Genomic DNA, 72,089 nt, shown 5'->3' on the forward strand with positions numbered 1-72,089 from the left:
TCCTTTGGTAACTGTTCAATGTAAATCTCGTATGTTTTACATCATCGAGAAATAATGCTTGTTTATAATTTAAATATTTTTAATGCTCCTTACTAATAGATATATTTTTAATTAAAGTCTAATTGGTAAGTCAAGGGTTCTTTAAGTTTGTCCAAAATTGAATTTATATGGATACCAAAAAGAAAGCTTAGAGTGCTTTAAAAAAAATATTGTTTTGATTGTTTACAATTTTCTAATAGATTTTTCTTTGGTATGAATGAGTTTCTATATTAAAATGTTATCTACTTTTCTTCTTTGAGTTTAGAGTTAGCTCTACAACGATCTTTTTTATAACTTCTTTTCTCAATGATGCAACACAAGGGAGATAAGTTATTATCTGTGGGATACTTATGAATCCTTGGGGTAAGTCCTCATCTTATTGCTACATTACAGGTACCTATGTCTTACCAATAATGAGTGTATGGAAAGTTTTTCAAGACTACTTATATACTTTGGTAACTCTTTCATGTTGACGTCATACCTTTGCTGTTGGAGTTGAGACAAAGGTAGCTAAACATACACAGATTTAGCAAATAAGTAGAGACGGAGAGAAGCATAACACTCAAAGTAGATTGATAATTAATTAGCGAAGTACAAGTGAAGTGACATGTTAAAATTATTTATACACACTTAGAAGAGTGCATATCCATGCTTAAGTGAAAAAACCTCATAAGGAGAGAAAAAGTGGCATGAACCATTACTAACCTAAGTCACATATCACTACCATATAAATGGCTACAAATTCTCCCTGTAGTGATGATGTGAATATGTACAAGGATCATGTGTTGATCAAATCACTAAATGGTAATAAGACAAAGCTTTGTGAAAAGCTTCGTGAGAGAGTCTTAGTAAACATATTTGCTATATTGTCATGTGTAGAGACACAAACCATGCTAATCTCTTTTGCAATGAGCCTCTCCTTGACAATCGTAATGCACCTCAATGTGCTTTGTGCAAGCATGAAACATTGGGTTCCTTGCACGGCTAATGCACTTTGGCTGTTAGTGAAGATGGAGGTGGGGGGTTGCTGTTCTACATAAAGAGCTATCAAAAGGCATCTGAGCTAATTCCCCAATCGCTAGAAAAGCTTTCGTGCACTCAACTTCACAACTCGAAGTGGCCATTGTCGGTCGCTTCTTGCTAAGCCATGATATACATGAATCACCAAGGCGAAAGTAAAAGCCACTACTCACGTGCCATAACATCTAGCCCAATCAGAATTACTAAAAGCATGTAGTTGATTATCACCCCCCCTTTTAGCATAGAATAGCCCAAGAGACTGAGTGCCCTCTAAGTATCAAAATACTCGCTTGATAGCCTACCAACACTTACTTCCGGGAATATGTATAAACTTCCTTAATTGAGAGATCCCAAACTAAATGTATGGCATTTTAGTGCATAGATAGATGAGGCACCCAATACCCTACTGATAAAGCATCTATTTAGAACATATGTGGCACACGTAATTGCCTCCAACAGAAAAACATGAGGTAAATCTTGGCCTTTAACCATGCAACATCATCTCCATGAGAGATTTGTTCTTCCTGTCTAAAGCATGTAAAACCTTTGACTTTACTTTCAATGGATACAACCAAGTGTGCCTAAAGTAGTCATCATCGATAAAAGTCATAAAGTAGATATATCCCTTGATCGATGGTGTCCTTATAGGACCACATACATCACTATGTATAAGCTAAAATGTTTGGATAGTCTTGACCCATCTTTCGGGAACGATGCCAATTATATCTTGGTAAAAATGCACCCCTCACATACACGTTTGTGACGAGGGCCTCAAGCATTGGTAACTCTGACACCATCTCTTACCTTTTAAGGCGTAACAAACTACCAAGATTCAAGTAACCAAGATTCAAGGAACAAACTACCAAGATTCAAGTAACCAAAGCAGGTGTGTCAGAGCTCCGCATCACTCGTAGCACGTGTGACAGTATTTGAACAAGCATTATGTGCCAATCTCTCATACCTGTCCAACTTGTAAAGCACGTGGCTTAGAGTAGTATTGGATACTATAGTGATGTCTCCATCATTGAACTGTACACCTATCATCAATAAATTTAATCAATAGGCTTGCCCTAGCAATGGCATATAGACTGACAAAGAGTTCTTTTTAATGCATGGAATAAACACGACTTTTGAGAGAGTGATAATCTCACCATTTACAATAGTGAGCAAACCTTATCAACTCCTTTCATTGGATATGATAAGTTGTTTAGACATGTGACTGTGCCTCCTTGAGGAGTATACAAGTGAGGAAAACAAGTCACGCTGAGAAGTAATGTGCTTATTAGCACCACTATTAAAACATTAGACATGTTGATCTATCACTACATTATGGACATAAGGGTCATACATAATGAATGTCCAATCATCCTGTGCATAGTTTGATGACTCCTTATTTTCAGCACTGGCTACTGATGCACCAGCGAAAACCATGCTTCATTCTTTATTCTTCTGCTTCTCGAGTACTTTTCTACATTTATTGATATAATAGCTTAGCTTTTGACAATAGTTTCGATTTTCCTTTCTTCTTGGGCTTATCACTCCCGTTCTCAGCATCATTGTGGCAGAAGACTCGGTTGATTCAGCCTTAAGATTATAACTGCCTTGAGAAAAGGCTTTACCTTTACCTTTTTGATTTGGCAGCAAATGCTTGATCTTCCACACACTTCTCAGTTTGGTTTTGTTGAGATTTCTCTTTTTGCAAGAGCATTGTAACCAACATAAGGGCATTGGGATTACTCTTCATCATGAGCCAAAGTGTGGATGTAAAACCCTAGTATGAGTTTGGTAAAGCTGTGAGAAAAATAGACACCAATGAACTATCTAGATAGGCCTCACCAATATATGCATGCTGCTCTTTGAGATGTTTGATCCTTGTGAGAAACTCTTCTATTAAGTATCCCTCTTTCATGTGCTCGAAATCTAATTGTTTTTGCGACTCGTGCCTCATTATATACTTGGTAAAGGAGCACGAATGCATCCCAACCCTGCTTGGTACTTTTACATGAGCAAATATGAGGAATAATGCTCCTTTTCATGGAAAGTTCCACCAATGCATGTGCATTCTTGCCATCCCACCTGGCTTGTTCTATTGTGGGAGGTAGATGCCACAGTTACATATGAACTAGTATCACCATCCAAAGCATATGTGTTATCTTGCACTAGTGAGAGAAGGTGTGCGTCAATGCCACACAACATTCCAAACCCCTTTTGTAACCAATACATGACGTACCATATAGGACCACAATAGGTATGTAGTCCCATATCAAGCTTATCCTTAGCATGAAAAGTATCCCAAATACATCATTGCATGCTATTTCTGCCTGCAAATAATCACTGACACAAAGTGCAAAAGCACAGAGTCTAGAAAGGTTACTAGATAAAAAGAAAAAGTTAATGAGATTGATGACAAAGTTAACAAAGCTATTGATGATGATAAACTTGAAGATGCAAAGCTGATGAAGTAGAGATTTTGGCCCTATCTGCACACACCAAATCCTATAGTGCAAAAGACCTAAAATTGTAGAAAGATCGTTTGAAATGATAGTTCCTTGGAATGTCTGTGAAAACCTTGATAGATGAGCCACAAAACGTGCCCGAAATGGCCCGAAAAGCACAAAAACTTTATTAACATAGTTAGTATTACGCTATAGGGTATACCTTCTCCACCTGAGAGGATAGCTCAATCAGAGTTAATCAGAAGAGAAGCTCGAGGTTCAAAAGAACCTACTTTGATACCAATTGTTGGAGTGGAGACAAAGGTAGCAAAACACACATAGATGTAACAAGCAAGCTAAGATGGAGAGAAGCACCACACTCAAAGTAGATTGATGACGTGACTAATTAGTGAAGTACAAGTGAAGTGACATGATAAGGTCACTTACACACACTTATAAGAGCGTGTACACATGCTCGAGGGAAATAATTCTTTGAGGGAAAAAGTGTCCTGGTCCATTAAATGCCTATGTCCACACATCACTACTGTATAAATGGCTACATTTGCTATATATTTACATGATTGACAAAGAACATAACAATGACTACTCTCCTGGTTTCCATCCTAGCAACCGTATTAAAAGTCTAGTCAATGCCATAGGTATGTGCATATCCCTTGGATGCTACTCTTGCCTTATACTACTCATAGACCCATATGATTTATGCTTTACTTTGTAGACCCACTTGCATCCGATTGCCTTCTTCTCTTTAGGCAATTATAGTAAATCCCATGTCTCATTTGCATCCAATGTAGCCATCTCTTAGCTTCCCAATTCTTATGTCTAAGTGTCTCCTCAAAATATGTAGGATCTATCTCTTGTATTACTTTGTCTATATATGCATAATGACAGGTTGTATATACCATCATCATATCTCAACTTGTCCACTAGACCTATGTACACTTGGATCACTACTAGGTGTTCTTAGCACTACTTTGGCTCTTTGTACACTAGGTGTAGTAGCAATAACTGAGATCCTTGTTTTGAGCCACTATCCCCATTAATAAAGAAATACATAACATCCTTACCCACTCACATCTCATTTGTAGTGGGATTCTAGTATTTATAATTGTTTTGCCTCAAGGAAGTATCCAATAAAGATACATCCAATTTGCTTTTTAGCTCATTTGGTACATGTATATAGGCAATGCACCCAAACACTTTCAAGTGTGCCAGATGTGGTTTTTTGCTAGTAAACTTCTATTTAGTGTCATGCGAATTGTTATAGTTAGGCTTCTATTCATAATACAAACTATTTAGCCCAAAAATAATGAGGTATTTCTTTCCTATTCATGAACGCATGAGAAACTTTCGTAATATACATATTCTTCCTTTATGCAGTCCTGTTTTGCTACAGAGTGTACCTGTTATGAGACTAACGGGAAACACTAAAAGGTAAGACTAGAAAATATTATTTATATGTAAAAGGTTTGCATATAAATAAGGTTCAGGGGATTTCAAATTGGAAATACCTAAAGCAATGGCTAATAGTAGGCATTAAGGTCAATGTAAAAGGGATATAGATGGTGTAGAAGGGAAGCCCAAAGGCCGAAGAAGTAGGCACCCCCTTCTAGGGGGAGTTGAGGAGGCATTGGATAGTGAAAGGGCCATGCCTAGCCATTGAAAGGTCAAGGGGATGAAGTTGGAAGGTCATGCATCACCTAGGCCGATATAACCACGTGTTTAGGGTCCATTTGGGATATGGTTGGGTGGAGAATCAAAGTTCTAGTCTTACAAGTCCTCAAGCTATTGATGTAAGGAGCATTACATTGGTATCACAGCTAAGTTTTTTCTTTTCCATGTTTTCGTCAAGCTACTCATTGTTAACTCTAATCTCTACTGCTTAATCTCTTCTCTATTCATTTCCATAAGCTAATCCTTAATCTCTTCTCTATTCATTTCCATAATCCTTATACTTCTCAAATCTTTCCCATACAAATACCTATTGCTTAATAGATTGGGCATACATCTTGTCTAATTGATTGAGCATATCTCTTGCCTAATAAATTGGGTATACTTTGGAGATTCTACATGAAGCAAGTGGAGTACATGAAAACCTTGAAAATTCATTGAAGCAAATATCAACAAGGAGAAATTAACGGAATTATTCTTCACATTATTAGAGACAATTCATATTTACCCAACCAACTAAGGTCGTTGTGTTGCGTCTTTTTTTCTTTGTAAGAAACTTTTCATTTTGTTTATTCTTAGAGTAAATGGCTTCTCAAGTGGGAAGGATAAAAATGGGGAGAAGGGGGAAAACCCAATGTCCTCTTTCCACATGAAAGAGGATATTACAAAAACAAATGAAATAGATATACAAGATTTAGATCTTAATGAGTATGAGGATATAGGGATGAAGGAAATGACAATATCCAATATAGAGAATAAACTTGAGAAAATGATGGGTCTTCTTAGCTCCTTGATGGGAGGAGGGGAAGGATTGGGAGTAAAAGAAATATCTAAAAACATTGATAAGGGAAAAGAAAAAAACTATAGAAAAAGGATTGAATGGAGCCATAGTTGAAGAGGGTTCCAAAACTAGAGACCAAGGTATGGTATTCAAAGATTTAAAGGCACCCACTTTTAGTGGAGAAGAGAAGAAGATAAATAAAGATGCAGTTCATATTTTTCTACAAAAATGGCAAGATTTGCATCTTTTAAGAAATGTGCTTGATCATAACCACCCAATTGAAGCTAGCCTATCCTTACAAGCAAAGCTTATAAGTGGTGGTGGATGAGTTTAGCAGAAGCTAGGCAAGTATTCGATTCTTGGGATTCATTTAAGGAATTATTCTTAAAGGAATATCTTCCTAAAAATAAAGAAGACTAAAATTGGGAGGAGTGGGATAATTGTTCTATGGAACAAAAGAATTTATCTCACTCAATATATAGCTTGCTATAGAGAAATTATCTTAAAGCTTAAGGGAATATAAAATTTTCAAAAAGTAAGGCTTCATTAGAGGCCTAAAAAGGGAGCACAAGAAGGAATTTTGCTCCAAAGAGCCAAGAAACTTAGATGAGGCTATAAAATTTGTAAATTTTTTTGACGATACCATGGGTAATGGTAATCATAAAGAAAATGATAAAAAAATTTCATATAGCTCTCAAAAAAGAATGGGTTAAAAAAAAGGAAGAACCTCTTAAAAAGCAAAAATCCAATCCTAGTAAGTTTCTAAAAAAGTAAGATTTTGAGAGAGCGGTTAAAGAAAAACTTTGTTTCTCTCGTCTTGAGCGGGGACATGATAAAAGGCATTTTCCTAAGTCCCAAGGACAAGAACTTACTGGTAATGGTAATGATAAGCCTAAAGGAATGCACACTTGAATTATTTTCATTGGGGAAAACACTTTTGAGAAGCTATTTGCATAATACACTAACATTTGAGCATAAAGGAAAACTTATTACATTGCAAGGAGAGCACAATGTACCATCTTCTCCTTTGATATGTAATATTGAGCTCCAAAAGCTTCATAAAGTTAATGGAGTAGAACAAATGTTTTTTTGTTATGCAATGTCTTAGTTTAAAAACCATTGTGAAAATTTTGATTCAAGTATTTGTGAAGTAGTTAATTCTTCTTTAAACAATTTATTAGAAGAATTTAAAGATGTTTTTCCAAAAACTTTGGCAAAATGTTTACCTCTAGATAGAAGAATAGATCATCCCATAGAAGTTTTAAAGGATTCAAAGCCAATTAGTAAGTCATCTTATAGAATAAGTTTGACAGAAACACAAGAAGTTGAAAAGAGGTTGGCTGAATATTTAGAACAAGGCTTTATTAGGCCAAGTAAGTCTCTCTAGACTTCACCAATATTATTGGTGAAGAAAAAAGATGCATATATATGCGCTTGTGCATATATTATTGTGGATTAAATTTAATCAACAATAAAAAATAAATTTTTTATTTCTAAGATAGATGAGTTGTTTGATCAGTTCAAAGGTGCTAAATATTTTAGTAAGATAGATTTAAAGTCTGGATATCATCAAGTAAAAGTTAGAATTGAACATGTGCCAAAAACAACATTAAGGACATCATTTTGGGCACTTTGAGTTTTTAGTTATGCCTTTTGGTCTAGCTAATGCTCTCATTACTTTTATATTTAGGAAAATCTATGATGATTTTATTGGTCTTTAGTCAAAATGAACAAGAACATATTGAGCACCTTAGAAAAGTATTTCAATTATAGAGGAAAAATAAATTATTTGCCTAAAAAATTCTAAATTATTTGAAAGTAAAAGTTGAACAAAGCTCAAAGTAATTATTCAACTTATGAAAAAGAACTATTTGCAATTGTGCATGCTTTTAAAAAGTGGTGTCATTATTTGTATAGTGCTAATCTAGAAGTATTGTATGACTATGAAAGTCTTAAATGGTTAAGTACTTGAAAAGAGTTAAAAGGTAGGAAGGCTAGATGGGCTGAAATCCTACAAGAGTTTGATTTTCAAATCAGATATAGAAAAAGAAAATTTAAGGTCATGGGGCAGATGCTCTAAGTCGAGCACCCATGATAAATGAGTTGAGTTTTACTCAACTAGAAAGTGAGTTGCTGGCTCACTTAAAAGAAAATGGTGCTAATGACCCTAGCTAGTTTGGAATTACTTGATTAAAAGAGACAACTCTCAAATAGGAAAATGCAGCTGCTGTTAGTGATAAAGGGTAAAAGATAGTGGTTCAAAGGAATCACTTAAAGAAGGGTCAAAAGGGAAAAAGATCGTTAATGCTTGGTAAAGATAGTTAATGTCTAGTAAAATTGGCATGTCTATCTATAAATAAGAGTTTAAATCCTTGGAAAAGAGGAAAGATTATAAATTCTCATGGTGGTGATATAAAAAAGTGATGTTTTGCTTCGGCCACATCGCAAAGGTATGAGTATGTGATTGTAAAAGAAAGTAATGACATGTACTCATTTGTGAAAAAAAAAAGTTGACCATATTAAAGAGAGGTATTATTATGAGTTGTTATGAATTCCATAATGGTAGACATAGTACAAGGAACCCTATAATTGTTTCTATATATGCATAAAAAGTTATCAAGTAAATAAGTTGCTTGAAAAAGGTCTACAAATAAAAAGAAATGTCTATGTGGACATTGTCTCACTTATTGAAGTGTAACAAAAAAGAAGTTATTACCTATATCCAAATTCAAGGACGTCCAAACTTTTTACGTGGAATGGGATGCCTAGTGATGTGTGCTATGCCAACATATGAGTAATTGAAAGGAGTTGACTGAGCAAGGTTGAGGTTGTCTCATCCAAAAGAATTTCTTGATTGAGTCGACGGTCGAGAAGTAAAAGGAATTGGCCAAGGGAGTAAATGGTTACTTTACTCTTCATTGCTTATGGTATGCAAGGTCGGTCAACTAGTACATAAGGAACTAAAAGGTAATAGAACAATCTTATTTGGGAATTGTGTCTCATGGAAAGGAGGTTATTCGTAAGATTGCTTTTAGTTAGTGTATACAAGTGTGCACTAGGAAAAGGGTTGATGGTAACCAAGTAAAGCTTTGAGTGACCATGACACTCGAGAAGTAAAAAAGAGCAATGAAAAGTCATGAATTGCATACAAGCCTCTGATCAAGGACATATGCAAAGGGCCAATCTTAACGGAAAGGAGGGTATTCGTAAGATTGGTTCTAGTTAGTGTATACAAGTGTGCACTAGGAAAAGAGTTGATGGTAACCAGATAAATCTTCTGATTGATCATGACACTCGAGAAGTAAAAGAGCAACGAAAAGTCCTTAACTGCATACAAGCCTCTGATCAAGGACATATGCAAAGTTGGTGGACATAATCATATTGGTTTGTCCTCATGTTTAGCATCAACCAGAACAAAATATTCATCTTAGAAGAAGATGTTAAAGCCAACCTTAGTGCTCTAAGGAGGATAACATAAAGTTCAACACCGTGTCAGATCTATAGGGTGTAATGACACCACTTACATGAACAAAAGGTGTTTTAAAAAGAAAAAGATACTCTCTCATAGAAAGGGATTTTAAGAACACATGAACGAGGAAGTAATATTCCACTACTAAAGGAAGTGTTTCTATAATTGAAATACTTATAAAAGAGAACATATTCCAAGTTGAGTGGCTACACTGAAGAAAAGGTTTACTGAGTTTGTTTTTGAGGAACGAACACTTTTCTTTCAAAGGGGAGGAAATGTTATGAGACTGATAGGAAACACTATAAGGTACTACTAGAAATAATTATTTATATGTGAAAGATTTGCATATAAATAAGGTTCAGGGGATTTCAAATTAGAAATACCTAAAGCAATGGTTAATAGGCATTAAGGTCAATGTAAAAGGGATGTAGATGGTGCATAAGGGAAGCCCAAAGGCCACAGAAGTAGGCGCCTCCTTCTAGGGGGAGTTGAGGAGGCATTAGTGAAAGGGCCATGCCTAGCCACCATTGAAAGGTCAAGGGGATGAAGTTGGAAGGTCATGCATCACCTAGGCCTATATAACCATGTTTTTAGGGTCCATTTGGGATATGGTTGGGTGGAGAATCAAAGTTCTAGTCTTACAAGTCCTCAAGCTATTGATACAAGGAGAATTATAGGACCTACATGTAAAGTGTCTCTTTATCCCATGTTAATCATTGAATTCGTTGGAGAAACATTATCCCCCACTATATGATCTAGGCATTTTATGTGCATGCCTTTGTCTTTCTCAACTATAGCCTTGAAGCTTTGAAATTGCATACACTTTACTTTTCTCTTCATAAAGTATACCACACATTCCTAGTGTGATCATCACTGCAAGATACATGTAATAGTGGTATCCTTTGATTGATGCCATCTTTGTTGGTCCCTAAACATCAAAATGCACCATATTTGAAGGCCTTTGACTTACAATCTTATCATGTGGAAATGCCATGCTTAGATTGTTTTCACAACTAGCATTCTTAGATTGTGTTCACAATTGGTGGTATGCTTCACATACTTTGTGCATTCCATCCATGTTCAACTTCGGCAAACCTGTAACCATACTTTGGGCTTGCATATTTTTCGGCTTGCCATGACCAATGCATTAGATTTTTTTCGCAGCATGCTTTACATACTTTGTGCATTTAATCCACTTTAAACTTTGGCAAACCTATGACCATACTTTTGGCCTGTGTATTTTTAAGCTCGCTAAATATTGACATGACCAATGCATGTATGCTAAATGTTAATGTCTGCAATGACACCTGTACCATGTGTAAACATTGCAGCCTACATTTCAGGAATGTTTACATCGAACGTAAACATTTTGCCAATTCTGTTCCTCTTTGCACAGTGTGACACTATTGGTTATTGAAATCTTTTACATAACATCCATGAGGTTATAACTTCACTTGTAGGCCTTGCTTAACCATTTGTCAAAACAAAATCATGTTCTTTGTAAAGTTTGGAACATGAAGTACATACATTAGCCAAGCACTTCATTTTTTCATTATGTATAGATAATAGCACCTTACCAACACGTAATAATAGGATTCATAGTATCATCACCCATTTCCACATACCCTACCGTTTTCATTTTCTGCATATCTCTAAACCACTCACTCTGGCTGGGCATGTGGTTATAAGCACTTGAATCAATATACCATACATATCCATAATTAGATATCCAGGATTCTATGTATCTCTGTAGTTGTGGAACTCAACATAATGCTGCATCACAAAAAGCTACCCACTTCTATCTTTGGCTTGCTTGCTTGAAAGCGCATAGTTCCTAAACCATGAGATAGATTTGATATTGGTGGGAGCTCAGCTGCTTGCTAAAAGGGTATATATAAAATGGTGATTCCAGAGCTACAACTTTGCACTTTTGATGTCATTCTATTTTTTACACTATTCCTGTGCTATATGCCACAGTTTGCCATACAAATAGCACTCCATGGTATTTTCACTCTAATTTCTTTGTCATCTACCTCGGCCTTGCTGTTTCTCAAGAGTGGCCTCTTCTACTTGTTTGTGCATTAGATTCCTTTTGTTATTGACCATGATTTTATTTCCAAAATGATTTTTTTTCCTAAATGAAGATCTTTCTCTACCTTTACCTTTATCCGTGTAGAAGGCATGCTCTTGTGTATTTTTGAAAGATGGTTTACTCCCGACATTCATCTCCTTAGTGATAAGAAGGGCTATAAGGTCCTCAAAGTTTGGAAAGTTTTCTTGAGTTGGATAGATGTCCAAAACTGATTACAATCTTTACCAAGCCCATTTAATGTGACCAACACCAAGTCATTGTCATCAACTACAACTCCAATATGGGCGAGGGTATTTGTAAGCCCTTTTACTTTTTGTGAGTTATCATTGATATTCATCTTATTCCTCTGCACATTTTGTAGCTCTTGCTTTAAATGTATCTTTCTTGCCTTGGTACTTGTGCTATACAACCTAAACAAGGTATCCCATGCATCCTTCACTACATCCTGTATATGATCCATCATAGCATCTACCATGATAGTAGACTATGACCGATCATAGCATCTGACACACTAATAGATAACCACCAGTACATCATTTTGTGGCTTTCTCATGCCATGCCTTAAAGGCTTGCACCTATTGAGGAGTGGCATTTTCTTTCGAGAGTTTTGACTCCTTCTCGCCACACCTGAAAAAACTCCCAATATCCTTTTCCCAATAGTATTTCTCATCCTAAACTTCCATGCTTGGAAGTTGTTTTGCCTAGCTTCTTGCTCACAATCTAGGATAGACTATTAGACATGATTACCTATAATAACTTAGCAAACAATAATTGTAAAAACTTCTACACTTAAATCAAAAACTTGTAATCTCCAACACAGTCACCTTGCTATTGTAAACTTGTTATACTATTGTAATTGCATGTTAACCACTCATATAAACATATATCCACCAACAACCTACAAATCTCAAAGTTTCATCATATAATTTTCTGTAATCAAATTTCTGCTCCATAAGTAGTCAAATAAACATACATCCACCAACAACCTAAAAATCTTAGATTCTCTTCACATAATGTTATGCAATCAAATTTCTAACACACCTACACACACAGCAAACTAGAAATTAGGCATACATTGTCAAAATTGACACTTCCATAGAGTGCACACAAAAACTTGTAGCTAAAACACAGCACAAATGGCCTCAAATCCAAAATCTAAAAACACTTAGCTCTTATGGACCTTATCCACACAATATAGTGCCCCTCTACATTGCAAAGGGAAGCTCAAGATGTGAGAGTGCACCTTACTAATATGCCTACCTCGTGCTGCTCTTGACTAGCAGAGCAGCCAACTTTAGAGATTTGCTTCCAAATCAAAGGGAAAGAGACGGAGCTACCCTTATCGGCGTACTTCTTCCTCTTGATTTCCTCTTGAGCCCTTCAAATGAGCTGATGCTCTGATATCATGAGAAGAATTTGGGGAGAGGGTGAGCTTGAGCTCCTTGGGTGCAAGCAGCAACACACATACACACAAGAGTAGGGAAGCACACACGAGGAGAGATGGAAGGTTGAATTTTGTTCTATTCTCTTCTTCTCTACAAACATAACATAAAGAAAAGAGTATATACTATGAGAGAGAAAGTGGTTGTTACACATCGTATAAACCACTAGCAACATATCACCCCACCATGCTAGTGGCATAAGTGGGGAGCTATCATCCTAGCATGTAAAATCCTTAAGGATTAAACTTCACTTGTAGACCCTACTCAACCACCATCTATCCAATAGAAAGAGAATTTTTTATAATATTTGAAACATTACGTATACCTTCCAAGTACTCCATTTTGCTATCTTGCATAGATAATGGCAATTTACTAACATGCGCAAATGTGTAATATCATGTTTCTACATAACCTAGTTTTTCCATTTTTTGCATATGTCTAAGCCACTCTCACCATGACTGGTCATGTGATTAGTAGTGCCAAAATCCATATACCAAATATCTTCTAATCTTGACATATCTCTTGTCATCATGGAACTCAACATGTGTTGTATTATAAATAACTATTCGCTTTTGTCATCACCATGCTTACTTGATGATGCATTGATGCCTTGCTACAACTTACCATTTTTTATATCATTCTTCTTTTTATAGGAATCCTTTACAATATGCCTTGGTTTACCTTAATAATAGCACTCCATGATATTTGCACTCAAATTTCTTTGCCAACCACCTTGGCTTCATTGGCTCCCCCTACCTCTAGATTAGCCTCTTCCACCTATATGATAAGATTGATTTTCTTGTAATTATTCTTGCTGATGTTGTTGGTTTTGATTTTCAAAATGACCACACCACCTCATACTCTGAATGATGACCTACCTCTACCTCTACCTCTACCTCTACCTGAGTAGATAGCATGTTTATGTGTATTTCTAGAGGATGAATCTCCCTTAATATTTATCTCACAGATGATGAGCGCAATTAGTTCCTAAAAATTAGGAAATTTCTCTCGAACTCCAATGGAGGTTATATTCTTAGCTAAGATCATTCAAGGTCACAGACATCATATTATCATCATTTACTAATTCCCTTTAGTCAAATTATGCAGCTCCTACTTTAGCTGCATCTTCTAAACGTGTTTGTACTGTTCATCTTCACCAAGGAGTCCCAAGCCTCCTTGACATTTGTGCATCTTATATATACACAATCAGTAGTGTCCAAAAAGGGCCTATAACGTGCCTAAAACTCTCAAATATGCATAAAACTCAGTTACGTACACACCATATGATCTTCTTCCTTCACCTAAGAGGATGTCTTCACTGCATGTCTGTAGCTCCCATAGCTACCAAAGGTGTTGCTCTAAAATCAAAGAGAAAAAGAGATGAAAATACCCTTACGCATGTACCACTTCCTTTCTTGCCTTGTTCTTGCCTCCTTAGCTCCCACACAAACTGGAGCTCTAATACCATATAAAGAGAATGTAGGGAAGAGAGAGAGTTTGATTTTATTATAAGCAAACACACACACATAAGAGACAACAAGACATAATGGAGAGATGGATGGATGAATTTTCATCTATCTTCTTCTTCTCTCAATCTAGTATATCATAAAGATGAGAGTACATGCTATGAGGGAATGTACTCTCCTACTAAAACATGCAAGGTTAGTCCATAGTTTGAACCCACCAATTTTATGAGCTGGCACTATAACTATGCCTAGCGTAGCATAAAGATAAGAGTACGTGTTATAAGGGAATGTACTCTCCTACTAAAACATACAAGGTCAGTTCATAGTTGGAACCCACCAATTTTATGAGTTGGCACTATAACTATGCCATAATTTAGTAATCCAAATGTGGCTATCAAACAACCTATCAATCAAATTGGTGACATATCAACCATAATCTCACCAACTATGCCAGAGGCATAAGTGTGGAAGCTATCATCCACACAGCTCATTAATGTTCGTAGCACTAGTTAAGCTTGATATCTTAACAAATGCTAGCAAAGCCATGCCGCCTCACTGGGGAGGAACCTTCAACTGATGCCCCTTGCCCAATGAGAAACAACAACAACTACTACCTCCTATAGCCACAATCCCCATTCAACAATCCACTCAAGTGAAAGATCCTATTGGCTTCGCAAGTGAGATGTTTGAGCCATAGGGCTTCTTTGCATAAGACCCATATTAGGGAGAGGTGCATGAAGCTAAAGCCAAATATGCCTATCCAGAAAGCCAACAAGTGACCCACAAGTAGCATTCCCCCTTTCCCCCCTGTCTCAGTCTTCCACAAATTTATCACCTGCTCCACATCATCCCAACCTCTACAACATCCGCTTTTTGATTGACCCTCCACTATCAAGACCATACCATGGCTACTTCTACAAAACTCTCAAGGATCCCATAGATTGATATCTTGTGGAGGACCATCTTATCCCACAAGACCCAACCCATAACAACCTAGCTCCCCCAAGCAATTCAAAAATCAATACTTGTCGCACTTATTGGCCATGTGGCTACTAAGACATCTAAGTGCGGAACAACATCCTCAATAACATGAAATCAAGTTGAGTTGTAAGATCCCTCTTACTAAGCAGTAAGTTTAATTAAGTGTGAAAGGCATTATGATCAAATAAATAAATGATTAAAATAGCAAAAACCTTTTTAGGTAAAATTAGCAAGGTTCATGTACAAATTAATGAGAACCCCAATATGCACAGGATGTGCATAGTTGCATTTAATATAGGTCAAAAAAGAAAAATTGATAAATTTATTTGGAAAATAAAATAAAATGATTAAGATAAGTGTCATTATTTAGTTAAAGCATTAAGGGCAACATTACAAAAGTTCCCATGGAAAAATAAATTGATTGGCACAACTATGTGTGTGTGCACACATTAACCTAAGGTTCCAAAACCATGGTTTGGACAAAAAAAGGTGGATTTATAGGTTTTATATGGCAGTTAAATTACCCATGGTATTCCAAAAATCACTACAAAACTTTCTCTTTATATCAGAAACAATGATCTTTGGTAATCCATGTTGCACAAACATTTTCTTAATGAACATATGTGTAACTTCATAAGAAGTTAATGTCTTTTTGAAGCAATGAAATAAGCCTGTGTGCTAAATTCATCAGCAATAGTCCAAATCATGTCATTCTTGCTAGCAGTGAAGGAAAACCAAAAATGAAATCCATGCTTATTTGTTCACAAGGCTCATTAGGAATATGTAAAGGCATAAGCAATCCAAATTTCTTTCCTTTATGACTTTTTATCTTTTGATATGTAACACATTTAGAAACAAACTTTGCAATGTCACGATGCATGTTAGGCCAAAAGAAATCTCCAGCAATAATTTGAAAAGTAGATGAGACACCTCTATGTCCAATGGTCTTGCCTAAATGATGAGATTCTTCAATGATGACTTGCCTAAATGGTCTAGTGATGCACAATTTCTTTTAAAAGAATAGCAATCCATCATCATATGAGTAATCTAAATGCGACAACCAATCATTGTCCTTCATTTTGTTATATGCATCAGAAAAGTCATAATCATTTTCATAGGTTCCTTTCATGTTGTCAAATGAAATACTGTCAATAACAGATATGTTATTAATGCTAGGTCTCCTACTCAAAGATTAGATATATAACATTTTCACGTCGTCCAGGAGTGTATTGAATAGCTGGCTAAAAACTTTGAATAAAAGATGCCCACTTAATATGCTTATCCAAAATCAAAGGTTGTGAAAACAAATGTTTAATGCTTTGTTGATTAGGTTTAATAATAAATTATGAACCCATGAGATAATGCTTCCAAATTTTTATGCATGCACAACAACAATTAGTTCTTTGTCATAAGTGATATAATTAATCTCAGATGGTTTCAATTTCCTACTCTCACCCACTTGTGATTCGAATGACATGCTCTCTAAAAAAAATTATTGTCTTTGTTTTTTTTCCTCCCACGTCTTCTTGTCCCATAACAACTTCACCAGCCTAGTGGCCCATGTTGTTTAGCCACTCCTCTCCTTTCTCGCTTGTGATTGGAATGACATCCTCTCTCTCTCTCTCTCTCTCTCTCTCTCTCTCTCTCTCTCTCTCTCTCTCTCTCTCTCTCTCTCTCTCTCTCTCTCTCTCTCTCTCTCTACCTTTCCCCCTCTTGAAGCACGCATTGAGGCTTTGGACAGTAGGTTGCCTCAAAAACACACTCTACTCACATATCTTTCTAGGCTGATACTTGGAGGAGATGGATTTTTAGCTGCTTGGGCAGCATCCTAGCCTAGCTGTGCTTTCGCGCCATCAAGTTCCATATGGAGCCTATACTTGGTCATACAAACCTTTATAGATTGGATCAAGAGACCAAAGAAAATATTTATAATAGCATGCCTTTTAACCTGTAGTTTGATCCTACTTTGCCCCATGCCTTTTGACGTGTAGTTCTTCTCTTGAAACTTAGGTGCTTGGACTTCTTTTGTTAGGGTGAAATTTTAGCATTTATTTTTTTTGTCTTTACTCATGTTTTATCTACTTTGTACCTTGAGCTCCTACTTCATCCCATGTGGGCAGTTTTATCTCAATTTCTACTCTTCTTTCAAAAAAAAATGATGAAAGTGTGAGTTGAAATACACCAAAATATACAAGGAAAAAATTGCTATATATATTCGTATCAGTGCGGCAAATTCTTTAAAATCTTCATTTATATGGAAATTACATAGGTATACAAAGTTGACACAAAAAATGACAGTATAGTTTTTGCAAACAAAATATCATTGCCCAGCCTAATGGCCTAATCTCGCTTTGAGCATTGCGACCGCTTGTGCTTTTGACCCTGCCTCGCTTGGCTTCTCCTTTGTTGGGAATTTTTATAAGCAATCCACTCCTCATCATAACTCATTTCATAACTTGCTTCTTTGTTGTCTTTCACAGTCTTCACTGCCCTTAATTGTTTCTGATCGGACTGCATACCCCAAGGATCCGCCTTTGCCCGCTCTCTAGGTTCCATTGAGTTCACCCACTTATACAGCCCCACTGCCCCAGATCTTACATTAAGAACTTGCCGAAGAGTTCCTCATCCAAATCAGTCATACCCGGCACAACAACAAAAGTGCCCTCTGGATTCCCAAAGACCTTGTGGAAAGAGTCGTCAACTATTAGGCTATTTGACTCATTGAACTCTGGCTGATACCTCCAAAATTGCTGTAGGTTTATTAAGAATATTGGCTTGCCCCCCCCCCCCCCAGGAAAGGGGAGGCTACACATTCTATAGCTCTCTTGCCCTATATATCCCCACAAATATCTGGAGGCACTTGGCAAGCAAAGTTGCAGCCTCTTCTCCACATTGTACCTCCTTGAATAGCTCCAGATGAACACATTGGCAAGCATGCTGGCACGCATCAAGAACTACTCTCTGCATCTTTCCTCACATAGTACCACTTATCCCCATCTCTAACCTGAGTGGCATCATGAAGACTGAATTTTGGTACAAATTGATTTGCTATCATTAACATCAAATGCATACATCAGGGTATTATTCATGTCTATAATTAAAGTCTTGTCTCCCTTGGTCATGCCTTCCCTAAACCACACTAGCGTCTCATGCTTTGCTGGTTGCCTATCAATCACTTCAACTTCAGCCTCTTCCACTTCTGGAACCTCTTCCCCTATATAAATACAAAGTATTGCAAATCATTAAGGGCAAAAGCAACATAATTTTTTATAGTGCGGTGAATGGCTGCATAGAGACACGATGAGACCATATTGAAATGACAAGTAAGAGTCCCATTGAACAGGGCCATGCAAGACACGCTGAGCAAGAAACAAAATATTTCATTACATGGTCTAAAAAGAGGCATATGCAAAGGCTGGCAACTTGATACAAAGAAGATAACCATGAAAGTAGGGGTAGTGGAAAAACAGTAGCCTTAGAGCTTTTTACATGCCCGTGACTTGGGTGGACGAGAATGAGATGCCATAGGATGAGTGGGCGTAGTACTTCTTTTTTGTCATGGAGTAGAAACTCCTGGCTGAGCAGCAGCACTGCATTTGCTGGAGTCGTGTGCACTAACATCTTCTTGGCCTTTCACGTCAGCAACTTTTGCCTTCTTCATTGGTACACTCGGATCACTGTTGTCATACGCTCACCTTCTGACTCATTTTGGAAGCCATCTGTCTCAGTGTGCAGTCTAGTTCATCTAAACTTGTGGGAGATCCAAAATCCTTTTCTATATTTTTCCCCTCTTTATCTGCACCTTCTTTCGTGCGAGTGTCCTCTTGCCCTTCACCTACCACTTGCTTCGTTTTAGCAAGATCCTCATGTGTAGCATCATCCTTTGCTTGATGTAGAACGACATCTGCCACTTCAGCACCACACAAGTCTGCCTAGTGGCACATGTACTAGCAAAACATAGAGGCTGGTATCAGTGTCTATATACAAGCATGTACATCCCAACCACATCCTTTGCCTCCATCGCTAAACCAAAACCAACAAAATTCCCATCTAGATATATTGTGCTGAAGTCACAAGCCTCTACATTTTGTGGTGTAGGGTGATTTCAGCACAATATATACATTTACAACCCCTAAGCTACTGAACTAAGGCCTCCATAAATTCAAAGTGGCAGTTTGCCAACTTCTCTTTAGTCAAGGCCTTTTCGTATCTTACCTACAAGGAGAATATCATTTACTAAAACTAGTATTTTCAAAAACAACATCATTATCATGAAAAGACTAAGTACGAAGCAATCCAAGACCACAAAGTAACCACTTGCTAGGCAGTTTTAGACACCTTTTTAAAGATCTTAAGTGCTTTGGCCCACTACAAAAGTGCTTTAGTTCCTACAAAAGTGCTATGGGCTCAACAAAAGTGCTTTCCAAGATCTTAAACAAAATAAAAAGTGCTTTGTGCACTACAAAAGTGCCTTCTAATATCCTAAAGATAATAAAAAGTACTTTGGGCACTACAAAAGTGCTTTCCAATATCCTAAAGATAAAAAAGTGCTTTGGGCACAAACAAATTGACTTTTGGGCTCTACAAAAGTGCTTTCCAAAATCTTAAATAGAATAAAAAGTGCTTTGGGCACTACAAAAGTGCTTTCCAATATCCTAAAGATATTAAAAAAGTGCTTTGAGCACTACAAAAGGACTTTTGGGCTCTACAAAAGTGTTTTTCAAGATCCTAAAGACAATAAAAAGTACTTTTGGGCTCCCTAAAAATGAAAAGTGCTTTCCATCATAAAAAGTGCTTTTGGGCTCCCCAAAAGTGAAAAGTGATTTTCATCATCCTAAACATAATAAAAAATACATTTGGACACTATAAAAGGACTTTTGGACTATTTAAAAGTGCTTTCCAGGATCCTAAATATAAAAAGTGCTTTGGGTACTACAAAAATACTTTTGAGCACTACAAAAGTGTGTTGGGCTCTGTAACGTGCTTCTGTGACACAGTGAATTTCTTTTAGTAACTTTAAATTTATTTTATCAAACTTCTAAAGTGATTTAAAACACTTAAAAAGTACTTATTAACGTAGACAAAGATTTTCAGTGAGAAACTTATAATTTTGTTACCTGTAATTCTTGAAACGTGTCTTTGTTGCTAGATAATGTATGTGGATCCACGCCACAGAAGGATAACCCTTTCTCACATGCTTCGATTTGTCCTTGCACGCACTCTATTTGCACAATGTCGAGAGAAGGCATTGCTCTTATTTTTTTAAGCTGTGTTTTCAAGATGTTCAGCTTAGCCATGAACATTTGTGCCGTAGTCGAGGCTCCTTCTTGGCACAATATACTAGTCTTTTTTAATATTCTTGTACCTTCTTGGCTGGTAAGAGGACGGCAAAGGATTATGAATATGTTGTCTCTTGCTCTCATAATCAACTTTTCGAAGGCTCAAAATTTGTGCTTTCTCCAACATAGTTGCTTTTGCTCTCTGGTGGATCATGTTTGCCTACTGAATTATCTTGGAAGTAGCCAATGCCCGAAGCGGTTTGATGTCTACACTCATAGAAGCCCCCCCCCCCCCCCCCCCCCCTCGAAGTACCCTTCTCTAAGGCTGCACTCCTAGCACTACATGGAGGGCCATTGACCTTCGAAGAACCCTTCTCTGAGGATGCACTCCTAGAAGTACACGAAGGGCCATTGAACTTCCTCCAGTTGTTGTCAATTTTTGGATCAATCCCTCCACATGATGAGCTCACATTCCTCAAAAAATTCCCCCCAAACAGTGCCCACGCTATTGTATGTTCATCTGGATTTTTGTAGGCTGCAGGACATCGCTCATACACAAAAAGCACCTCGCAAACTTTGTTGGTAGCTCACCATTGTTGGGGAGTACCTGGTACACCTTCTGGTACAACATTCAGAAACAGCTTTGTGTTCTTTTTGTGACCGACATTGAAGACTGTTAGCCAGTCTTTGTCTTCAATACTAAAAAGCTATTGGGGGAGCTTGCCTAACAAGCTCAACCTGTATTCTGAATGCAATTCTTTAGCTGTTTAGCAAAATTTGGCCAAACGAGGATATTCATAATCCTTTGTCGTCCTCTTACCAGCCCCCTAAAGGAAAAACCAAAAGACATCAGCCTAGAAGCCAAAAAAAATTAAGACCTTTAACATACATGAGTCAGAAAACATCAAAACTATAAACATGCATCACCACGACCTTGAGGATTCTATGTTAACAAAGGAAATACCTGGTTTTGGGGCTTGTATATAGCAGAGGATTCAGGATTTTTCTTCTTGGTTGGTTGGAGTCCTCACATGGCGATGTTGCTATGAGGGAACTTAGTTGAAGAAGCAATGCCTAGTTTTGGGGGTTGTACAACAGAGGATTCAGGATTGTTCTTCTTGGTTGGGGTCCTCACATGGTGGTGCTGTTGTGGGGGAACTGAGTTGAAGAGGCAATGTTGAAGTTGAAGAAGGCGATTAAGGGTTTGAGAAACTTGATGGATCGAGTTGCTCGCGCGTGCAAATTCGAAGGTATCATGAAAAAGTGGCACAAAGTGAACCTTGGTATGGTTTCATGATTACCTGAAACGGCCAAAACGTGCGTAGTTATTACCTTCTTTTTGGGTTTTTTGGATTTCTACTTGGGGTTTTCAAGGATCCTAAACCACTTTTCTAGAACTACTGAAATAGTAGAATTTTGATACCACCTAACCATGCTTTCACCCAAATGTGTGGGGTTGCTCGTAAGGTGCAATGGATAATACAACATCTTTCACTTCCCTAGTGCAATGGTATTTAGTTCCTTGGAATGTAGTTTTAATCTTATACTTAGAAGGAACAACATCTAATTTAAGATCATGCACAAGCTTTTCGGAAATAAAATCGTGTACTACCATCATCATGCAATATACTTACTTCCTAGCTCTTAATTGTACCTTTCATTTTAACAAGCATATGAGGAGAGATTTTCTTTTCGATGAGTTTAGGCATACCTAGATCATCGTATTCATCTTCTTGTTTGGAATCACCCTCTTGCTCGAGAGAAAATTTGTTGTCGTCCTCATCGTCTTCACCATCAATCATGTTGACTCAAGCGGTGGGTTGCTTCTTATGCTCCTCGCAATTGATTGCAATGTGTCCTCATTGTCCCCAATTATAGCATCTTGTAATTTTAGGTACGGAAACCTACTTTGTCTTCACATCTTCACTCTTCTTATTGTTGTTGTTGGCACCTCGTTTGTCATTGTTAGAAGCTATGCTTCTATTTGCATTGGTATTCCTATCAAACTTACGAAAAGGAACAAACTTTTTAAATTTGTTAGTATGATACTCTTGTGGTGGTTTGTTCTCCCTTGGTGCTCCATTCTTTCGCTCATAATTATGGGCCAAAGAGATACCGTGGATAGAGAGTGTGGTTGAAACATGTTGATCTCTGCCCTAAGTGTAGGCTTCAATCCGGCAATGAATTTTTGCTTTTGATCCCTCAATCGCACTCTCTCGATGGCTTGAGTTGGATAAGTGTTTGCCAAAATTTATGCACATACATCTGCACAATTTCTTTATCAAGTTGGCATAGAATATCCCATTGTTAACGCACCCTAGCTTTGTATTGAGGTGGAAGAAAATTTTGTTTGATGAGCTTTTGAAATTCTTTCCAAGTCCTTGGTCTATCTCATCCTTACTTGATGGTGTTCCACCATAGAGATGCACTTTCAACCAAATGGTTGGTAGCACATTTGTCTTTCTCAGAAAATTCTTCCCTAGCAAAGTAGTCATCAAGTTGGCTAAGCCATGATAATACAATCTTTGGTTCCTTCTTACCATCATAATTTTGAAAGGTGAATATTTTTCGACTAATATTCTTACCTTTTCGTTCTTCTTGCTTACGAAAATTCTCTTGGATGGTATGGCAGATGTCAAGTTGAGGCTCAGCACTTCGTTCACGTTTCTTACTATTGACTATTTGTTCCAACTCTATTCTTTTAGCTCTTTCTTGGTTAAGTTGAGCTTGAATATATTGAAGTTGCTCCATAATTGTTGGAGGTTGATGCAAAATTAAGAAGACAATAAAATTGTAAAAAATTATAGTATTTGAGATAAGCAAAGCAAACAATATATGTATGGAATAATACTTACGGCCTTGCTTTAATTTGTTGAAAGTCGAGTGTTGAACCAATTCTTGAGCGAGCAAGAATCAACCTCCAAGTGTAAAATAAATCCGTAAGTGGCTTTTTGAGCTTGGAGGAATCTCGAAAAAGTTGTTGAAGAAGCCCGTTCAATTGGTTTGTCAATATGGCAAACTTTGATGTATGCAAGTGGAAGCCTGGAACACTTGTTTTTGTCCCAAATTTTAGAAATAGGAGAGTTGAGGCGAAGATAAATTTGTGGCATGGAAACTCCCTCTATCTCCATCTTTGACCAAAGAAAAAATTAAAAATTAAAAATTCTCTATTTATTGGTGCAGATTTTGAAATTCAAGTGAAAAGAGGTATTTGTAGCCTTTAATTGTCTTGAGAGGGAAGCTTGGTTTTTGAAGGGTTGAATGGTTGAATGGTTGAATGGTTGAAGGCTTTACGATAAAGCTTAATAAAGAAGCTATTTAGTATAGCTTATAGTCTTAGTAGCTATAGAAGCTATATGGTAGGGTTATTAATCTTTGCTTAAGCTTAAGCTTGACCATAAGCGTAGCACAAAAGGTGGCTTAAAATCTCATCCCTTGATCCAAATCTTATTCCGATGGCCCATAAATTTCCCATAAACCATTGAATCTTTAAATTTCCCATAAACCATTGAATCTTTGCCCAAAGGTCTCTTTACTTTTGCCTCCTTTTCCCTTTAGATTTTTGAATGAATCCCTCTCTTTGTCCAAAGCCCTTGTATCTTTTCAGGCTTTTTACAGGCCTTTCGTTTTCCCATAATATTTCCTTTTGATTTGATCAAGCTTTATACTTCCTCAAAAATAATTTGAGTAATCTTCCTTACTCCAAAAAGCTTTAAATAAATTTTTACCTTCATTTTTTTTTCTCCAAGAATTCTTCTCTTTGAGTAGTCTCCAAGCTCTGATACCACTGTCAGGATCTTATGACACTTGGAGAAGATTTACTCAAACTCAAATACAAAAATTAATAGAACATAGACTTGCACAAATTGAACACCAAAACCTTACGTAAACAATTTAACAAAATAGCATAAATCATGAAAGCTTGAAAATAGAGAAGAGGTCACCCGACACATGGTTGGTTTCAATCTCCCCTGGGTGAGTGTGGCCCCTCGTACCGCTCACCTATATTTAAATATATTGATGTTTGCTTCTACAAAAATATACTCCAAAAATAAAGCCTGATATCTTTTTGAGTCTGTACAATCTCTTTCCAAAAAATATAACAAGCGAGTCTTGGGCCTAACAAAAGCATAAAATACTAATTGGTATATAAAAAGGTTTGAGACTAAGGCCTTCAAAAATATAAATTCCTAAGAGGTGATCACATATCTTCCAAGATATCTCATTATGGTCTAACACATGTCCCCCACCTGTGAGACTAACGCATAGTCCGGCACTCTATTATCGCCTATACCAAAATAATATTAGTCAGCATATAGAGCTAATTAAACACATTAATCCTGACTATATTATACCAGTGCACATAGCTGATTAAACATATTAATCTTGAAAAATAATATAAATAAAATGTGCATCCCATACACAAATCCATACACAAATACTGACCCAATCTACATACTTCGCATATGGAATTAAAATAATGGCATCACCCACATTCCTATGTGAAAGCAATGATCGCATGGGTGTCCCCACTTGACCATAGAGTTCATGACTAACAAACAGTTTTATAATTTAATCATTTATAGCCAATGGGCATTTTTTTCTTTGTGAGTCCTTGATCAAACACTTATTGTTGTTGATATGAATGCTTAGGTCAAGAGAGGCAGTTGAAAGATCTATGTGATCTTGCATCCATGTGTGCATATGCACATTAGTCTAGGTGACATTGGGCCTTAGCATTTCATATAGACATGATGTCTAAGGTTGTTTCCCTTCGTAGGATAGACGTAGATAGAACTAGGTGGAATGCCCTTAACATCATTGCTTGAGTCATGGAAGAGCTCTTGGTGAGCCTATATAATTATGCACTTCTAACAATTAATTAATGAGAAAGTTGTGATTTCATTGTCGAATGTCAAGTCTCATCTATGCTTTTTTCACTTGTGCTTATGCATGCTTAGCTTTAATCTATTTGCTTTATGTTTATGATTAACATTGCTAAGTATAATCTTATCTTTGTGTTAGAGATCTCTCATCCACTCCAATGGTGAGTAGCTCTACTATGTGAGTTAGATTTTAATAAAGATAGTGGTTTACTCAACATACATTATGGTAGCATTGTTGCAATATCCAAAGATAATTTCTCCTTGTAAATCTAGTTTCACTATCTAAATGTTTTCTTTGCAGTGCATTTATTCGTTATTTTTTTATAAATGCATTAATTGGTCGGTTAGTCATTTTGGATGAAGTCATGGATTGGCTGATGACCCACAACCATGTTGACCCTGGGTACTATATATAGACTAGTTTAGCAACCTTAGTTCATTGTGTTCAAGCACTCTTGTAAGCAAGACATCCTTCATCCATAGTCTGTCTAGATCACCATTAAAGCTCCTTACCCAGAGCATACAGGTGGACGAATAATCATCAATTTATAATTAAAGTCTGTAAGCAGTAATATTATTTACTCTCCACTTCTTTTTGCAATTCAGTGCTTTGTATTGTATTGATCCTACTTCCGCTACTATCTCTCTTATACTTAGTCAGTTAAAAATAGAAAGCTAAGATTTTCTCTATATTTTCTTGCAGATGTTTGTTTGTCCTCTTACATACATTCTCTTTGTGTAGTGCCATGTGTCATGAAGTGGTCTTTTCTTTCACTCTCGTTTCTATCTCATTGTTGTTTCTAAGAAATAATCATTACATTGGAATCAAGTGAGTAGAGTGACATGAGATGAAACAGAAGGGTGTTAAGCTGGAATTGAAGAGAAGATACCTTAGCCTAAGGTACCTTTTAACAAAAAAATTGTGATGATTTACTCGCACTTTTTTTAACCCACCTCTTGGTAAAGTGAGAGAGAAGTGAGCTCGAATAACTCACGTCCTAGTCAACAAAGTTGGAAGCTTTATCGTTGGACTATTATCCCTACCCCTGCCTAGCTAGCCAACACTCACTAATACGATCACATGCATCCTACTTGGTAGAGTACCAAGTTTACATAAGCCGTCTCCTAACCGTTTGACCACATTTCACCACCATCCAATGCTGGAAACTGCCGGGTGCTCACCCACGACACAGCTCCTTGTAAAGCTGAGAGAGAAAACGATAGTCAGTGAGAGATTTTATTAGTCGTCTCAAGCATTTGAACTCTTCTTGTGCTCTATATGAGTGCTTCTCCAACAATCAATTGCTTGATCGATTCATCCACAAGCTTAAACATGAAGATATCAATAATGGTTTGGTCATTAGAGGAGGTGACGCTTTAAAAAACACCAACATAGTATATATATGTGCTATGGTAGTGTTTTTTAAAGCGTCAACCTTAGTCTCCTCCAAAAATATTATGTGATATTTAATGGATTGAACTATCAAATTCATCGTACCACTCATAATGCTCAAATCTATTTGCTTAAGAAGACTTTTTTAAAAGATTGTGTATAATTTCTTTCATAATCCTGTGTTACAGACCTCTTGGTTGAGGGCACATGCATATTGAGTGGCGTGGCAAGGTTATAGTGACAATCAACTGAAGAGTGACACACAGCTTATATGCCCGGGGCCTCCACTTCTAAGAAAGCCCACCTGGGTAATAAAAGATAGGTCTATTTTACATCTAATCTCTTTGCTACAGTGTACAACATGATATAATGTGTGTACTGGCAGCTCTTAGGATGCTGCACTTTCTGTGAATTCACAAACCTGGTTTAAGTGGCAAAGGTTGTTAGGCATCCTTTGTTGGTGGCATTGTGACTCTCCATGATGAGCCCAAGCCAGATGGCAGGCCTCATTGACCACATTTGGACCCAAAGTCAGATGGTTAGGAGACTGTTCACTGGATACAGCTGCTTGCCAAAAAGTCCTCATGCATCGTCACCTCCTTGCCTACCTGCTCTGGTGCCAAACAGATATTTGCTAGTAGCACATGTGACGCAAAATCTTGTGAATTGAGCTTAAGGACCCATCCAACAGCACGTTTTGCTCGATCTACATTACCAGTAACTTGGCAGGCTCTAAGCAAAGTCCTCCAGACCACCTCTGTAGGTTGCAAAGGCATACTTTCAATCAACTCCTCTGCTTCTTCCAAGTGTCCTGAACGGTAAAATAGATCCACCATGCAAGCATAGTGTTCCATTGTGGGGGTGATACCCGAAGCTTCTCTCATTAACTTGTAGTATTGGCGACCCTCATCCAGAAGGCCTGCATGGCTGCATCCAGAGAGGACACTTATGAAGGTAATGTCAGTTGGCCTGATCCTTTCCTGTTGCATTTGTTCAAACAACATGACAGCTTCCATACCCTTGCCATGCTGCGCATACCCTGCAATCATCGCATTCCATGGCACCACCAAATTTCGATCATCCATCTTGTTAAACATTCGACACGCGTCACCTATGCTGCCACAGTTGGCATACATGTCAACAAGAGCAGTCTTCACAAATCCGTCCAGCTCAAATCCACTCTCTATGATAAGCATGTGTACCTCCTTGCCCTTATCAAGGGCTGAAACTCTAGTGCACGCTTTTAGAACGCTAGCAAAAGTAACCTCATCTGGCTTAACCTCTGCAGTGCTCATCTGTTCAAATAATACGATAGCTTGATCACCTAGCCCATACTGTGTATAATTATCAATAATAACAGTCCAAGAGACCACATCTCGTTCCTCCATATTGTTGAATACTTCATGTGCATCATGTATGCTTCCACATTTGGCATACATGTCAATAAGGCTGTTACCCACAACTACATTACACTTTAAACTACTACTATTTATGGAGGCATGGATCTGCTTGCCCATCTCTAAACTTGTACATGCTTTCAAAACACTGACAAAGGTGGACTTTTCTGGTCTTAAGCCTTCCTGTTGCATTTTCTCAAACAATTCAAGTGCCTCCTTGGTATGCCCATGCTGACAATAACCTGTAATCATCCCTGTCCACAACACAGTATCACGATCGCAAATACTGTCAAACACTCCTTGTGCATGATCTAAGCTTCCGAATTTAATATACATATTGATGAGTCTGCTCCCCACAAACGCATCAGAGTAAAAACCCCTTTCAATGACTAAGGCATGGATCTGTTCGCACCATTTTGATGTGCCAGAATCAGTGCAAGCTTTTATAATGCTAACAAGGGTCATTCGATCCGGCTTTACCCCTTCTCTTTGCATTCTATCGAATGCTTTGAAGGCTCCTTCAGCAAGGCCATGCTCAGCATACCCTGATATGATCCCATTCCAAGAGACCACGTCACGTTCAAGTAAATTGTTAAATGCCTCATAAGCAGCCTCTAAACTACCAAGTTTCCCATAAACATCAACAAGTTTATTCCCTACTGCAGTACTTGACTCGAAATGACTTCTCCTGATGAGCATGTGAACCTTTTCCACTGCTACCAAGCTAGTGCATGCTTTGAGAAGGCTCAAGAAAGCAACCTCATCTGGGTCAATATCTTCCTGGACCATTTGTTCAAAGAGAGAGACTGCATCTTCGGAACACCCCTGCTGAACATGCCCTGTGATTATTGCCGTCCAAGCAATCACATTGCGCACATTCATCTTGTTGAATACTTGATAGGCCCCCTCCATGCAGCTGCATTTAGTGTACATGTCAACGAGGGTGCTCTGCAAAAACAAATCCAGTTCAAATCCATGTTCTATGATCTGGGCATGGATGTGCTGTCCTTGATCTGAGGCTTGCATGGCTGTGCATGATTTCAGCAGACCAATAAAGCTGACAATATCCGGCTTCAAGCCTTCTTCTTGCATTTTCTCAAACATGAACATAGCCTCTTCTCCAAATCCATGATTGGCATAGCCTGCAATCATCACATTCCATGAGATTACATCCTGTTTACCCATTTTATTAAATATCCGGCATGCATCCATGATACTGCCACAAGTAGCATACATATCAACAAGCGTGCTTGCTACATATAAATCCGACTCAAGATCATACCTGATAACAACAGCATGTAACCACCTGCCTTGGTCAAAGGCTGATGTTCTGATGCATGCTTTAAGGATGCAAAGAAGAATGACCCTATCAGGCATCATGCCTTCAAGTTGCATTCTCTTAAACAAAGTAAAGGCATCCTCAAAGTGCCCTTGTTCAGAGTATCCCACAATCATTGCCGTCCACGAAAATGCATCTCGTACATCCATTCCATGAAAGACTCTGTGTGCCTCCCGCATGCTCCCAGATTTAGCATACATGTCCACTAGAGCATTCTCAACAAATATATCAGATTCCAATCCACATCTAACTGTGTGTGCATGGACCTGCCTTCCCAATTCCAGGTTTGCCATGCTTGTGCATGCTTTAAGAACTATGACAAATGTGACCTTGTCAGGGACCACACCCTCTTGTTGCATTTCTTTGTATAGAAAAATAGCCTCCTCATTTTGCCCAGAAGTTGCATGCCCTGAGATGATTGCTGTCCATGAAAAAACGTTTCGTTCAGCCATGTTATTGAATAGTTGCCTTGCAACAAAGACACTCCCACATTTCCCATACAAATCAACGAGGATGTTCTTAATCAAAATATCCGACTCTAATCCACTTCTGATGATGTGCTCATGCACTTCTTTTCCGTCTTTCAAAGACTTCCTTTTGGCGCACTCTCGCAGAAGACAAGCGTACATCTGAGTTGAAGGCTGGACTTTGTCCAAGACCTGCAATGCCTCTCTTAAGAGCCCTTCTTGGCATAGTCTCGTAAACACCAGGCTGTATATTTCACTGGAAAATTATGAGTACTCCAGGAAAATGATGAGCACTCAAAAGAAATGGTAAGCAGGTAAACCAAACACACCTGTTGTACCCCCCGCCTGGAGATTCATAGCTTGCTGAAGTTTTGGAGCAAAGCTGCATCATATTTTCTTTGTCACAATGCTGTGTAGCTACCGTGGACAACTGTCCCTTCAACCCAAAGGTTTTCTCAATCTGTGGTATCTCATTTATTTCTTTTTTTGGATCCAAGTGACTAAAATTTTCCTGTATAACAAAACATGGCAAAGATGAGATGTCATGCAACAGATTCGTCACCAAGCCCACAACATGGAGATGACAGACTAGAACCAATGTTAGAATAGCAATAACAGACGTGTAAATCTTCAAACCATGTAACTGAAAATATACAGAGAAAAGGAAGAGAGGAAAAGAATGACATTGGAAGACTTGATTCTCTGAACCTAAGTGTGACAAAATCGGGAGCAACTATTGAAGCACTTATACTAATCCTATCCTAATTAGCACTTCAACACTTGCAGGCTACATCTTGGAATACGTGAGGAAGACACAAAAATTAGAAAAAGTGAATATTACAACTGTTATTCAAGAGGAATACAATAATTATGACCTTAGACAAAGGTGTTCTTTCTCCTCCTGTACATGCACGACATGCATGTATCCAACTTTGGACAAAGACACCTAGAAATAGACATATGGTGGAGCTGGACAGTAGCTGCAGCTATGGAGGGTCAAAGAGATACATGTCTATGGAGTGTAAACAGCAAACAATGAAGGAGGGAGGGTTAGAGAGAGAAGTAAACTCAATGATGTGACTATTGATATATTTCTTCAATGAAGTACATGCACCTTTATGGGTTACAAAGGTTGTCCTCCTAGCATCACTGCTTATGTCATAGTGCACAAATATCTAGATATTATTTGATAGAGGTGGTTCACACACAGACACACAACCTCACTCATAACAGTGGGTTCACACAGACATACACTTTACACACTATGTTGACCAAGTACACACACAACACGGCTTACCATATACTGAACCCAATGTAGAGAACAATTTATGATAAAGAGCCCCTAGCTGTAATTCAATATATGGGTGCAAATTCATGGTTTCCGCAAACCATCAGATACTTAAATGGCTTCAAACCATGTCGAGTGCCCAGTAAAGCGATCGCCAGGCTCGTTGGGATCAAATCTTCCCCAAGTTTCGCAAGATGATTGAGAACATTGTAGGGATGTCTAATCCAGTTACACCATCCACCCTACCTTGTTAAGCTTTGAGGGGCTTGGTCTACACGACATGTAACATAAGTACGTGGATTCAGAGGAATTCAATACGGAATGGGCACGGGCGCTTGAAGCCACTAAAGTCTATTCACAATTCACAATGATTGACTCTTGTATAGGGTTGTCCTTCTCCATGCCATGCATGATGTCATCATTGGTGGTAATCAAGGCATGAACAACACTTTGGAGAAATTAGCGAGGCATTTTTATTGGCCTAAGCTACGGAGAGAAGTGTTTACATATGTCGCACATTATCCGATTTGTCAAAAGGTGAAAATACAAGTAGGACTCTTGCAACCAGTGCCAATTTCAAATAGCCCTTTCCAATATATCATTATGGACTTTTGTGGATTGCCTAGGACTATTGTTTCAGATAAAGATGCTAAATTTACCTCACATTTTGGTGAGCTCTATTCAATAACTTTGGTACTAAATTGCAGCTTTCAAGTGCATTTCACCCACAGAACAAACACAGATTCATCAATTGGCTTTCAACGTTCTCAAATGCTATGTCAATGACCATCAAGGTAAGTGGGTGCAATTTTTATCATTAGATCAAGCGGTGTTGAATGACTTTTTCATCCTTAATTGGCAAGACACCTTACAAGGTGACATTGGAGAGGCCCTTTCATTCTTTGATGACTAGGACTATTTTAAAAGTTCTCGATGCCAAAAGGTGATTGAGTCTAAAAGGAGATCTTGGAGTTTGTCAAACTGCGGTTGGCTAAAGCTCAAGAAGCCTACACAAGACATGAAAGCAAGCATCGAAAGGACATCAAGTTCTCTGAAGGAGATTGGGTCTATTTGACAATTATGAAGCAATGAATCAAGCAAGTGGGCAAGTGATGCCCTAAGTTGTCCTTCAGAAGCTTTGGTCCCTTCTTGATAGAAAAGAAGATCAACGATGTCAACATGAAACTCCGATTCTGCATCTAGTATTTCATGACAATTATCTAAAGCAATATATGGGACGTCCTGTATGAGCAATGGTCAGACATCATTGACGAGATAAAAGTCTTGGAGCAAGAACAAGTTATTATGCATTGTTTCAAACATGGCACCAGTCACAAGAAGTGCCTGTTTTGGACGAAGTTCAAGAACCAAGAAACACATGAAGCCATTTGGTTGGACTAAGATTTCTTCAAGGAGTACCGAGTGTTGCTGGTGGACTACTTGGAGGCAATGCAAATCTTGCCATCAATTTAAGCAGGAGGGGATGTCATGTGCACACTTGTTGTACTAGGGTCCCACGTAGACATTCTAGCTAATTAGTACACTTCGGACTCATTTGGGATGGGCACTATGCATTTTGTGAGCCCTTGTCCAGGGACTCGTCACCGCACGCCATCTAGGTCTAGGGTCTAGTCAATGTCAGTCTCTCTATGCAAGTCTCATACAAGCCAGATATGACCCACTTGCAAGCTACGATGATGTACATGTGTCCCAAGCATTATGCCAGGACAACCCAAATGGGTGAACAAATGGCCAAGAAAACGGAGCAATGGCTGGCCAGCAAAATCACCCAATAAAAGGGGTTTTTATAAAGATTTGTCCAAATATCTCCAGTTGGCCAGGTAAAGGGCTGGCCGACTTGCTTCTCTCTCTACCTATATAAGGGTGTTTTAGAATCCTGTGAATCTTGCACATGGTAAGTGTGAAAAAAAAAACCATTTTAATCATATTAAGTTATGATTGCAGTGTGTAATGTGTTGGCAATCAAAAACACTACACCCCTCCTATTAATCAAGTGTGGATATTGTAACTAATCCGAGTATTTCACACACGACTATTGATGCAATTAAACACTTAGGCACATACTTCGAACTCCTTGTAACGCTCCGCAATGTCCACAGCCAGCCTTAGGAGGCGGCGATCAGCTGAGGAGGTCTGAACGGGACTACCAGAGAGCTTTTCCGTGATCCACCAATGGGCAGCCAAGCCCTTTAGAAACATGCTTACATGGTGAATCTTGGATTTCTCAAAGAATTTCTCATCGCTCGCTGAAGGCAATGTCAAACTGGGCTACAAAAGCCATTGCCTTGCTTGCATCATAATCACCATGATAGGCTTCAAACTTTACAGATTTGTCACCTGCTTTAAATTCTTTAAGCCTCTTGGCATGATGACCCTCATCTTCGAGCTTTCTCTTCCCCTTATCCAATGGGGCAAGCATGCATCAAACCCTAACAAGAAACATGCGACACGGAGGCATGTGCTCTATGCAACGGTGACCTGTGCAAAGGCGACCTCCCAATGCTTGCATTCACATAAGGATCCCTCCATGAGACTCGTTCACCATGGGTATACTTGGTAGCATCAATGGCATGTGGTACATAATCAGCTTTGGCTGTCCCCACATTATGCATAACTTCCAGCCCATGGCGGGGCTCATCTCTAGCCAATTCCATAGGCAAACCGCGGTGGCTAACATGCCTATCACTTTCCCCATGGGGAGCATGCATCACATGTACATTAACATCCTCTTTGCCCCTCTCTTTGCCGTATACATCCTTTTCTTTTCTCGACCCATGCAAGGTGGAGGCTTGCCTGGAAGTCACGGAAGCCTTATCTTTGTGCACATAAGACTTGACCCTGCATGACATAGCATTACCTGTCTCCCCAAGCGGAGGTTCTTTCACACAAAGTTCCCTTGCATTGCCTTTCACCAAATCTCCAGTGTAGTTGAAGTTGCGGGCTAGCACTCGAGGATTCATACCCAATTCCTTCGCCATAGAATCCATAGTGTGTGCCACCATAGACTCGGCCTTTGTGGCCTCCAGTACAAAGTTCCAAGGGCTTGCCAGTCAGATGATCCAATGCAATGCAAGTATGAAGACAAGTTACCCAAACAGAAGTGTGTCGGAGTAGTTTGTCGATGTCAAACTCGTCGAATGAGTGTAAATAGCCTGGCCACTAGTCTCATACACCTAGAGGGAAGTGAACGCGAAACTGTCATTCCAACACCATGCACAAACAAGCACTCTCATACTAGAGCCTGACTCACATCCTCGCTGAGACCGTGGTTCAAGCCTCCCTGGTACGAGTACATAAGCAGGTACTCATACCCGGTGTAAATAGTAGATACTCAAACACGTACACTTGGTGCCGGTTCACAGCACGCACATTTGGTACTGTAGATGTAGTGTCACGTGCATCTCGCACTTGGATGCCACGTAGACATATCTGTACAGAAGGTGCAGGACAGGACTTGGGATGGTAAACTGGTCCCATGTGAGCCCAGTCTGGGACGTGTCAGCCAGGGTTCCATCCTGGTCGTCCGAGGTCAGGTGTGCATTGTCTTGCACATGAGTCCAAGGTCAGGTGTGCATCGTCTTGCACATGAAACACTGCCAGTCCGTGCTGTGAGTCTTCCTCTTGTCACCATGCACTGAGTGCAGAGTGCATGTGACAAATGCTCAGAAATCAGCACACTTTTCGTGACGGAATTAACGCACAAACTGAATGAAGATGTGCAGAAAATAGAGAGAGAGAGGGAGAGAGGAGAGGACACAGTATTGGGTCCCGAATACCCTCTGTAGGGCCCCCACCACGAATGGTGTATTTGCTTTATCAGAATGATGCAAATCTGAAAAGAAAATACAGAAAACTTGACCTTTCTTGGCTGAGATAACTTTGCCCTTGACCTGCAGTCCTTCACCCCTTTGCATTAGCAAATCCTTGGCGGTCCTGGCCCTTTGATTAGCCTAGCTCTTGGTGAATTATGAGATAACACAAAAGACTTGGGCTCTTGGTATTTATACTACCCATAAAGGCAGTCGGCCAGCTCTAATTCCAGTCAGCTGGCAGAAATTCAGCCCACGACTGATAAATAGCAATAAATGCTAGAAAAATCCTCTTAAATGCTGCGCATGCTCTCATGGCTGGCTGGGCATTAGGCGCCTATTTTCTAACAGGCTTGGGCATTGTATGCATGCTGTTTGGAGACTGGGCAGCCTGTATGGGCTGCCTCATACTTGCCCTTATAGCCATAAAAAAGGTTGGACAACCTGTATGCTACCCCTGGCCTGCCCCTAGGGCTGTCCTACAGCCCCTCCATGGCCTATTCATGGCTGGTGGCTATAGCCAGGGCCTTCCTGGCCTCATGTGGGTTGGTTTTACACTGTCCCCATGCCCACACAAGTACTTGGGGTAGCCCTATGGGCTGGCCCCTTTCCTATATGCAAACCCTAACTATCTACACAATGATCTGGCATCCAATACCATACCAGATACGCAGAATCAATGACATCATTCCAGATGGCTCATCATCAGCAGTGCAACAGTTGTACATTATTAGAACCCAGTAGGATGATAATTGTCGTACGCCGTGACCCCATTGTACATCCTCAGTCCAGGATAAGTCAGGCACGAGCTACGTAGGTCATTCCTCAACCTTAGCGGGTCAGTCAGTAAGTCAAGTCCCTTAATGTTGGGGTAAAGGCATTATGCCCACCCTTATAGTGTGTACTAGCCCATAAGTTTTATAGTACATAGTACACTTAGTACTTTTAATGTACTAAGTGCACTGTGTACTAGTGCAAATATACATGTGTGATAGGGGAGTCACACACTCACACTTGATGAGTTGACTTATCCCCACATGTCTCTCTCTCTCTCTCTCTCTCCCTTCTTCTCTCTGTGTATGTCTCCCACATGAAACCCTAATTCTTCTCCCTTCAACTGGTATCAGAGCCTGGCAGTGTTTTAGGGTTTCAGGATTCCTCTAATTTGATTGTGCGTTCCCATGTTGCTACACCCTTAGACTTTGAATCTCCAGTGCAGGGCAGTGCGCAGCATGTATGCGTCACGAACAGAGCTGCAACGCTTCATCTACAAGGCACAGCACTGCGACGCCTTAGTACGCAGCAGCAACGTGGTGAGGCCGGAGGAGTCCAGAGCGGCGGGGTCATCATCATCATCGTCTCGCTGTTGAGCTGCCTCCTGTTGAGCGCTGTTGAGCCGTAGTCGCCTCCTGTTGAGCCGTCGAGCCATGCAGTGGGCTTGGCGCCCGGAAACCAAAGGCGGCGGTTTGGGCTCCCTAGGCGCCCACACCGAAAGACTTGGCGCCCGGAAACCAAAAGCGGCGTGAGCGTTAGTATCAAGCGGAAGGCATACAGACGACGCTGTCAGAGGCACGTGTGTGAAGGCAGTGCCCAGGACGCCTGACTTGGCTCGCTTGGATCCGTCCATGCCTCTGCTCTGCGTGCCTGTATTCATACAGGTGGTGATGTCAATGGGCGGAGGACAGAAGCAGCAGCAGCATCAGCACGAGTCAGCACTTCAGCAAAGCAGCTAGGAGAAGCCTTAACCTGCAACCTGCAAGACCTACACAGAACAGCAGCAGCATCATCAATACACGAAGCAGCAAATTCGACACCCTCTTTCTGCAACATAAATTAGAAATTACCTGAGGTATTTGCTTCAATTTTGGAATTTTGCATGTCCAATCATCAATTGAGCAGGTACAATCATCAATTGAGCAGGTACAGGTCCAAATTGCTCAATTTTTGAGCAAAATTGGCAACATTGGGTGACATTGGTCACATTCAAGATCAATTTGCAGGAAATTGGATGTCAAAATTTGGGGCTTTTGATGTAATTGTGCCATTGGGCATTCATACATGCTGTATGATGTGAGCAATCTCACATTTGGGGCAAAATTGCAGGAAATTGGAGTGCAGATAAAAGGGCTTTTGTGCCGATTGGGTTGATTTGCATGCAGGCACTGGCATTTGATGCTTTGGGCAATGTGTTGATGCCTGTCAAGCACTCAATGTGCCTGTAAATCAAGGGGCTTTTATGTATTGGATGTATATGTGGCCAGGGGGAAGCATTGTGAAGACTCTGGATGCCTTCATGTGCATTAATGTACCATGTATGATCAGAAATTGATCTTGAATCAAGGGGCTTTTCAAGATTTTATGCTTGTTGAGCTTGGCAAAGCAGCAGGCAAGACTTTTATGCCTTGAATCCTCAGAAATCCACTTGCAGTCAAGGGGCTTTTGCCCAATTTCTGTCCGGGACTGTTGTATGCAGTGGTGGAGACTGTCAAGGTCTGATTTTCACTCATTTGGACAGCCAGGAGAGCATTTATTGCTGCTGTACTTGTTGGTACAGATTTAGTACAACTTTGTACAAGTTTTGGCATGGCTGTACATTGATTTGAGTGAGGAAAAGGCTCATTTTCAGCTGCTGTACTTGCCGGTACAGATTTGGTACATCATTGGTGAGCACTTAGCACTGTTGTACAGTGTCTTGGAAGGGGAACAGAGCACATCTAAGGTGCTGTCATAAATCTGCAGCAACCAGATTTTGGTGATTTTATCACATACAGTGGGAGGAGAGTTGCATTCGTGCTTCCGCAGTGGGAGATAAACTTTGGGAGAACAACTGTGAGCACTTTATGTGCTTTGGTGCAGTGTTTGCACATCTTGCAGGGAGTCAGGCATTGACAAAGGTTGCATATTGGTATGGCAACCACAGGTGAGAGCTCTTCATTGCTTCACATCAAGAAGCTTGAAGGCTCACATAATTATGATATTTGGCAAACCCAGTGCTATAATGTGTTGCTCCAGAAGAAGCAGCACAAGCCCATCAAAGAAAGGGGTGTAATGCCCGCTTCTCTTAATGCTGAAGAATGGGAAGATATGGATGAGCTGGCAAGATCTACCATCATGTTGTCTGTGTTAGACTCTTTACTTTTCAGCATTCGTGAAGAGAAGACAGCTTGGGGAATGTGGCAAAGATTGCAGGACTTGTATGCCCAGCAAAGTGCCTCAAGCAAAGTGTATTGGTTGAAGACACTCATAGGTCTTCAAATGAAGGAAGGGGCGTCTATGACAGCCCATCTAAATGAGTTTAATGATGTTGTCAGCCAGGTCATCAATCAACAGTTGGCAATGGACGATGAGTTCAAAGCCACCTTTCTCTTATGCACTTTGCCAGAGAGATGGGACACATTCAGGACAGCCACTAGCAATTCAAATGCTATGTTGTCATATGCAGATGTGGAGGGTGCTCTCCTTCAAGAGGAGATGAACAGGAAGAACAACTCTGTTGGAAAGTCCAATGCAATGAATGCACGTGGGAGATCCCAGCAAAGGGATAAAAGCCAAGAATGGGGAAGGAGCAAGTCCTGCTCCAAAAAGGTCTTGGAATGCCATTATTGTGGCAAGAAGGGACACTTCAAAAAGCAATGCTACAAATGGAAGAATGATCAAAAGGAAAAGGGCAAAGGCAAAGACAAAGACAAAGATGAAGCCAAAGATGCAAAGCCAAAGGGCAAAAGTGGAGTCAAGATTGAAGAAGTCAATGTGTCACATGCAGGTGACAGTGAGGATGAAGTCCTATTCACGTCTTCACTTGATGCCCATTCACTTCTTGCAGGAGATGGTCATGGTATGCACTCATGGATCATTGATTCAGGTGCCTCCTTTCATGTCAGGTTGCAGAGACTTGTTTGTCAGGTATACTGCTGGCAATGAAGGAGTAGTTTATTTGGGTGACAACCATGCATGCAAGATTCTTGGCAGAGGTGATGTGAGGCTTGTGTTTTCACATGGCTCACAGCTTATGCTCCATGATGTCAAGCATGTGCCTGAGATCAAGAAGAACCTGCTTTCTACTAGACAGCTTGATGATGCTGATTATGTTACCACATTTGGTCGTGGAAAGTGGAAGATTAGTAAGGGCTCACTGGTTGTTGCCAGAGGCTCTAAGGTGGACACTCTTTACTTCATGCATGCTGGTGTTTGTCACCATGCTAATGTAAATGCAACCAAGCTGCCGGAAATCTCTATGTGGCATAGCCGGTTGGGACACATGAGTGTCAAAGGAATGAAGCAATTGTCTCGTTTTGGTTACTTGCCTTCTCTAAAGTTCTCAAGTTTTCAGTTTTGTGAGCATTGTATATATGGCAGGCAACTCCAGTGCCCCCACAAGAAAGCTCTTGGACAGAAAGATGCTCAGTTAGAGCTTGTGCATACAGATGTATGTGAGATGCCTCAGCTTTCTTTGGGAGGGGCAAAATATTTTGTGTCTTTTATTGATGATGCCACACGCAAGGTGTGGGTTTATCCTCTTCGTTTAAAGAGTGATACATTCTCAGTGTTTCAGAAGTTTGTTGCTCATGTTGAGAATCAAACTGGCAAAACACTGAAGGCTTTGCGTTCCGACAATGGTGGAGAGTATATGTCCAAACAGTTTCAGGACTTTTGTGATGCTAAAGGCATCAAGAGAGAGCTCTCTACTCCTTATGATCCTCCACAAAACGGGACAGCAGAGAGGATGAACAGGACCATTCAGGAGAAGGTCCGTTCTATGTTGTCACATGCTGCGTTACCTCATGGTTTTTGGGCTGAAGCTGTTATGACAGCCGTTCATCTTATAAACAGGTCACCTAACACGAGGCTTGGTGGGAAAGTGCCAGAGGAAGTATGGACAGGGAAGCCTCCGTCCTACAAGCACTTGAGAGTGTTTGGTTGTGTTGCGTACGTGCACATACGCAGGGAAATACGCACCAAACTTGATCCTAAGTCTCACAAATGCATATTCCTAGGATATGGTGATAGAGGTGAAATGGGATATAGACTTTGGGATCCAGTGAATAGAAAGATTATACGCAGCAATGATGTCATTTTTGATGAAACATGCATGTATAAGGAGCCTGCAAGGCAACAGGAGCCTAGCAGAGTCATCTTTGATGATGATGGACATCATGGACAACAACCAAGGGCTGTAAATCAACCATTACAGCAACAAAACCAGCCCTTAAATGGTGCTGAAAATGGTCCAAATGGACAGCCAGAGATGGCAGAAGATATCCCTATGGATATCCCACAGTTAGAGGAGATACCGGGCATGATCTTTCAGCCTTATGGCATGGAACAGGAGCCACCAATAGGTGATATGCAGGCTGGACAGCAACCTGCAAATGATGGTCATTGGGTACGGAGGTCCACAAGACCCTCCAGAATCCCTGACAGGTTTGTTCCAGGGGTTGACTACTTGATGCTCACTGACTGTGGGGAGCCCTCATGTTATAAGGAGGCTTTACAGAGGGCAGACAAGGCTCTTTGGGAGCGTGCTATGAAGTCAGAGATGGATTCTCTGCACAAAAATGGAACATGGAAGTTGGTGCATTTGCCTACAGGCAAGAAGGTTTTGCCATGCAAGTGGATTTACAGGCTCAAAGTTGCACCTGATGCAAAGCCAAGATACAAAGCCAGGTTAGTGGCTAAGGGCTTCAAGTAGGAATATGGTGTAGACTTTGATGAGATCTTCTCTCCAGTGGTCAAAATGACCACACTTAGAGCTGTATTAGCTTTGGTTGCTCATGATGATCTGGATTTGATTCAGATGGATGTGAAGACTGCTTTTCTTCACGGTGATCTCCATGAGGAGATATATATGCAACAGCCAGAGGGTTATGCAGTGAATGGAAAGGAGAAGCTTGTATGCAAGCTGAAAAAGAGTCTTTATGGACTCAAACAAGCACCAAGGGAATGGTATCATAAATTTGATACATTCATGAAATCCCAGGATTTCAGGAGGAGTGACATAGATCACTGCTTATACACCAAGAAAGCTTTGGATGGCAGTCTATTGATCCTCATCTTGTATGTTGATGATATGTTGATTGCCGGGAAATCTCGTAAAGAGATGGATGCCTTGAAGAAGAGGCTGCATCAGACCTTTGATATGAAGGATTTGGGTGATGCAAATCACATTTTGGGTATGCGGATACTTCGGGACAGAAATCAGCATGTGTTGTATTTGTCTCAGAAGGAATACATTGGCAAAGTTTTGCAGAGGTTCAATATGGATGGGGGGAAGAAGACTAGTACTCCTTTGCCTCCATATGTGAAACTCAGTGCTATGGACAGCCCACAGTCGGATAGTGACAGGGCTGATATGGCCAAGATTCCGTATGCTTCAGCTTGTGGCAGTCTCATGTATGCCATGGTTGCTACTAGGCCGGACATTGCATTTGCAGTGGAAGTGGTTTCTAGATACATGGCCAAACCTGGCAAGAAGCATTGGGAAGCAGTGAAAGGTGTCATGAGATACCTGAAGGGCACACAGGATATGTGCATTTGCTTTGGCAAACAGGATGCATTAGTGCATGGTTACACGGATTCGGATTATGCCGGTCATCCAGATAACCGGAAGTCTACTACCGGTTATGTGTTTACATTCACATGAGGTGCTGTGTCATGGATATCCAGGATGCAGAAGTGCACTGCCTTATCTACTACAGAGGCTGAGTATATTGCAGCCATAGAGGCTTGCAAGGAGGCATTATGGCTATCTCGGTTAGTGGTTGATTTGGGTTGTACAGGGAATATTCCATTGTTGCATTGTGACAGTCAGAGTGCCATCCAGTTGGCAAAGAACCCTGTTTTTCATGCAAAGACGAAGCATGTGGATGTGAAGTATCACTTCATCAGAGAGGTGATAGAGAACAAGCAAATTCAGCTTGTCAAGATTCATACAGATGACAACCCGGCTGATCTGTTGACAAAGAGTTTGCCTCCAGAGCGATTTGCTCATTGCAGACACTTAATGGGCATTGGATGAGGCCAGTTTCAGCCTTGATATGGCCTTGTATATTATCATGTACATGCTGATTTTTTCTTTTCCTTCATTTAAGGGCACTTTGCCTTTAAGTGGGAGGTTGTTGGGGTAAAGGCATTATGCCCACCCTTATAGTGTGTACTAGCCCATAAGTTTTATAGTACATAGTACACTTAGTACTTTTAATGTACTAAGTGCACTATGTGTACTAGTGCAAATATACATGTGTGATAGGGGAGTCACACACTCACACTTGATGAGTTGACTTATCCCCACATGTCTCTCTCTCTCTCTCTCTCTCCCTTCTTCTCTCTGTGTATGTCTCCCACATGAAACCCTAATTCTTCTCCCTTCACTTAACCCACTTGGAGAGAATCATTCATGCATGTAGAGTCAGTAGAAGCCTTAGGGTTTGCATCAAAAAGCACTCTGCATCCTCCATAATATGCATTCATATGCCTATGCATCATTTAGAACATCTCAGAAGCCTTAAGGAATTTACTAGGATTTATCTGGTATTTTTTCCATATTTTATGGTATTTATTTAGCATTTATTGTCATTTATAAATATAAACTTTATTAAATAAATGATCAGCCAGCTTGACCAGCCTCTAGTGAGTATAAATAGGCTTGCATAGGGCTTAGTTTCTCATTCAGTCTTCAGCGTGCTAAGAACTTTCCTCCTCAACCCTAGGAGTTCCCTTGCCTTCAGCACTAGACTAGTCTCATCCAGCCCTTGGAGTGCTTGAGTTTGCTTCAGCCAACCTTGGTTCTCCAACGCATGCAGTTCAGCAGTTCCTACAGCAATAAGCGCAGCCATACAGTACCTTTACAGCCCCAAATCAGCATATACACTTGCGTTTTCTGCATGTGAACTAGCTGCCTGCAGTTCAGTCCCCTATAGGCTGCGTTTACAGATCTTCAGCCCCTTCAAGTCTGCGTTTCTGTCCAGCAGCAGCCCCTGTAGCTTGCGTTTCAGTCCAGCATCAGTCCTACGCCAGAAAACAGCTCTACAGCCCTGCGTTTGCAGATTTCCAGCAGTTCTTCCATGCGTTTTTCAGTCCTACAACAGTTTACATCAGTAACCAGCCTTCAGTACATCATCCAGGCATACACCAGCCCTCTGGTAAAGGTAACCAAGCATTCATAAGCATTTACAGCATTCTAACATAGCTTAGAACAGTCCACCATCTCCTTTTCTCAGCCTCAGGCGTGCAGCCCTTCCTCATGCCCTTGGGAAGAGTGCATAGGCTCGAGATCAGTTCATCGAGGTGTTTCTACAGCCGTGTACAGTTCAGCCAGGCTTCCGATCCTCCGAGGTCTTGCGTTTGGCTTATCTACAGTCCACAGTCATTCTCTCTAAAGAAATAAAGCAAATACTATCTCGTTATCGAGATAGGGGGCCCTTCAATGGGTAATTCGGGACCCAATCTGGTGTAAAGTTCTCATATCTCTCTCTCTCTCATCTCTTTAAAGTTTGAAGTATCAAATGGATTGCTAAACTCACGAAACTCAGGATACAAAAGACGGTGTGAGCATTTGTGTGACGGGATCTTCCAATACAAAGACTTCCGCTGCATATCACATTGGTATCAGATTTAGATTGTCCACACACACCGTATCCTAGCGTGGGGGCATCCTTGGATGGTTAGATTGTGTTCTGGCACGACCACCAACTTCAGCATCATGTCTACAGAAGAGAGTACTCATCAGCCGGAAGACGTCTCCACCGAAGGAGACCATGTTCTTCCGCCTATAGCACACACCATAGCTCTTCTTAGAGCTCAGAACCAGCTGCTCATGGAGCATCTCCAACTCTTGGAGGCAGCAGCAGCACGTCCTTCTACACCTCCAGCAGCACCCGACCACATCTCCCTCTTCTTTCAGATGGAACAACAAAGGAGAGAGGATGAGGCCCGAAGGAAAAGAGAAAAATCAGAAAGACGGGACTATGAGGAAGCCCAACGCAGGATTGACGAAGACCGGCGTCACGCTGAACACGTCACTCGAGAACACCAACGTGAGCTTGATCGAGAATGTATGTTACTCGAGCACCAACGGGAAAAGGAGGCCATACACTTGAGGTATCAGCAGCTCTCCTCAGTCTCCCCAGTCATAGGTGTCACCAGCTAGCAGTCCGCAGCAGCATCAACCACCATCATTTGCAATCAACCAAACTTCAGTAAGTATGATCATTCATCAGTTAATCAATTTATTCATTAGTTTAATGCTCATTTCCTATGCCATCCGTGGTATTTGATGCTAAGCAGGAGGGTGAGAGCGATGCTGCTCAGAAGAGCCTCATCCGAGCTTATGGCTTTGCCCAGGGCCAATAGTTTGTAGTCCTTTTCGATATGGGTAGTTTTGAAGACGCCATCTCTCCCCAGTTGGCTAATAAATTGAACTGCACATTAGTCCCATATCATCTGGATGTGGACGGGTTTATACCTGGTCTTCACACCCACATTTCCCAGAAGGCACAACAATTTGCCTTTGAAGTTCAGAAGGCCTCATTTCAACGAGATTTCATCGTCTCACCTCTGTTGGGGTGTGACATGAGTACCTTTACAGCCCCAAATCAGCATATACACTTGTGTTTTCTGCATGTGAAGCAAGTACAATTAGGGTTTCAGCATGTACTTGCAGGTACAGTTAGGGTTTCAGCTTGTGCTTGCAGGTACAGTTAGGGTTTCAGCATGTCCTACTTGCAGGTTTACAGTCAGGTACAACAGGGAAAGTAGGCAGCTACAACAGGTACAATAGGTGCCTCCAGCAAGTACACACTGAAGCTAGTCGATTTGCAGATAGAGAGCAAGGGAGGGATGTGCTAGCTGCCAAATGTGTGATGGCATGCGAGACAAAGATGAGAGAGAGAGAGAGAGAGAGAGAGAGAGAGAGAGTCATGAAGGAAAGAGGTGGAAGGGGTCCAATCCCCTCCTGCCACGTGGCACTGCCGTCCAAGCCATTAAATGGCCTCGTGGATGAGAAAGAAGGTGAGGGTGCCCACCAGGCTGGCTGGACAGTAGTTGGTCCCGGGCACTAGCCAACAAGTGGCCCAGTGTGAACTCCTAAGGTTATAAAACCTTTGCAAATATAAATAAAGTTAGAAATGATACTTACCACCTATTCACATGCCACGAACTCAGTCAGAAGACAGGGCATTCGCACGGTTCACAGGTGGACGTCCCCTGCCTGTGAATTGGACACATCATAGCAAGCAGTCATGCGAAATCAGTTTCAAGCAAGTAGAGATGCATGCACGTGCATTATGCAATGGATATATCTCCCGTTTCTGGAACCTGTAAATTGCAGGTCTTCCCGAGCACGGAACTGGCTCAGTGTGAAGTCTTTTGCATAAACAGTCCTAATCCTTGATTAGTCAGCAGTTAAGTCCATCAGCATCATTAGCTACAGCATGGGAAGGCACAGGGGCCTGTCAGCTGGCAGCTAGTACTATGTCGGCTAACAGCAGGACCCTATACAGCAGGCAGCTAGGAGCTAGATAGCAGGTGTGGGCAGTGTTAGCATTCATCTCCTGTCTGCACCATACTATACTATAGGGAGTGAGGGCCTGTGATGTGGGTGTGCCCGCCCACAGGAGGAGTCCCCATTTTTTTCCTTTTCTTTCCAGTTTTGTAGGCATGTCATGGGGGTTGTTTTTGTCAGAATACGCAGCGGAGATGATGACCAGATCTGGGAACACAAGAGCAAAAAACGCATGCAGAAAAACAGCACAAGAGAGAGAGAGATGTAGGCGTGTAACTCTCCTCTGATATACACAAGAAGATCCCGGTATGATACACAAGTGGCAAGGGGGCTGGGGGCCTATTTATATGCCCCCAGATGAGCAGTCGGCCTGCTGAAAAAAGCTCCACGACTGCAGCATCAGTCGGCCAGCACTAAATGAAGCCCACGACTGCATACATCCAGTTGGCCAACAGTACAAAGGTCCACGACTGCTGTTGGGCAGTCGGCCAGTCACCTATCTGCTGATGGGTCAGTCGGCCAGCCACTCAGTGCTCCTGCCAACTCAGAACTGCCTCCCAAGCCACAGAAAAAATGGGAAAAATAAGGGAAAAATGCGGAGAGTGGGGGGAAAAATAATAAAACACCTCATAAGGGCGGGCACACCCACAACAAAGGCCCTGGTGTATAAAACTAGACAGGAGATGACTTCTAACACCCCCTCTCAGCTCCTGGCTATGAAACCAACCACAGGGAGCTGGGGTGCCACCTGAGCAAATCCTGAGAGAGCGACTTCGTGAAGAGGTCCACCGTACTGTCCTCCGTCGAACAGAACTCTAGCAAGATGTCATCAGCAACGATCTGTTCACGAACAAAGTGCCTCTGGATGACCATGGGTTCCTCCAGTGGAAGCCCAAACCTGCAATGCAACCTCTGCATCCTCACCACCTCACAAGCAGCCCGGTACTCTGCCTCTGTCCGCGACAAGGCAAAAGATGACTGCTTCTTACTGCTCCGGAAAACTGCTCTTGGGCCTGAAGTAGATCTCCTCGTGTCCGGATCTCCTCCCCAAACTGAGTCACTCCAACCGTGGAGTCGGGGACTCCATCCAGCAATCCCCCTCCTGTGTACAAGAGTCCATGATCCTTCGCATGCAGCAGAAACCACAGGAAACGCAATCCTGCCTCCCAAAGAGTCATCTGCAACCATGAGCTCAACCGCCTCATCAAGAAGCTCCCGTCCAATCTGGTGTCCATCAACCAAATCAATGAACCATTCTGCTTCTGAGTCAAAGAGGCATCACGCTGCTCACAAGGATCAACACCTGTTACAGTGCACAAACAAGTCCTGGAAACCTGATGAAGACCATGCCAGGCCTTCTGAAACCTGTCAACCACCCCCTCTAAATCCGGAACCACAAAGCCTGGAGAAACCACCTCCTTCTGCAAGTAATCAGCTGCCACCTGCCTGGCTTTCCGAAAGGTCCCCGTGGAAAGAACATCCTCATCTACTGGAGGTTCTTTGTCCCGAACACGACAAGACATCAAAGCATAAGTGACCTGTTTAGTTTCCTCTGACTCACGAACATAAGTGACCTGTTTAGTTTCCTCTGACTCACGAACACAAGAACCACCAACATCAGTACTGGAAAGTTCCTGCCAACTGCTGCCATCTACTGGCAAGCTATCCACCATCTGGTCTCGGAAAGCCTGCACCTGCAGCGTATCCACACTTAAGTGGCCATTACCAGACTGCCACTCATCACAAACCTGAGGACCTGGGAGAGAGAGTGCTAAAAGCTTGTAAACTCCATTCTCCACTCCATCTTTCCAAACCACTTAGCCTGTTGCTTTGTCCCAAAGAGCAACAAAATGCTCATCAAACTCCACCCATACGCCAGTCTTGCAAACCTGATGCACTGACAACAGATGAAAACCAAGTGCCGGAACATACAACACCTGGGAGGAATGCTTCCCCCCTCTGCCATCGGGAACTATCTCCATCCTGCCCTCACTGTGAACTGGGATAGTGGACGTATCCCCAGTAAGAATATGACCAGAACACCTGCAGAGATCCTGTAAACCGGAACGGGAAGGAGTCATGTGCCTGGAAGCACCACTATCGAGAATCCACTCCCGAGTATCCGTTGCGGAGAGTCCTCCAATCTCCTCCTTGCCTGAAGAAAATGAAACATCGGTGTCCTATCACACTTACCCTCTTCGTACTCAGCATTTTACTCGTCTTTGATTACCAGTGGCAGGCTCAGCACCATCACGTGGGAGGAGCTTGTGCCCATGGTCCTGGACCAGGAGGAACGATTCACGAACCCTCCTCAGGGTGGAGGTTCGGAAGCCTTAACTGGCCAACGGTCGAAAGGCCGTAACTCGGGCAAAGGGAAGGCTTCATCGGAGAAGTCTTCTGAGAAGAAGTTCGACGTTGACCGCGAGAAACTGAAGGCAGAGAGGACCTGTAATGATTGTGGCGAGAAAGGCCACTATTGGAGGCAGTGTCCCAAGCGGAAGACCGAGAAGGGAGTAGATTCCTCAGTAGCAATCATGACGACTCCGGCTTTTGTGCACCTAGAGGTGATGGACAGCAACGTTATGGCCATGTCCTCTGACGATATCTCCTTCCCAGCCTGAAGAACTTCCTGCTGAAGAGCCTGCAGCTTGTTAATATGCTCCCGCATCGTCGACGACTTTGCAGGGCTCATAACCTGCATCTGTAGTTCCAAGGAAATCCTCTTCATGGGCGATACCCTGTTGTAAAGAGAAGCCAAATGCTGCCATATACCTCTGGCCAGCGTCATATGCTTTACATGATTGATTACCTGCGGTGTGCAGTTGAGGAAAATAAACGAACGGACCCTGGCGTTGACACGATCCCACATCTGTGTCTGGGCCTCCCGGTCCTTTCGGATCGACGGTAACTCCCCTTCCTCTACTTCCGGCCGTGGAACACCAACAACGACGAAATCAGCGAGGTTGTAAGACTCCAGAACAGATTCCATCATAACCTTCCATATGCCGTAGTTACTCCCGTCCAACTGATAGTCCACCGGGAACGTGGGCAGTGTAGGGATCTTCACGTGTCTCTCGGCCATCTCAAACAGATCTTCCATTGCGGGGATGTACTCTGAAAAGGGTGGGTGGGTGGGAACAAAGAAGAACTAAAACCTGCAAGTGGCTGTCCAGCAAATCAGCCTGCCGTCCTCTTGCTTCTCCTCTTCCCGAACAGTCCAAAATAGTCCACCAATCAGCCACAAAACAGTCCCCCTCTTGCTCACACAAATCCCCAAGACCTATCTAGAGCCTAGGCTCTGATACCATGTCAGAATACGCAACGGAGATGATGACCAGATCTGGGAACACGAGCAAAAAACGCATGCAGAAAAACAGCACGAGAGAGAGAGAGATGTAGGCGTGTAACTCTCCTCTGATATACACAAGAAGATCCCGGTATGATACACAAGTGGCAAGGGGGCTGGGGGCCTATTTATATGCCCCCAGATGAGCAGTCGGCCTGCTGAAAAAGCTCCACGACTGCAGCATCAGTCGGCCAACACTAAATGAAGCCCACGACTGCATACATCCAGTCGGCCAGCAGTACAGAGGTCCACGACTGCTGTTGGGCAGTCGGCCAGTCACCTGTCTGCTGATGGGTCAATCGGCCAGCCACTCAGTGCTCCTGCCAACTCAGAATTGCCTCCCAAGCCACAGAAAAAATGGAAAAAATAAGGGAAAAATGCGGAGAGTGGGGAAAAATGATAAAACACCTCATAAGGGCGGGCACACCCACAACAAAGGCCCTGGTGTATAAAACTAGACACGAGATGACTTCTAATAGTTTTTTCTCTCTCCGGTCAGCTTGTAGGAGGTGACTGGCCAGGAGGGGCCCGACTAGGTATTGACCGACCAGGCCATGCTGGCCATGGGCCAGCCGACCAGGGGTTGTTGGTTGTGAGGCCCATCTTGGGACTGTCGACCTGTTTTTACAGGGCCGACTTGCTGCCCTAGTCCATATAGCACTTGTACAACCCTAGTACTCTTACAAAACAACCTTTACAACCTTGAAAACCCTAAAACAGTTTGCTTTTAGCTTTTCCTCGCGTGAAAGTGTGTTGGAACTCCTTGTAACGCTCCACAATGTCCACGGCATTCTTGCCTTGACTCTGAACACTGTCTTGGTCTTCATTCTTGAGAAATGAGTCTGGCACTCTCACATCACCCCTTGGAGGATAATCCTCCCTTGGGACCGTTGCCCGAGAACCTATCTGGCTCACAGGACTGCCATCCCCTTTGGCTTTGTGGAACACCACCAACAAACCTCTTGGGAGTTCTTCCCGATCTTGTGTTCCTTGCCTTGGGCTTCGTACCCGTGCACTTTCCTGTACCTTGGACATGTACACCATCATATAGGACTGAATTAGTGTTTAGCTTTGCTGAGCCTGATGCTCTGATACCAATGTAACACGCGGAAGCTTTGGGGGTCTTCTTTCAGCCCTAAACACTCCTGGAAACATGCTGATGCAAAACGCAGATAAGAAGAGAGAGTAGAGAGAGAGAGAGAGATATGCTGGAAATTCAGTATATTAATATAGTACAAAAAGGTACTCCTAATCTATAGCCCTTGGCTGCCCTCTTGGGAGTTGGGTCCTTAGAGTCCCAGTTAGGGACAGATTTTGGTGATATTCACCTTTTCCAAGAGGGCAGCCAAGGGCTATAGATTAGGAGTACCTTTTTGTACTATATTAATATACTGAATTAAGGGAGTTGGGTCCTTAGGGTCCCAGTTAGGGACAGATTTTGGTGATGTTCACCTTTTCCAAGAGGGCAGCCAAGGGCTATAGATTAGGAGTACCTTTTTGTACTATATTAATATACTGAATTTCCAGCATCTCTCTCTCTCTCTACTCTCTCTTCTTATCTGCGTTTTGCATCAGCATGTTTCCAGGAGTGTTTAGGGCTGAAAGAAGACCCCCAGAGCTTCTGCGTGTTACATTAGCTGCGTTTTCTGGTCTAGCCAACCCTCTTCTTGCTGCCGGCCAGTTTCTTGGCTGCGTTTTCTCCTACGGAGGCAAGCCAGCCAGGTTCTTGGCTGCGTTTTCTTCTACAGAGGCAAGCATTGGAGTTTTGGCTATGTTTTCTGCTCCGGCATCAGTTGTTGGTGAGTTTCTTGCATGTGGAGTTGCCAGACAAGTGACCGTACATCTCCTTCTTCCTCCACGAGTCCCTACCCTGCCGGTAGGAGGTTCCCGGTGGTTTCTTGGATTGTTTTGTTGCTGTCCAACCTCCTCCTCTCGTAGGTTTGAGAGGGGGCTGATTGGTTCTGGAGCCTCACTTCGTTGGAAAGCACTTGAGAGAAGTCTTTGAGAGCTGAGATCTGTGTTTCTTGTTGTTGTGGATATGGCTTCCCCTTGTGCCAACAAGGATGACAAGCTGAAAGGACCCAACTATGCCCATTGGAAACTACAGATGCGGATCTGGTTCATCCACAAGGGTTTGTGGGATATTGTTCAGGGCAGTAAAAGGAAGCCCGAGCGTCCTCAGAACTCTAGGAGGTGGACTCAGGATCAAGAGGATGAATTTGTTGCAGAATTACAAGACTGGGAGAATCGGGACTCGAAGGTGCATTCAGTGCTTATGCGGACCATCACAGAGGAGGTCTCACCGGCCGTGTAAACTCTCACCAATGCTCATCAGGTATGGTTTAAATTGGAGGATCTCTTTGCTCGAGATTTGTCGATGAGGGCAGTTACCTTGCAAGGGCAGCTCTACGGTTTGTTATTCCCTGAAGGCAGTTCCATGCAGTCGTTTCTCATGAAGGCCAAGGTTATCCATGACCAGTTACTGCCTATGGGTGCTGCTTTGTCCTCTGCTCAGCTGGCTACACTTATCCTCACTAAGCTTCCCCCGGACTATGATGTGATTTCTCGATCTTTGCGGTGCCACGTTACATCCACTCAGTTGGATTTTGATGATCTTAGCTTCCTACTATTGGAGGAAGAGTCTATTCTCATCTCACAAGGTAAGTTGAAGGTGTTAGTCAACAATTCTGACCAAACACTTTCCTCCGTTCAGAAAAAAGGTCGAAGTCGCTGCTTCTCTTGCGGAAAAAGCATCTATCCAAGGATTGTTTGTCCAAGAAGAAGGACAAGACCAAGGGCAAGGCTTCATCTCAGAGAAAGGGCAAAGACACGACACACGACAATGATACAGATTCTAGTACCACTTCTAGGGCTCCCAAGGCGCTTCAAGCTCAGGAGGACCCAGATGGTGTACTTCTCTAGTACACATGCAGTTGCTCCCCATGTGCTTCCAACCAGAGGAGGCTTGTGGGCGGGAGAGGGGGCTGATTACAGCTCCACTTACTAGTGCATGGGGACCGTGCTTCGGAGCTCCAGGCATTAGACATCTGGCAGGACATGGTTATCTTTTGTATAGCAAAGATTATAAACTGAATTTGTTCCGAGTTCATTGTTCGAGGTTTTGGGGACATGATGTGTTCCATCCACTGTTGGGGTTATGGACGCAGTGTGTTCAGCAGCTCATCATCTATTCTTGGAGTTCACTGCACACTTGTGTGGGAATTCCTGGCCAAGCAAGGTTCCTTGCTATTCGTGGTGGCATTTTATTTTGAGGAAACGGGTTGGTGGATACTCTCTCCGAGGTGATTCCAATATTCGCGGTGCTGGAGGATCCATGGTTGCATCTTCATAGGCTTATCTTCTTCCGACTCTTGCACACTATGAGTTGCAGAGGGGTGTTAGAATTTATGCATCTCAGTGTATTTGGGGTTGTATCTATTTTACCTATTTTAGGGCATATATTGTATTTCTCCTTGATTTAGTAGGTCGTGAGCGGGTCGGCCTACTTTAGTGCAATCGGCCAAGTCATGCGTGCACTATATAATGAGTTTCCCCATTTCTCACTTTATTCATCCAATCCCTTGCACAAGTTTAACATTCTCTTGCTGGCCAATTGCCATTGTAAAGCTTCAAGCTAATATAAAAGGTGATCTTGTCCACAAGCTCTCTATACTCTCTCTTGTCTTGTTTATGCTTCCGCCTGTGCATTCTCCAACAATCACCCTGCTGTCTCATCTGTCCTCTCAGTACTCAGCTTTCTATTCCTCTTTGATCACCAGCGGGAGGCTCAGCACCACTACTTGAAAGGAGCTTGTGCCTATGATCTTGGACTAGTAGGAGCAGTTTTTGAACCCTCCACACGACGGAGGTTCTGAGGCTTTGACTGGCCAGCGATCAAAAGGCCACTACAACACCACTAAGGGCAAAGGGCAGTCTTCACATTCGAAGTCTTTTGAGAAGAAACCCGACTCGGATCGTGATGCCTTGAAAGCCAAGCGGACCAGTAACCATTATGGCTAGAAGGGTCACTATTGGAGAAAATGTCCTCAGTGGAGCATCGAGAAAGGTGCAGATTTCTCAAGTGCAGCTACAAAGACTCCGGCTTTTGTGCACTTGGAGATTATGGACATTGGAGCTTCATCTTCTTCGAGCAGGGAGGCGGCCGGTCTCACCGTTGGGGATACTCGAGAGTGGATTATGGAAAGTGGTGGTTCCAGGCACACGAGAGTTATTACAAGACCTTCAGAGGCAAACAGGTCACATCTTTATTGGTGACAAGTCCACTATCCCAATTCACAGTGAGCGCAGGTTGGAGATCGTTCTTGATGGCAGAGGAGGGAAGAATTCCTCCCCGGTTCTTTACGTCTCATCTCTTGCCTTTCATCTTTTGTTAGTACATGAGGTTTGCAAGACTGGCATTGGAGTTTGATGAGCATTCAATTACTATCCGGGACAAAGCAACGGGCCAAATTGTTTTGGGAAGATAGAGTGGAGAATGGAATTTACAAACTCTCAGCACTGTCTTCTCTTATAGCTACTCAGATCGGTGATTTGTGGCATTTTCGTTTTGGCCACTTGAGTGTGGACGCGTTGCGGCGGGATTTCTCGGACCGGATGGTGAGGCAGGGACATTGCAGTTCCTACATTCGTGGGAAGTAGCATAGGGAGTTTTTTCCGAAGCACGCTACCAGGCGAGCTTCAAAGCCACTTGAGTTGGTTCACACTTACTTATGTGGACCTATGCAGATCCCATCTTTGGGAGGAGCCTTGTATTTCATGCTGATTGTGGATGATTGCTTTTTGCTCGCTTCAAGGACTGGTATGCTTTGGTGGAAAAGGAGTCTAGATTGCAGGTGATGTCACCAATTTGGTCCCTTCACCAGTCTTGACCAGTGTTTCACACACTGATGGGAGCCAAGGTGTGAATGGTTATTTTCCATAGAAGAAAGCTGAAGCATTTACTGGCAAGGTTTGGCCTGAAAAGATGGCTATAGAGCATGAGCAACATGGAATTTTCATCACTAAAGTGACTTATAATGTTTATAAGTCAGTGTTTTCACACATCATTAATGAAGGGCTAGACATATTATTATTTTGGGCATGTATATGTGGACAGAAGGAGGCAGCCTGGGAAAAACACAAAAGTTAATATTTTGGGCTAAAACTTGGGCATCAAGCTGAAAAAAGCACAAAAAGTTGATATTTTGGGCAAGTTCAGCTAGGAGGAGCTTCACTTTTGGGATCATCATCAAGAAGCGCTCATCTCTCATCTGGCCGAATGCAGTTTTCTCTCCCTCGGCTCTGGCCGTACAGTAACCTTTTGGTGTTGCTTCTTGCGCTGGCCGTACAGCAGGCAGTTGTAGTGAAATCTACTGGCAATTATCTCAAGGAATCTACTCCACGAAATAAATATACTCTTTTGCAGCAATTAGAAAGTACCTTCGTGGTGCACTGTGAAGGGCTATCCATATGTTGTTGCCAAAGACAATCTACTCTCATCCCTGCACAAGACGATGGGCCTCTCAAGCTGCTTTACAAGAACCGTGATCTTATGGTTTGCATTTCGAGAGAGAGACTTACAGTGGGAGGTGACCACGCCGGCTTTTGCCATTACCTTGCGCACAACGGGTCGCTCAAAACGGGTCTAAGAAGGCTTACTTGCGGGGCCTTTATTTTTTAGTAATTTTTGTGTCATCCGATTTAAAATCGGGAAGGGTAAAAATATATATTTATTGTTTTTTTAAATTCATGTTTGGGGATTCCCTCGGATCCCTTCTCTAAAGAAAGGTAGTGGCCATTATAAGGGCCACTTAATGAGCTTCTCCCCCCCCTTCACGCCTCTCGCTCTTTGGGTCATGGCCCAATGATGCTATTCTCTGGTCACTGTGTGCTCGTCTCACGGCTCCCTCCTTCCCCTTGCTCTTTAGGTTAAGGCTCAATGCCATTGATCTCTGCTCACTGTGGTCGTCATGCGGCTGCAGTGTTGTTTGCTCGTCGGTGGGTGCTGTTGTCTAATGTGTGCTCATCGATGGGTGTTGTTGTCTGCTGAGTGCTCGATGTATGGTGTTGTTCTCTATTGTCACGCGCTATTGTCACGCGGCGCAGTTCTCTACTCGTGGAGTATAACCGGTGGGGGACATTAATTGGCTATGGGGGGGAGGGCAGCTTGGTAAGGTCTTTGCTAGCCCTCCCTATCTAAAGCCTACAAAACTTTGGGTACCAATGATGCCTAGACTGAGCATGGTCGAGGGTTTTCCTAGGGGTTATTTGCATGCATGGTGGAACATGTGTTCTCTTGGATATGGTGCAAACTCCCATGAGTGCTGTAGGTATTGCTCCCTATGATAAGCTTCCTCTAGGTGAGAGGCTAACACACCACACTTCCATAGTTGCTTGCATTGGTATCAGAACTCTCTCAAGCTTTCATCGGGTGGCTTCTCCCTTGAGAATGCATGTGAGCTCTCCATTCTGAGTGCTAAACCCTAACAGTTGCTTGCATAGGTATTGCTCCCTATGATTAGCTTCCTCTAGGTGAGAGGTTAACACACCACACTTCTTAGTTGCTTGCGTTGGTATCAAAGCAACACATCACACTTCTTAGTTGCTTGCATTGGTATCAAAGCAACACACCACACTTCCCTGGTTGCTTGCATTGGTATCAGAGCTCTCTCAAGCTTTCATGGTGGCTTCTCCCTTGAGAATGCATGTGAGCCCTCCATTCTGAGTGCTAAAGCCTAACAATTGCTTGCATTGGTATTATAGCTCTTGGCTTAGGTCCTTGCTTAGGAAAAGATTAGTGTTAATCATTTTCAAATTTGATTTTCACAGTTTTCAGATTTGCTAATTTCTTGTTTGATAGGATTAGCAATTAAACACTGTTTTCATCAGAACCCTAATCCAGTTTACTATTTGATTCTTTAACTTCTTGATCTTGATTTTCTTGATTTTTGAATTAGGGTTTACATAGATTTTAGCAACCAAAATTGAGAGATTTTCTTGCATTATCTTGCTTAGAGAGCTTACAGCTTCAATTATTAATCCATTAAGCCTCTATTTCTATCCTATTTTCCAAAATCTTGGAGTTCTTGGAGCAGATTTACAAGAAGCTTGGTTTCTTAAGCAATTTTGTAAAAATTTCATTGCGGTTTCAAAGACTGGTATAGACTGTGTAGAATATTCAGATTATAAAGTTTATGCATACTACAGTTGCTGTGCAGACATCAAGATTGTTGTGCAATTTTCAGATTTCTGTGCAGATTATTGTGCAGAGTACAGATTGTTGTGCAGAACAGAGTTCTGATGCAGATTATTATAACAGTTGCAAATTTTGTGCAGAAAATTGAAGATCACTCCAGTTCATTGAAGTTTGTGCAATTTCTTGAAGTTTATGCAAAGTTTATTGTGCTGAAATCAAATCTTTACACAAAAACCAGAACAGTAAGTGATTCTTGATCAAATCTTTCTGATCTTGATACTTTCTTGCAAAGAAGATACATAGAGATTACAAATCTATTGGAATCTACATAGATTAGCATAAATCTTGATGTATTAAAAGTAAAGAAAGCAAGAAAAGTGTTGAGAAAACACTGTTTACAACATTTTAGCACAGTGCCATCAAGAAGATGTACAGTATGTTGTTCTATTACAGATCTAAGCATTAGTATTATGTAGAAAGCATACTAATAACTAGTTGATGCAAAAGTATACAAGTGTTACAATTTCGAGTGCAGAAATCCAAAAAATTTGTTGATTAACACTATGTTGCAAGTATAGCCTTGCTGGGAATTGAACCCAGTCCACTGGTGTGAGCCAATGTGTCCCATACACCACAAGGTTCTCCTAACTTGCATACAAGGTTCCTTGAGTGTGAAGATCTCTTACAGATTCTGTAAAGAACCAGTTCTGTGAAAGGAAAGGCTGTCAAGAAACAGAGCATAGTAAAGAATTTCTATGCACATGGATTTATAAAGAAGTGTACAGAGTTTAAATTTTTTGCAAAAGTTCAAACTCACACAATTCTTAGTGCAGTTTTGGAATAGCTTCATTGCCTTCATGTTGATTCAAAGCTCAGCATTGTAGTACTTGTTTCAAATTCTCTTCCAGAGTTGAGAGACCTTAACATGAGAATTGCATTCAAGTGAGTGCTTGAAGGAGAGACTATGGTATGAGCATTCTGCCACATCAACACAAGATTCCCTAGTTTTTCTCGACCAGCTCAAAAAGGGTAGCCAACAAAAGTTTCTAATTACAAAATAGGCATTCAGCTTTGAGAAGATTCACATGGAAGAAGGAAAGCATACAAGCTCAAGGTATGTTACATGCAAGCATGACAAGATCAAGCAGGTTTCAAAAAATAAAACACAGCCTCCAACAGCCATTTTGGAAAGGGATGAAGGATTACATGCATTTCACAGTTATCACTCACAACATGAACTAAATCAAGAAATTTACAAGCAGTTAACAGAGTACATGCATAGTGATTAAGTTCCCTGCAGACAGCAAGATACTACTAAACAATTTCATGTTTCAGTACATGAAAAGGTATGCTGTTTGATTCCAGGAAAAACATCAAATATACAGTACAGCAAACAAACAAGAAAAGCATCAAATATACAATACAGCAAATGAATCCAAGGTTCTAGCCATCATAGAGAATTGTATCTCTAGGCATCATAGAACCACATGCCAACAGTCCTTAGATGACGAAACTGCCAACAGAAGCAAACACACAGAAGCTTCTCCAACAGAAGCGTTGCCAACAATTGCCAACAGAAGGCACTACCAACAACCCTTGTGCAGACACACAGAAACTTCTCCATGAGAGACGCAGAGACGGCTACCAAACAGCCCTTGTGCAAATGCGCACCATTCCGTTTCAATAGCAGGCAAACACATAGCCCTGTTTCAATAGCAATGGTGGTGCTAAGCCAACAGAGGAAGCATGCAGCCAACAGAGGAAGCACACAGCCAACAGAGGAAGTGTGCAGCTCGGCAAACACACAGCCACAATAGAGGAAGCGCGTAGCCCGACAAACACACAACAAAGGAAGAGCCACGAGCATGAACATAGCAGCCAACAAAGGAGGAGCTTGAGCAGGAACGGAGAACAAAGAAGGAGCGAAGTGTGGAGAAAAAAAAATGAAATGAGCGATTAAAGACTTAGGGTTTTCTCTTGTCTTCACACACTAGGACTCTCTTGGCCATTCCCAAACTGTGGGCAGCCATTGTACTCATACACAATCTCCACTTCCTTGTCCATCCATATTGGGCCTCTAGACTCCTATTTTTGGTCCCACTTTTGGTCCCTTCACAGTGGCTGCCAATTATCCTTAGCTTGCCCATAGTTCCTTGCTCATTTTTTGTTGGAATTAGGGTTGCAGGAATGCACACACAACTTCAAGAAGATGAGGAAGCTTGAGCACAACACAGTAGTGTATTATGAGTGCCAAAAATGAAAGATAACTAGCCCTAGAAGATAATGGGCGTATATACAATGCACGGGGGAAAAAACCTCCTAGTGAGGGAAAAAGTGCCCCGGTGGTCCTAAGTGTGTTCACACACATCACTACTATAATATGGTAACAAATCCCCCCTGGAGTGATGCGGTGAACAAGAGCTAGCACTCATGTATAGGGAAGTGTCTAGCTATGTGGACGAATCCACAAAAGGGAGCAAGCCCAAAGCTTTGCGAAAAGCTTCGAACTTCTCACGAGGCAGAGCCTTTGTGAAAAGGTCTGCAAGGTTATCCTGTGTTGGCACATAAGCCAAACTGATCTCTCCTGCAGAGAGTCTCTCCCTGACATAATGGTAGTGCACCTCAATGTGCTTCGTACGAGCATGGAACACTGGGTTCCGCGCAACTGCCAATGCGCTCTGACTGTCAGTGAAGATGGTGGTGGCAGATGGCTGCCCAACACCCAAATCAGCCATAAGGCGTCTGAGCCACACACACTCAACCGTAGCTGTGAAAGCTGCCCTGTACTCAGCTTCACAACTAGAAGTGGCCACAGTAGGCTGCTTCTTGCTCAACCATGATATGCATGAGCTTCCAAGCATGAAGCAAAAACCACTCGTGGACACGCGTGTGTCATAACAACCAGCCCAGTCAGAATCTGAAAAAACATGTAAATCTGGCGGCAATGATCCCCCCTTGGGATAAAACAACCCAAGATGCCGAGTACCACTCAAATAGCGAAAGATACGCTTCACTGCCTGCCAATGCTTAATGCCTGGGCTATGCATAAATCTGCTCACCTGTGAGACTGCAAACTGAATGTCTGGCCTCGTAATGCATACATAAATGAGGCAACCAACAGCTGTCTGATAGAGTGTGACATCAAAGTGATCTCCAGCATCATGAAGACTCAACTTCAAACCTGTCTCCATTGGAGTAGCAATAGGCTTGCAGTCTTCAAGGCCAAATCTCCGCAACAATGTTTCAATATACTTTGTCTGACACAAAGCAATACCTCCATCACACTGCTTAAATTGTATCCCCAAATAATGATGCAAATGCCCCAAATCTGACATCTCAAAAGAGGCATTCAAATCAGCCTTAAAATCAGCAATATGACTCTCATTTGGTCCTGTGAGCAGCATGTCATCGACATAGAGAGCAATGATTAGATGTACACCATCCACACGTTTAACATACAAAGTGCTTTCTGTTGGACTATTCTGAAACCCATGTGCAGTCAAATATGCATGTATTTTTTCATACCAAGCTCGTGGAGCTTGCTTTAAACCATATAAAGCCTTTTTTAACCTGCACACTTTGTTTTCCTGCCCTCTTTGAACAAAACCACGAGGCTGCGATACATACACCTCCTCATGCAAATCTCCATTTAAGAACGCAGTCTTTATGTCCAGCTGATGTACATTCCAACCATTATGAGCTGCTAATGCACAGATGCTACGAACAGTGGTCATACGACATGTGGGAGCAAAAGTCTCATCAAAATCAATGCCCTTCTCTTGAGCATAACCTTTTGCAACAAGCCTAGCCTTATGGCGATCCACTGTGCCATCAGGCTTACGCTTCAATTTGTATACCCACTTAGTGCCAATGGCCTTCTTGCCAGGAGGCAAGTCACATAAAGACCATGTACCATTCTTCATAATAGCATCGTATTCTGCTTGCATAGCAGCCATCCAATTTTCTGAACTTTGTGCCTCATCAAATGAAACAGGCTCACTTTCATCGCACATACTAGAAACAGCCAATGCATAACAATCTGACGCATAAGAGGCACCATGAGAGCCAGAACGAGTGCGACTAGACAAAGGGGCATCCAACTTGCTGTCACGCAAAGTCTGCACCAGCCATCTAGGCATATTCCTAGAGCCCTCAATCTCTTGTCTCTCATCCTCAAGTGCATCATGCACATCTGCATCAGATATAGGCTGATCTGTGCCATCATTTAAAACCTGCATAGGCTGAAAAACTGCCTCATGAGGTATTGCACTTGACTGTGCACCACTGAAAAGAGGCAACAATGTATCATAGACATCACGTGAGCTGATATCTGTCTCCTTAGTACATGAAACCAAGGGCTGAACTGCATCTTCCACAAATACAACATCACGGCTAACCAAAATGCGCTTTGTCTGTGGATGATACAAACGATAGCCTTTGCTCTCAGCACTATATCCAACAAAAATACATTTGACAGCTTTGTCATCCAATTTTTTGCGATGTTGCACAGGCACTAATGCATATGCCAGGCAACCAAAAACACGTAAATGGCCAACAGATGGCTTGCGGCCATGCCAAGCCTCATATGGAGTGACAACCTGTAATGCTTTGGTGGGACACCTGTTTAGTACATAAGTGGCACACATGACAGCCTCAAGCCAAAAACCATGTGGTAGACTTTGACTCTTAACCATACATCTTGCCATTTCCATGAGAGACCTGTTTTTTCTCTCAGCCACACCATTTTGCTGTGGTGTATACGGCACTGTACATTGGTGTTTTATCCCACGCTCAGCCAGAAATGCATTAAATTCTGAAGACATATACTCCCCCCCTCGATCTGAACGGAGGGTGCCCATCTTACTTTCTGACACATTTTCAGCCATAACCAAAAACTGTTTGAAGCACAAAAACACTTCGGACTTTGCCTTCAAAGGATATACCCATGCATGCCTGGTAAAATCATCAATGAAAGTCACGAAGTAAAGGTAGTTTCCAAATGATGGAGTTTGCATGGGACCACAAACATCACTGTGAACAAGCTGCAATCTGCGTTCAGCTCTCACTGATCCATCTTTGGGAAAGGAAGCACGCTGCATTTTACCCAATATGCAGCCCTCACAAACATGCTTGACAGGTGCCTCAAGCTTAGGCAAAGAAGACACCATTTCAGATTTCTGCAGGCGCAGCAAACTTGCAAAATTCAGATGACCAAAACGTGCATGCCACAGTTTTGCATTTGAAATAGCCTGCGTATCCATAATAGCACATGCTGAATCCTCTACACATTTGCCATCCATATTGAGCTTATACAGCCCTCGACATAGTGAACCAGATGCTACAATGATGTCACCACAAGAGAGATCATGAACAGTACATCTGTCATCCACAAATTTTACAACCAAACCTGTTTTGGCAAATGCGGAGACTGACAGCAGATTCTTTTTGATCCCTGGCACATACAATGCATCAAAAAGTGTAAAGGTGTTGCCATTTGCAACATTCAGCACAATCTGTCCAACTCCTTTAACGGGATAAGAGGAGTTATTGGCACAAGTGACAGTATTCCCTGTGGGAGCAGACTCAAGGAAAGTGAATAAACTGCGCTGCGAGGTGATATGCTTAGTGGCACCACTGTCAAAGTACCATACATCTGAATCTACTGCAGACATACATGTGTCATGCAAAGATGGGTCATAACTGCACTGCGCATTGAATGCCCATTCTGTATCTAGCACAACATTAGCAGATTCATTGTTAGAAGGAGAGGCATCTGCAACAGCCATACCAGCCTCTTTCTTCTTAGCCTCTTTCGCAGCCAGCTTAGGACACGCTTTGATGACATGATCATTTCCCTTACAGTACTTGCAAAATGTCTTCTGTTTGTCACCCTTCTTCTCATCTTTGTCTTCCTTCTTTGGTTGCGCAGCATTTGCAGATTTCTGCTTACTAGAAGAAAAGCCAGCTTTACCTTTCCCGCTTCTCTGACTAGCACCGAAAGCTTGATCTGCGACACGCATATTATTCCTGTTTTGCCTTGACTGGTCTTCTTGCAGCAAAACAGAAACTAACTCCTCAAATGATAAGGCATTGGGATTGCCTTTCATCATCAAGCGAAGAGTGGAAGCAAAACCCTGATAAGAATCTGGTAGACCATTCAAAACAGTCTGCACAAGTGAACTGTCTGACAGGATTTCATCTGCAGAAATGAGCTGCTCTTTGAAATCCTTGATCTTTGTCAAAAAGCTATCCATAGAATCACCTTCGTTCATATGCTCATTCTCCAACTGTTTTCGGAGGTAAGCAACACGAGCCTCATTTCTTGCCTGATACAATGTGGCAAGTACATCCCAAGCATCCTTAGAAGTCCTGCAGGAGCGAATATGTGGGATAATGGTACGTTTGACAGACAGCGCAATCAAGGCATGAGCCTGCGCATCTCTACCATCCCAACGAATCTGCTCTGCTGAAAGTGGTGGTTCTCGAACAGCTGCTACAGCACTTGTGCCTGCACCATCATCAACAGTACCTGTTTCTGATGTGTTTGCAGCATTCCCAGCCACAATAGGACGTGCATCAATACCCTGCACAATGTTCCATAACCCCTTTGCTACCAATACATGTCGCATCATATATGCCCACAATGGATAGTTGGTGCCATCCAACTTATCCTCAGCAGCCAACATGCGGAATACATCATTGTTGTCAGCCATGGCCAATGACTGTACTACTAGATGTAAATGCTGTCTGTAAGAGGTAAACCTGTATAAAATCAACCTGTGCTATGTAGCACAGCCCAAAACAGACGAATGGGCACCTGTCCTGCAGATTTTAAACTTGACAGAAAATCTGCACAGTAGGACGATTTTTCCTGCGCAGTACTTGGAATGCAAAAACGGAGGGCGAAATGACTTCAGATCAAAATTCTGAAACGACCAAGCCCTACGGGCTTTCCCACGGCATATACTAACCTGCAGACGCTCGTGAAACCTCGTTGCAATCGGAGGAGATGAAGCGGCAGGTGCCGGTGATGCTGCCCGGGAGGAGGAAGCCTGCTCTGATACCAATTGTTGGAATTAGGGTTGCAGGAATGCACACACAACTTCAAGAAGATGAGGAAGCTTGAGCACAACACAGTAGTGTATTATGAGTGCCAAAAATGAAAGATAACTAGCCCTAGAAGATAATGGGCGTATATACAATGCACGGGGGAAAAAACCTCCTAGTGAGGGAAAAAGTGCCCCGGCGGTCCTAAGTGTGTTCACACACATCACTACTATAATATGGTAACATTTTTCTTGTCCACATCTTCATTTCATTTACGAGCACCTTTACCTCACGAAGGATAGCATTCACATGCTTTATATTGTTTTTTTTTAGGCTTGTTCATATGCTTTGAGTGTCGTGGAGGTGGTTTGTGTGAGTGTGACCGATTTGGTGCATTTGGGTCATTGTTTTGGCCTTTGTTCACATGCATTGAAGCATTGTGGTTTTTGTTCACACGCACACTTTTGGCCATTTAGTGTATTTTGGGCATTCACACGTGCATCTTAGCCCTTGTTCATGCGTGCACGGGTGGTCATTCTGAGCATTTTCAGCCATTGTTTTAGCTTTGTTCACGTTCGAGTGACCATTTGAGCATATTGGTGCCTTTCCACACGTAGTGTGGGATACTTGAGCACATTTAGAGGTGTTTCCAAACTTTCGGGCTTTGGTGGGATGACATGAGTTCCCATTACTACTTTTAGCCTGCCTACGATCGCCGTGCTACCTGCCATCTTCATCGTCGACATCACTATGTCTCCATCCCAGACGTTGATCGTGTGATATCTGCTCGTATCCTATTACTTTGGCTTCATGGCCGTTATCTTGATTTGCCATTTTAGGTGAGGAGTTACATATCATTTGCCGAGTTCATACATACATTTGGCACATCGTGGCTTTGACCTCTATATCCTTCTTCACCGACATCATGCTATGATGACACATCATATTCATGTCACATATGGATGTTTGAGCTTCAGATGTTATTACCTAACCAATTTAGACATTTATTTGATGAGGAGAATGTTTGTGCTAGATGGTCTAGACGTTCTACACATGGTGATTTTGTTGAGGATCTATGTGGGTATCTTTACATGGATGGTTCGGCATTGATTACATGGGAGGATGTATGTGGGGATTTAATTGAGTGCCCTACATTTGTGAGCAGAGATGACTATATACGTGAGGATGGGCATCATTTTATGACATACATTCAGTGGATGATGATGTGGATGGTGATGATGATCATTATGTTGATGATGATATTGATGTTGACCCTTGTACACATGGTGATGGTCATACACATACATGTGACTACATTGATGTATCACACCCACATACCTATGATGATGTATCGTGCACACACACACATGATGATATTGATGTATCACACACATATACACATGATGATAGTGATACACGTGCACATGATGCCACTGACACATATGTACATGATGATGATGTATGTGATAGTGATAGTGAGAGTGATGTGTGTGAGTTAGATCATGTGGGCATGATCTTGATGGGAGGGATGGTAGCGAGCACATCGAGCATTACGAGCATCATAGAGCTACCTATCTCTATTCCTAGTGATCATAGGGATACATTAGATGACCATAGTGATGCATTCCATGACCTTTATGGGCATTTGACTAGTCATGACCATTCGGCTAGTCATACATCTTTAGTCACACATGGGATTGACACTTCACATGTCGTTGAGTACATCATCATAGACCATGAGGAACATAGACCCGGGGTTCTAGTATTAGATGTGTTGGGCTACTCCTCTAGATTTGTTATATGTGGAGAGATTTCGGATACGACCACTACTCCTAGTTTCCATAGTATTTCTAGCAGCATTCGAGTGGATCGCGTTGTTGTGATTGAGCAGTTAGGGATATTACATGAGAGTAGTGATGAGTTCATAGAGGTGAGACATCGTAGGAGTATGCATATTGATCATATTTTTAGCATATCCTATGACATTGACTTTGAGAGTTTTACAATTGATCTAGGTATTTCCTTAGATCTAGTACTATTGGAGGTTGATCTATCATGGGATTTAGGTCATATAGGAATACCAGCGATGGAGTTGGTTTATACCTTTGGGGATGAGCTTAGTGGCCTTAGAGATTCCTTAGATCTAGTACTATTGGAGATTGATCTATCATGGGATTTAGGTCATATAGGAATACCAGCAATGGAGTTGGTTTATACCTTTGGGGATGACCTTAGTGGCCTTAGAGATTCCATTGATAGTGAGTTGATTGATACCACTTATACTTCTTGTGTAGACACTTGGTCAGTGCTTAGTGATGACGATCTTTATGATGATCCAGTTTCTATTCTAGAGGGACACACATATATAGAGTGTCATACACATGGAGATATTGTGCATGGGTCGGATCATACTCATACATACATAGATATGGTGGATCATGCTTTTGACTTCTTGAGTGGTGCTACATATGATGGAGACATGAGTTCACATTTGGCTCTGCATGAGGCTAACCTTGAGCTATGTTGATTTGGCTTCTTCGGATGTCGACACGATCCTGTGTTCTTTGGAGTCGGGACATTTTTCTTTGGATGAATTCTTTGCCATTTGAGGAGCATAGTTTTTGGATATGTGGATCAACATTTAGGTGCATCTACAACATATTCCAGTCTTGGCATACACGATGATTCTTTTATGTCAGGACCACGACATTCTGGCCAGGAGTTTTAAGCTTTTTTGGCAGATACCTTTCATGCCAGATTCATAGTGTGGTCATGAGAGGATGGGCTTATGAGTTTTTCTTTTGACCCTGGGGTTACTATCTCTTTGGAGTCGAGCTTTCCTTTTGATCTAGGAGCTACTACCATTCCACCTTCGATGGTTCGAGGTGTATACCGTACATATCCCTTTGATCCTGGAGCATAGTCGACCAGATTCGTCATCAACAGTGGTTCCTTATCTACTCCACTTGCACCAGATTATCATGCAACCATTTCCTTGTATTTTGCATCCCTCGGATTTCCTTTTGATCCAGGAGTTGCATATATAGCCTCATCATCGACGGGAGCCCTCTATCCTTTCCATTTGACCCAGGGGTCATATGATTCATACACGGGCCTTCCGCTACATTCAGTCATGGATGTGATTATTTTTGGCTTTTGTACATAGCCTCTTGTATATGTTTTATGCACAACCACCCTTTGATTTCAAGGACGAAATCATTGTAGGAGGGGATGGTTTGTAACAAAGTGTCCTAGTGGTGCACATGCACATGGGGTTAGAGTCCATTTACACATGTGGGGCACATGGGGCACATGGGGCCCTAGGGGTATAAATAGGAGATTACTATCATGTACTAGAATCTTTTACTCACTTTATGACATTTGGTCATCTATTCTCCTTGGAACATGTGTTCTCTTGGATATGGTGCAAACTCCCATGAGTGCTCTAGGTATTGCTCCCTATGATGAGCTTCCTCTAGGTGAGAGGCTAACACACCACACTTCCATAGTTGCTTGCATTGGTATCAGAGCTCTCTCAAGCAGAGCTCTCTCAAGCTTTCATGGTGGCTTCTCCCTTGAGAATACATGTAAGCCCTCCATTCTGAGTGCTAAACCCTAACAGTTGCTTGCACACTCTTCCTTATTTATTTTTAAGTTAAAATTTGTGATTTTGATTGCTATTTTGTTTAATGTTTTTTGTTCTTTTATTTTGGGTTATCGGTTTTAGATAGAAACACATGCATAACTTAAGTTCCTTATGGATTTTAATGTTTTTTGTTCTTTTATTTTGGGTTATCACTTTTAGATAGAAATGCATGCATAACTTATGTTCCTTATGGATATATACATATAGGTGTGTGTGTCTATGTAGTAATAGATGAGAATGTGTATGTGCTTTGATGTGTGATGTGAGATTGTGTGTGATGATGACTATTGAATTTGTTATATTAATCATTAGGTGTGTGTGGCTCAGTGTAGTGTTGCATTCTTTTCAAATGTCATGCACATTAAAGCACACATAATTGCACACATTCACACAGTCTACCACGTGCAACCAAAATGTGTAAATTATTTTTTAAAATTTGTAGAATATTTGGAAGGCTTGTGCAGGGGTATTTATTGCCCATATAATCAAGGGCCTTAATAAAAAAAAACCCCTTTAAAATAATTCAAAGTGTGTTGTTTAAGGCCTCGAAATTTTGCTGGGTCTAGGTGTTTTTAAGCTTTGCTAAGTGTGCATGCTCCTAGTTTTAATGAATTGAAAAATGTATGAGTGAATATTGTTTCTTGAAAAATGAATTTGTTGATATGTCTCTTATTCCAAATTTTTTGTTTGTTATCGATCAAAGATTATTCACAGTCAGTTTTTGAAGAATGTGAGATTTAAAGAAAAAATATTGGAAAGCTATAAAAAAAAGTGGAGCTAGGTCTTTTTAAGCTTTGGTAAGTGTGCATGCTCCTAAATGTTAATGATTTAAAAATGTATGAGTGAATACTATTTCTTGAAAAAATTGTTGATGTCTCTTATTCCAAATTTTCTATTTGTTATAAATCTAAGATTATTGTTATTAAAGAATATAAGATTTAAAGCAAAAAAATTTGAGAGATAAAAAAAAGTGAAGCAAACCTTTTTTAAAGTCACCTACTTCATTGCCTTGTGTGCATAATATTTCGAGGTGCATTATGCTTATAATACTTTAAAGTAGAGTACTGCACTACTTAGTTTAGGGTTGGACTTATGCTTATAGTGTCTAAGCATTCTTTAGTTTAAGCCTTCTATATGTTGCTTAAACCTTCTTTATTATGCTTATCTAACTTTTGTTGTTGAGAGAATTTTTGGGGGTTTGAACTTTCACGTATTGTCTTGGCTGTCAAGAACATACGCTTCAACATTTCAGAATTGGGTATGGAACTTGAGCATTAGTGATTTCTTTTCCTAAAATTGAAAAGCTTGAATCTTACATTAGAACCTTACTTCGAAAGACTAATCTCTGTTTTTCTTTGTAGAGAACAAAGAGAGTTCTAAGAAGTATTCCAACCTTGTAACTTCTCCTAAAAAGAAGAGTTTAAGTCCGAATGCTATCATCTTGAAAAAAACTCCCCCATCTAAGAGAAGTTTCATTCAAAAAGCATTAAAGTTATTTCTGAATTGTTAGAAATTATTAACTTTAGAATTGCTTTTGAAGGGAAAGTATTGTGTAAATATGGCACTTATCACATTAGAGATAGCTCCTATGCTTGGTATCTAAAAGCTAATCTTTTTGACTCTAAAGCTAAGCATACTATTACTCTTGTTGTGTCTGAAACCTTTTTTTAGCAATCATCAATAGTTTCTCGGTTGAGTTTGTTTGTGTTGTATGAAAAGGATCAAGAGTTAGTCGGAAGTCATCAAGTCCTTATTGCTTTTCATGTCACAAAGTCTATAATATTGTCAAGACACCAAGTCTTCAAGCGAACATTACATTGTGTGATGGCTCCACCATGAATGTTTTCATGCATGGTGTAGTAGTGGACAAAGCCTTGAAGCTTCCATGCCCATTTTTGGACTTGTATGCTTCCAACTTAAATGATCTAAAGTGTGTACTCATGGATGTAAAGAAGTTTGGTGTAGTCACAATAGACAAGGGCATATTTTTGAATATAAACTTGAATTCTAGTAGGAGATTTGGAGGACTTTCCTTTTCCCTCACCTATCTAAATTTTTGTTGTAATGTTTTGGAGGACTTTCCTTTGCCCTCACCTATCTAGACTTTTGATGCAATAGTTTGGTTCAACAACGTAAACTTTGTGCTTATTAAGATCATTCCACTTTGCTTCCTTACTATGGAACTTCTAAACATGAATTCTAGTGACGGGTTTGGAGAACTTTTCTTTATCGTCACCTACCTAGGCTTTTGTTGTGATATTTTGGCTCAACAATGTAAATGTTTTGCTAATTAAGATAATTCCTTTTTGCTTTCTTGCTCATGGAACTTTTAGTGAGGGTTGTAAAATCATTGTTTCTTTACTTGGCTTGTAACATTGAGATTATGTATTTATGAATAATGGATGTGAACCAATTCCAAATGATAGGAAGTGAGCATGTTTGTCTTTTTGAAATCGATAAATCTTCTTATCAAACTCATCCCAACAACTTTGATGTTTTACATTGTTATCAATATTCAGAGTTACCCTATCACATCATGCATTGAAAGAACATGTTCTAGATGCTGTTTGTAAAATGAGCTCTTGAAAGGGAATGATGAAGTGATTAAGGTGTGGGGAAATTTTCTTCGAGTTGGTACTAGCCCACAAACATGCACGTCATCAATTGATAGAGCCTCAATAGAAATGATTCCAGAGGCAAGAGGGACATCAAAATTGTTGACATTTTTTAGAAGCCTTGTTGTGTGCATCTCTATACAATGGTGTTGAGTTAACACTCAAATTGTTATTATAGGTCCTACATTGCTTGTGTTTGATACACAACAAGAGATAGACTCCCCTTGATGTGTGTGGGATGAACAAGAAGTGTCGTCTTGCTATAAAAAGGTTGCTTTTGTAGATTTCCAAGCTTGATTTCATTGCAAATTATTGTTATATATATCGGCTTGGTTGGTGATACTTTGCACTCATATGTAAACAAATACAATGTGTGTAAAACTCCCAAAGGATTAACTGAGCAGCCACACATGTGTTCGCAAACTTTGTGTGCAAATCAGGCCATGTCTTGCTTAGAGCTCTTTCGGAAACAGTTGCGGCCATTGAGTGCTCTTGGCGTCAAAACCCTTTGTGCTTTGAAGAGGGTGCTTGGCAGACCTATTGATGTGAGCTGCCATGCTCTCTACACTTGCATATGAATTCTCTAAACAACGCTAGTTCACCAATCCTTTGTGTGGTAGACAATGTTGATTTTAACAACACAATGCCTATTGTTTCAAAATTGAATGCAATTGAGGTGCGGCTTGCATCCATGTGCATTCCATTTGTGAAAATTCAAGAGCTACACTACAAAGTCATGTATGGGTTGTGCGGGAGTGTTGTTAATGTGATGGTAGACCTTACTAAAGTCCAAAGGCGCTTGCGTTGATTTATAGATGAGTAATCCTCGATCTTTGTCTTGCTCAACTGCCTCTATTTCATAGAGACCTACAAACCCAACCAAGCCACATGACAGGTCCTAGGCAGCAAGGGTGACCCCCACACCATTCACCTCAACCTTGAGCTTGTCATGAATGCACTCCACCTCCCCAGAGTCAAGCAACTATATGTGCAACACAACAATGTCATGCACCATGTGCACGACGTCTTCCAAGGGCCAACCACCAAGGATGGAGTGGAGTGGTATAATATCTTGCTAGGAGCTTACCTGTGCCCTTTCCTTCCTCCTCACAACCCATTCGGCAAATAGTTTTAATAGATGCAACCTCTTGACTCTCACCCTGATCCACCAAGGTGTCAAAGTCAATTGGGTAGAGTACTTGCATAAAGATCTCCATGTGATTTGCTCAAACCCCCAGGGCAAGGTGGTGGCCTCCTCATTGCTAACCAAAGTACTTTACCATGCCACTGGTGGGAGGACCTTCCACACCCTGTTCGCCTCTAGAGAAACACGTCCATTCCTCCCCCTCTCTAGGAACCTCAACCCTCACCAACCGCGCCTCCCTCCACATGCCACCATGCAGATCCTCAAGCGGAGGAGGAAGCCCATCACAAAGCTGCCAAGAGGAGGAACTTCACCGCACCACGCATAGTTCCTCAAGGAGAACCTTCTCCACACACCCAGCCCAAGGATCCAGACTCTCCCTTTGCCACCCCCCAGCCCATCCAGAAGAAGGTCCCTCTACATCCCCACCTACTTTCCAATGGCATATACAATGTACACCCTCCCGCTGGGTCCAAGCTGGGTGTTTCCACTCCCAACAGCCTACTCGGAAGGCATCAGATTCACAGAGGGATTTCCGAACCTTGTTTGCCAGGGAGTTTATAACATCTACACACTAAATGCAAAGCGGTAACACGAGCAAGTTATAGCCACCCAAGAGGCCATGCTCCTGGCCTCCTGGGTGGCTATAAGCGGATCAGCTCCAAACCTAACAAAATCTCTAAGAAGCCCTCCTCACCAACACCCACTTTTGTAGATGACCCTGGAGGACCATGAGAACACACTCGTTTCCACCTTGGCTACTGTCATCGAGCTCCATCAATAACTCCATGTGGCCAAGGAGGATGCCAACACCACAAACCATGCCCTCACCCTTGCCCAGAAGGAAGCTCACGACCTCCACCCACCGTGCCCAAATTGCCGAGGATGTGTACAACCAAATCCGTGCCTCCTTCGACTCTTATAAATAGGTGGCTAAGCAAACCCTATACTAGAAGGATGCCTAGCTGTGGGCAGTCGAAGAGCGTGCCCTCTAACCCCAATCAGCAACTATGGGGTAGCCATCTCCAAGCACCATGGAGCAAAAGGTCGATTCTTTAATGGACATTACCACCGAGTTGCAAACCCTCTCCACCCACCCCAAAACCCTCCACAATTTCTCAAACTCCACTACTGTGCTCTCCACCTCAACCTTCTCCAACACAACATCTTCATCGATGACTCCCTCACCTTATCCACCGTCTCCTACCTCATCACTAAACTCCCCCGCCCCTCCCTCAACCTCACCCTATTTTTCCAAAACTAGGTTTCTGTTGACGACCCCACTAACCTCTTCACCCTTCCGAT

The 72,089-nt window shown here is 41.6% G+C and overlaps 1 protein-coding gene across 2 annotated transcripts; it reads right to left on the reverse strand.

The window, feature by feature from the left end:
- Positions 1–27,109: 27,109 nt before the first annotated feature.
- Positions 27,110–54,799, reverse strand: LOC147623992 (pentatricopeptide repeat-containing protein At3g09040, mitochondrial-like). Of its 2 annotated transcripts, none has more exons than XM_086820671.1 (4): positions 54,718–54,799; positions 54,577–54,638; positions 30,505–30,686; positions 27,110–30,419 (listed from the first exon to the last, which is right to left on the reverse strand). In XM_086820671.1, exons 1-4 carry the CDS (start codon positions 54,746–54,748, stop codon positions 27,524–27,526), a joined length of 3,171 nt encoding a protein of 1,056 aa, XP_086676797.1. In that variant the 5' UTR covers positions 54,749–54,799; the 3' UTR covers positions 27,110–27,523. The 2 variants fall into 2 exon arrangements, with proteins under 2 accessions (XP_086676797.1, XP_086676798.1); XM_086820672.1 differs by having other exon boundaries at positions 27,110–30,129; positions 54,718–54,787.
- Positions 54,800–72,089: the final 17,290 nt, after the last annotated feature.

The sequence above is a fragment of the Cibotium barometz genome, chromosome 26, assembly GCF_041138505.1.
Source record: "Cibotium barometz isolate CiBa-2024 chromosome 26, ASM4113850v1, whole genome shotgun sequence".
Classification (NCBI taxonomy): domain Eukaryota; kingdom Viridiplantae; phylum Streptophyta; class Polypodiopsida; order Cyatheales; family Cibotiaceae; genus Cibotium; species Cibotium barometz.

Bases quoted from the DNA above. Each gene is read 5' to 3' on its own strand.
- LOC147623992 (XM_086820671.1), bottom strand. From the start codon at position 54,748: ATGGCAAAAGCCGGCGTGGTCACCTCCCACT. The intron at 54,639-54,717 runs GTAAGTCTCTCT...CGTCTTGTGCAG, and splicing joins CGGCGTGGTCACCTCCCACT to GGATGAGAGTAGATTGTCTT. The intron at 30,420-30,504 runs GTGTGTTTGGTT...TGAAATATACAG, and splicing joins CCAGGCGGGGGGTACAACAG to CCTGGTGTTTACGAGACTAT.